The 72089-nt window shown below is 38.1% G+C and overlaps 1 protein-coding gene across 3 annotated transcripts; it reads left to right on the top strand.

The window, feature by feature from the left end:
- The first annotated feature begins 17978 nt into the window (after positions 1-17978).
- LOC149791211 (protein mono-ADP-ribosyltransferase PARP14-like) lies at positions 17979-42695 on the top strand. 3 transcript variants are annotated; one of them, XM_089969680.1, is made up of 8 exons: positions 17979-18042; positions 20864-20951; positions 24186-24230; positions 32965-33390; positions 35128-35555; positions 37846-38044; positions 38369-38733; positions 41990-42124. In XM_089969680.1, the coding sequence occupies exons 2-7, from the start codon at positions 20912-20914 to the stop codon at positions 38380-38382; spliced, it is 1152 nt and encodes a 383-aa protein (XP_089825806.1). In that variant the 5' UTR covers positions 17979-18042; positions 20864-20911; the 3' UTR covers positions 38383-38733; positions 41990-42124. The 3 variants fall into 3 exon arrangements, with proteins under 3 accessions (XP_089825806.1, XP_089825804.1, XP_089825805.1); XM_089969678.1 differs by lacking the exon at positions 38369-38733 and having other exon boundaries at positions 41990-42695; XM_089969679.1 differs by lacking the exon at positions 38369-38733 and having other exon boundaries at positions 18041-18101; positions 41990-42695.
- The last annotated feature ends 29394 nt before the right edge of the window (positions 42696-72089 follow it).

The following is a 72089-nucleotide window of genomic DNA, read 5'->3' as shown; positions in this document are numbered from 1 at the left end:
TCTATAGGGGGTAAGGTCACACAAGTGTCCTCCCGAAAGGTCTTTCAGGCCTGTCCACGACAGTCCTGTCCTGGGTGACGGGTTCTTCTGGCACCGTCACTAACACAAGTTGAAAAGTAACTTTTTTCTTTGGACGTTGAAAGGAAGGATCACAACTCTCGAGCATACTGGGCCACTTCTTGGGTCCAAGCCTCAAAATCCCATTTTTTTTCAGTCACGGACATCTGTCCAATGGGGGTGTAAGTCACAAGCTACACACACATCGTCATACACGTCTTCGGTAGCTAAATGTTGACGAATCTTATTTTCTCGTAGAGGTCGAGAAGTATCCAGATGAAAACGTAAGGCTTTGAGCAAAAGGAGTCTCTCGTGAACATTTAAAGGCACCACTTTCATGTTGAATGGGGTGGTAAGTACTGTTCGTAAAGAGTCCACAAAGAATCGGCTGGTAAACGAAATCCCAGAAAACAAGTCACTAAGACGAACACTATGCGTCGTCCCAAATTGAATGGATACAGTTCATGTAATAATTGATGGTAATGATCCACGGTTTGAATATGGTCATTGAGTTCCTTCCACGGAATCTGTTCAATTACTTGTGACATAAGTCGTGGCATGGCAGCCTGTTTTTATATTCTCTTTTTCTCGGATGCAATACACGTACTTTCTAGCCAGATATCTTCTTTCTCCAGTAGGGAATCTAAATCTTGCATACTGTAACCTAAACGTCAGAGTTTGTTTAGAAGTTTCCTCTTCCGCTAAGTAGATTCCACGTAAAATATGTTGGTAATCTTTTAACTTGTCTTCCTCAATGCGTTGCACTAGGTAAATCTCGAAGTAACCAAAATTATGAACATGTCGATCATTGGCGACCTCAAAATTTTGAACAATGTCTGACCACTGAAACAATTTCTGACGTATCAGTTCTCTTATACCATTCAGGTACCAGTGGTTAAAGATGTGGTGACGTAACGGATGCAATTGTTCTTTACGTTTGACTTGTATTTTGACCAGCTCTCGGTAAATGCGTTCTCTCAACTCCACAGGCAAAGCACAAATTTTCTCTTGTAAAGTATCCATGAATAGGTCAGTCCGTACAATTCACAATCTTCTTCTAGAGCAAAAGTAATCCACATAGTAAGTAATTTCTGACCACTGCCATTCAGGGTAACGTCCAAGAATCTCACTGAACTCTTTTGATGTAAACGGTCTAGAGTGATATAATAGGACGAATGCACACTTGATCCAGAGAAATCTAACACACTGGTTGACTTTTTTCACTTTCCTCTTGTGAATTTCTCGGCACAAAAGTTCTACAGTGACCCATTGAGATTTCACTCTGGCAAACCCCTGCCAAACGTCCTTGTAAATCTTCTCTTGCAGTTCTTTAGGTAATGATTCAATGTCGTTTTTGAAATGAAGTTTAAATACCGGTCTCGGTGATGTCCAACATTTCACTCCTAGCCAATCTGGTTTCTTCTTCGTCAACGACATGGTAAGTTACTTCAATGTCTCGGTCCCACTAAGGGTAAGTAATGACAATTCGGTGACCATCGAGCATGTTCTACGTAGGCCGAATCTTGCGGTTCCCAGTGGTGAAGTGACACACCGCAACTGAAGCACTTGACTTTATCTCCTTCGCCCAAGTAGAACAATCCGGCTCTGGCTAATTTTTCGGGGGTCGGTCCTCCCAGATACTTAGGCCATTTTCCTTTGAACGATTGAAGACGATTTTCAAAGTCGCAGTATTCCGACAAACGCACAGGAAACGAATATTCGTCTTTCACAGGTTCGTTTCGATGAGGGTTGGGTGACATGGACAGGAGTTTGCTCAGGGCTGGATGACATCCGTAGGGAGGTAGACGTGAAGGTGAACATCCACCTTTAAATCGAAACCCAGTAAAATGTCTAAGAGGACGAGCGGCATCGCTTTCGCATCCCTCAGGTTTGACACGCACAGCATCACTTTCCATGATAGGGGTAGTGAGAACAAAGTTCCCATGATGCTTTACGGCATCGCTAAGGTCACAGCGTACAGCATCGTTCCCATCGCAAGGCTCACAATCGCATTCCACTTCAGAAGCCCCACACTTGAAGTGTACCTGTCTGAACCTGTTTTGTGTTTCTCTGAAAGTATTCATCTTGTTCGCTTGGTCTTGGTAGTCACAACGAACTATCGATCTTGACATAGCCCCATTTTATACTAGTCGCAATGCAGTCTTAAGCTTGTACATCGTTCCTTTTTTATGTTATTTATGTCTTGTTTTGGAAGGTACCGTTTCTAAGGTACCGTCATTATTGTACCGTAATGTCATGGGTGGAAAGACTATAGAAAGGTAAGGGCAGTGCGGAGGCCATCGAGTATGTTCCAGAATAGCTGAATCTTTATAGATACCTAGATCCATTCGTAAATTCAGTCCGCAAGCGAAACACTGTGCTTCGTATCCCAATCCTGACTGAGGTCCCAAGTAGACAAATCCTGTTCTAGCTAAAACATGCGAAGAAGGTAATCCTTTCCTATCCGTAGGCCATGCTTGAAACATGTCCAATCGACGGGCACAATCACAATAGTCAGGCAAGAAAACCGGAAAATGGTAGGGTTTGAACTTGGAGTTCTCATCGGATTTCTCTCTCGATTCTTGCTGTGGCGAAGTCATCCTTCTGGTAGGTGGCTATCCGCTTACAACCAATGTTTTATACCAACATGTCCATACGGCAAAGTAAAGTGGTTGGGCAGTCGCACTCGCTTCTGGTACACGATTTGATAGACTTTTTCCAAGGGTCGACTGACGATGTGGTGAGTGGGTAAACGTACAATCTTTTTGGGTTGATAGGTGGTCACTTTAAAGTGTTCATCCTTTCCAGATTGCAAGGCTTCTTTCAATACCCCAAAGTTGACCACACGACTGGTACGATAATTCAGAGTCAATCCTTTCACTTTACACGTCGTGTGCACTTCTCCTTGTGGGTCCCGGTATTCGTAGCCGTAATTTTTTGGACCGCCACTGACGAAACTTAGAATCTTGTCGTCGGGATGCTCGTCTGTCCAGGCTCCTAAACGGTCTCCTTCGATGTCAGGGTGCTGTTGACTCGGGTGATGGATGTAAATGCAACTGTCTGTGTCAAAGTACAGGACGCGTTCCCCTAACAGTTCTAAAGCTTCGTACAATTTTAAGCGAGCATGGGCTGTCACGTAAGCCGCAATGATGACATTTCCAAAAGGGTCGTCTTGTACAAAGTCCAGATCTTCTTCGTAATTGACCAAGATCAAATCCTCACGAACGACGTCCACGTGTTTCATGAATTTGGTTTTGTCGTGAATCATCTGGAAGTAGCAGGAAGGTTCTGTCAAATACTCCGTCTTGGGTAAACACGGACGTTGTGCCATTTTACCCCACAAGCAATTTAACATCACTTTGGCAAACGATCGCCTGCCTTCGTTTTTCTCGATGTGATCTAAAGAGATGCCTTCTTGTTCATAGTATTTCTCTTTGAATGTCTTTTCGTCTTCGGGAGTGTGACACCAGGAAGGATAGCCGCTGGCTTCTTGCTTCAGTTTCAAAAAGGCATCCACGTAGTCGGCGAAAATGCCTTTCTGAGTGGGGTCACCCTTGTGGTATTGTTGTGTCTTGGGAAAGTGACAAATTTCGTACACTTCTAACAGTTGGTATCCCATGTCCAGAGCTTTGAACAATTCCACGCTGACCCACGTCCCCGTCAAGGCCCGTTCTTCCTGGGTGTGCTGACAAGGTTGGTCTTGGTTGCACGTTTCGGCACAAGTACGGCACAAAGGAAACATCAGTTTGCCTTGGCAATGGTGAGGTAAGACGGGATGGTACAAGTCCTTGGGAGGTAAAACTTTGCACTTGATCAAGCCTTCGTATTGTCGAATATTTTTCAGGTCGATGTGTTCCGTGAACAAGTGTGGGTGCCCTGCAGGAAAGCGACAATATTTGCATATGTAGGAATACAACGAACACACGTCCAAGTATTTGATTTCTTCTCCTTTCTCTTCGTCGGCTTGGTACAGCAAACAGGTGGCATTGGTCCTTCCTCCGTACAAACTATCCCTTGGGTTCAGGGGGTCCATGAACTGGTAACTTTCCACGAGGCGTTCAAATTCGGGATCGGTTTTCAAACGGTGATCGTATTCGTGTTCCCACATTTCCACCACTTGGTATCCTTGCTGTTCTAACTTTAGGCGTCGCTGACAAGTGGCCTGGTACAAGTCTTCCATGGTTCGTTGTAAAAATTGATTTTTAGTGCCACGGTCAGGGTAACAGACCGGACATCCGTGAAATAAGCAACCGTTAAACTCGTACACGATCTTGGGGTTTTCTAAGTCCCAGCCATCGACCGAATGCGTTCCGATGGTCTTTTCGCCTCCTCCGTTGCGGGCATGCTGAATCCATTTGTCTACCTTGTCGCACAAGTAATGTAACCAGCGTAGGGCTTTGACCGAGTATTGACGTTTGACATAGTTGGTCGTTTGAGGACTGATGACAGCCACAGTGTTTTCAGGCATGAATCGTTGCCGGTACACTAAGGAACAGCTTTGGCAATGGTGCAAGCTTCTTTCAAAGGATCGACCCCTCCGTGTTCCATGAACAGTTCTGGAAATTTTCCACAGCAACGCCGTAAAATGTCCACGTCGGAACGACAATACTTTAGCATTTCTTCCTGAAAGTCGAAAGGGTCGGAGTCGTGAGCCTGGTACCAAGCGTAGAAAGCTTCTCGTTGTTCCGTACGCATGTTGTCGGGGTCGTAATAGTGAGCCTCAGGTAAATGGGGTAGAACGGCGTGTTGATTGTCTTCCGTATTGAAAAAGTGTGGAAAGTACCCTTTAGCCATTTCTGTCATTCCAAACGTTTTAGGCATTCGACTCAAAGGCATGGCCAAATAGCTCATCGAATCTTTAAACTGCACTTGTCCCACTTGCATGAAAATGATTTTGGCTCCGTTCAAAGTGACTTTATTACGTTCGGTGCCTTGTTCCGTATAGTATCTGAGAAGAAACTGTCCATCGTATCCGGAGAAATTGTGAGCCATCACCGTGGCATGACGATGACAATCTCCGTACGTTCGATGTCCTCTTGGCTCCACGTCTTGTCGATGGGGTCTAAGACCCATTGTGCAAAATCGGCTAGCGTGTTCGGTCCTCGAAAGATTTTTTCACGCCCTCCGGGAATCTTGCTGCAGTGAGGGCAATGACTGAAGATAGGTTCCTGAATGCACTTCTCGCACGCTTGATGAGCCACGCAGAAATTAGGAATGTGAATGCCGGTCTCTTGCATGCATTCGAAATCGAAAAAGATGAAATTGACTTTCTTCTTGTGACCGTCCTCTTTCTCTGGTGGGGGTTGGTATTTTTGCACGTAGCATTGGTGTTCCAAGTCCACGATGTGGTGACAAATGTGACATTTTTTCTTTCCTGAACATACGTGTGTCTTGACATTATTGGTACGTATGCCTTGTCCACACGTAGGGCACAATCTCAGGAGCTGACAAGCACATTTCTGCTGTGAACCTTGCGTCTTCAGATGTTGTTGGTAACAGGCAGGGCTGACAAACGTGCGCAGACAAGCTGGACAATGCACTGGTTTTTGCCCTTCGTTCAGACAGGGTAGAGAGGCCAAACATCCTGAGCATTTCGATCCGCAATGTTTGTGTTGCTCTCGATTGCTATAGCCATAGTCACATTTCTCACAGTAATAACCGTATCCCAGGAATGCAGTGATACTGGTAATGGTATCGAAATGTTCATGGTGATAATAGACATGAATGTAATTTCCGTCCTTAAAGTCTTGGCCTCGAAACAACAGAGGCCCACGCACATCCTGAGGGTGCACTTTCAAGGTGTATCGCGGAGCTAGGGCATCTTGCAATTTTTGCATCTCAGGAATGCCGCAGGGTGTGTCTTTGGATAGGCCAGCTTGTTGTAACAGGAGTTCTGCTTCACTTCGTTGTTTGGCTCGGTCCGATTGTCGAATGTTCTCCCAGGCTCTTTTCCATTCTGTCGTGTCGTTCTTGTTGGCATAGGTTCGTCCCACCACGATGGCTCGAGCTAAACACATCTGGTCTTGAGAATTGTGAATTTGGACGAGACTCTTTTTGGTGCTGCGAAGTTTGTTCACCAGTAACACCTTACTGCGTTGTCCGGTCCCTTGAGGAGGAGAGACGTGGGTCATGTCCAGTGTGGCTTTTCCATCGGTGATGTCAAACTGGTCATTAGATTGTTGCACGTGTTGAATCTTGTCCATGACTTTGGAAGCAGTCAGTTCTGAGGGTCTGCTAAACTCGATCCAAACAGGGGATTTCAAACCGTCGTGTTGTATGGAAAGTCTCAAGCGATCGTCTTCTTTGGGTTGACATTGTCGCTTGAGTGTGGTGAGCAAAGAACCCCACACCCCGGTGATGAACCGTTCTGCTTTCTCTAACGGTACGTCGGACTTGAAATCTTTAAACTTCACCGTGTATTTGTAAGCCGTGGTTCTAAATTTTCTAGAGGTGCGCTTTTCCGTCTCTCGAATGGAATAGTATTTTTCAGGGTTAACTAAGGGTGGTGAACTTTGTTTAGAGGGTTTGAATTCTGGTTCACTCATGTCCTCTTCAAAATCACTGGCATGAATTTGTGCCAAGACTTCAGCAATGGTACGAGGCGATAGATCACGTTTCTGCCTCTTACTTTCTTCTTCTTTCTTCTCAAATGAATTGGATCGTTTCATCTTGAGTGCAAAACGTCAAATGACTCAAGTTTAAACACCAAGGACTAATTTATAGTCATGGCAGACCAGCATATATAAAAGGGTGTGTGTCTTGTCCTTTCACTATTCATTTCACTCTCTAACCGAGCACAACGATGGAAGAGACTAGCCAAATCGAACATTTCATCAGAGCTTTGCGAGGGGTCATTAGAAAATTCTCTTCAGATCAGCCGACGGACAACTCTCCTTCCTTTCGAGATAAAAGTCAAGCTACTTGCTATATCTGTCAAAAGAAAGGGCATTGGTCTTCAGAGTGTCCAGACCGTCAAAAAAGAAAAACAGGGGCTAGAGAAGACAAAAGTCAAGATACCTGTTATTATTGTCAAGAAAAAGGACATTGGTCTCCAGATTGCCCAAAAAAGAAACAAGAGGAGTCAGAAGAAGAGAGGAATTCTTCAGAGGAAGAAGAGGAGGAAGATAGCAGACAGGTGAAGAAAAAGAAACAGGAGAAGAAAAGAAGAAGGGAAGAAAGTGAGGAGGAAGAGGAGGAGGAAAAGACTGACGGTGAAGAAATTCAAAAAACAGAGAGAGTAAACAAAGGAAAAGAAGAAGTGAATGTACTTTTTAAAGTGCTCTGTTGTGAATTGTGAATTGGATTGTAACTATTGATAAAAGAATAAATTAATTATATAAGGTAAGTGTCTTTGAGTTCTGATTTTAAATAAGAAGCTAGACTCACGCACTCATATACACGTACCATAGGGGTAAAATGGTTTTTTTTTTTTTTTTTGAATTATTGGCAATTGAAAGTTTATCTCTTTTCGAGGAATGTGGATGGCCCTGAAAAGGGCCTTTTTTGGTGTAGGGGTGAGTTTAAGTAATCAACTTTAACTGCCTTAAGCCTTTGCCACGGCCAAGGCCTACTTCTGGACTGCGTACTGTTGATGATGATGATTTGGTTGAAATCACTAAGGGTGGTATGGTAGGCTTAGTCACAGGGTTGACGTGTTTAGCTCGGGAAGGTCGTATTCTCTTCGGTCGTAATAAAGAAGTCTGATACATTTGTTTCAGACTTCTTAACTCCGCTAAAATGTCCAACAGTACCGTGACCGTTTGATTTTCACCCTCTTGTTTCTTTGCTGCTACTTCTTGTTGTTGATTTTTTTCTTACCTCTTCTTGCTGTTGCTGTAGGAGAAAAGCTTGTTCCGCTTCCTTTTGTCGTTGTATAAATTTCTCCAATTCTTCTTTCTGTCTCTGTCTAAAATTCTCCACTTGCGGTAATGAAGAAGGAGACGAAGGTTCCGGAACAAATTCTTGCGAGGTAAGAAAATCCACAAAATCCCAATGTACCTCTTCTGAAAGTAAGTCCGGGTTCCCTTGGGCAGTCTCCACTGCTGGTGCACCCCAATGGATCGTTTTCTGACTTTCCGTCATGTTGAATCACTGTCACATAGATTGACTGCACACAGGCGCTAGCGAAACTATATAGACCACGTGACGTCACAGACTGCTCTCTTCGGATTGGATGCGGGCTGACTGAATTTTGTAACGCGTGTTTGGATTGGTCAACAAACTCAATCCGTTTCAATCCTTCCTCTACCTATAAATAAGTGCAGTTCACTGAATTGATTCACCTGTTCTCGGCGCCGCAAGATGTGGACCGATGTGCAATCTTCTACGCTTGTGTCTTCAATGATGTTCCGGACGGACATACCCATGTATGTCCGATCCAAGTGGACAGTTGTCCACAGGACAGACACCAGTCTGTGGATACGTAGGATCTACGTAGAAAGACAAGGATGCCTCAAAAGAGTCCTGATTCACGGTCCTCCAGTGAGATGCAGCCTAAGGACAAGAAGAAGACCAATGCGGTGCCCTTTATGTTAATGGATACATTAACATAAACCCAAAGGCCCTTTTCAGGGCAACTCATAGGTCTCGAAAAGAGATAGACTTTCAATTGCCTACCCTTTTTTAATTTTTTTTATCTTTTCAAAAATAGAGACCCCTCCCTGTTTCAATTTTACATAGACCCTATACAGTCCCAGGGGTTTTTGTCCATGTTAAATTTACATAGACCCTATACAGACCCAGAGGTGTTAATGTTAAATTTACATAGACCCTATACAGTCCCAGGAAAGGTCTGTAATGCTAATTCCCCTAGACCCTATACAGTCCCAGGGGTTTTCTCCATGTTAAATTTACATAGACCCCATATCGTCCGGGGGGGGTGGGGGGTGTCTATAATGCTAATTCACATAGACCCTATATCGTCCCCTTTCACTACTGAGCTATGTGCGCATTAATAATGATGTCATTTTGTAATGTCAAATCTGCGCTTGTGTATTCAGTTTGGAATACGGCATTCATTCATTTACGTTGTTTCTTGTAGTGTATTTTGTTTATATAATTAAACCTTAGGTAGAATTAAAAAAAATGAGCATATAATAAAAAGGTTACTGCATTTGTATTCGAAAATATGAACTCGTTTTGTCGGAAGGATAGACTGCACTCACAAGTTCGTGCAGTATTCCATCCGAAAACTCGTTCGTATTGAATTGACTAGAAAGGCAGTTTCAACGCACTGTAATGGGATTAATGAATAGAAGAGTTAGCACATTGTAATGGGATTCATGAATAGAAGAGTTAGCACATCGTAATGGGATTCATGAATAGAAGATTTAGCACATCGTAATGGGATTCATGAATAGAAGCGTTAACACATTGTAATGGGATTCATGAATAGAAGAGTTAGCGCATCGTAATGGGATTCATGAATAGAAAAGTTAGCACATTGTAATGGGATTCGTGAATATGAATAGAAGCGTTAACACAATGTAATGGGATTCATGACTAGAAGAGTTAACACATCGTAATGGGATTTATTAATAGAAGAGTTAGCACATTGTAATGGGATTCATGAATATGAGTAGAAGCGTTAACACACTGTAATGGGATTCATGAATATGAATAGAAGCGTTAGCACACTGTAATGGCATTCATGAACATGAATGGAAGCACTAACACATTGTAATGGGATTAATGACTAGAAGAGTTAACACATCGTAATGGGATTCATGGATATGAATAGAAGCGTTAACACACTGTAATGGGATTCATGAACATGAATTGAAGCACTAACGCATTTTAATGGGATTCATGAATATAAATAGAAGCGTTAACACATTGCAATAGAATTCATGAATAGAAGCGTGAATTCATTGTAATGGGATTCCTGAATAGAGGCGTTAACATATTGTAATGGGATTCATGAATAGAAGCGTTAACACATTGTAATGGGATTCATGAATATGAACGGAAGCGTTAACACCTTGTAATAGGATTCATGAATATGAACGGAAGCGTTAACACCTTGTAATAAGATTCATGAATATAAATGGATGCATTAACACATTGTAATGGGATTCATGAACATGAATGGCAGCGTTAACATTATTATATAATTACTATCACATAAATAGAAGAATTTGTCTTCAACATTCAAATAAAAGAAAGAAAGCAATTTTATTAACCAAACGATGTTGATTACTTCTTTTTGGTGTTTTCTTCTTATTTTAGACTGGATGATTAAACAATTACATACCTGGACCTGTCATAAATTGTGTCAATCGCCACTAAACAATTACACACCTGGACCTATCGTACGTTGTGTTAATGACCACAAAACAATTACACAACTGGACCTGTCGTAGGTTGCGTCAATAGCCACTTAATAATTAAACACCTGGACCTGTCGCAGGTTGTGTCAATGGCCACTAAACAATTCGGGAATATGTGTCAAAGAGGTATACAAAGGGGCATCATATGTGGTATTACGAAAATGGCATATAAAGGAAAACAATGAAACAGTATATTCATATATACATTTATTTTATCTAAACGATCAGCAGGAAGCAGTAAAATCAGATAGATATTTGTTCACAGAAAGATTGGAAGACCGACAGTTTTATCATCAGAGAACAGTTGGTGAAAAGGTGGTAAGATAGCAATAGTGTTAGTACAGTGACAATATTACGCTGACCAATTACTCTGCTAATCAACTTAACAGTATCTACGAGTTAAACCCGTATAGCTTGCTTGTCCGATTCTTCGAATGCTTAACTGACATCTGAACACTTCTGCAACTGTGACAAGTACACGTTCATCTTGCTATTATTTATATTTTTAATTATTTTTCACCGACCAAAATATTAGAAGTGTCTCAAAGGTAAATATACTATGGAATATGTGGCGTGATGTATAATTCAGGTAATGTGATCAAAAGCATGTTGCCGGAATTAGGTGAGAGGTTATTTTTTATTATCGTTCCTCTGGTACTGAAATTATAGCGTCTTAAAAAGTTTTAATTACTATGCTAGTAAAGGGGAATGATAAATGACCGAATGGGAGTATACACATGGAGTAACTAAAAGAAAACGCAAATAAACAGCAGTAGTTGTAGCATATCTGTTGATCAGTTTGTTGATTTTTGGGAAATTTACCTCAGGCGTTTTCCTTTATACACTAATTATTTTATGTTATCCCGTGTGTGTGTATGTGTGTGTGTGTGTGTGTGTGTGTATATATATATATATATATATATATATATATATATATATATGTGTGTGTGTGTGTGTGTGTGTGTGTGTGTGTGTATCTATATATGCAATACATTGATAACTTACATTGCAAAGCTAGTTTCTAACAAGCCTAAGCGCTCCCGACACTGATTTTGTTTCAAAGGTAAACACAAAACAGAGACAAGGCAAACAATAAACGCAAAAAAGTACAAATTACAAAAATTTACATGAATATTTCTACTAAAGCTTGAAATTGTCAGAAGTTTATACTACAGTGAAAGTCATACAGGTCATGTATGCGCATTTACTTAAATTAAATATGAATTGCTGTTTAAAATATAATGAAATCTTTTTAACGAAAGTATACAATCCTGAATATCGAATACTCTGCGCCTTACATATTATCAAGAAACGTCAGACGAAAATTATCGATCGCTACGGTATTTTTACAATGGTGGTCATGTACTAAATTGGGCTAAGAAAAGAGCAACGTCTTGTTTAATCGTCACAACACACGGTAGTACGAATTTGCTTATCAATATGCGTAACTTTCATTGTAAGATAACAGTGCGCGACATTCAATCGGGATTGTAATGGATCACACCTTAAGGTTGATCTCGCCCAAAAATATCCCCGAACTTTAACGTTGATTTGGCCATATGTGCTTATCGGAATGTGTAAATAATTACCATGCAAAGGAGTATGGTTGTATGAGGATCCACATAAAGTGAATGATTGTTATTTAAAGGTATGAAGAATCTAATTATAAAAAATGACACCCGTTACTGAAATAATTCGTGTTGAACGCAGGCATAACATGTTTGACTTTTACTATAGCTGGTTTAAAATTTTCTGTTAGAGATGTAAACTACTTTTGTATCATAATACATTATATATATATATATATATATATATATATATATATATATATATATATATATATATATATATATATTATATGGCTGAGCCATATCGCCATCTGCTTGTTATGTAAACTGGCGCACCATTGAGTATATCCCGGATATTTCTTTGTTTTTGTAGTAATTATACGTGGTTGAGTGACAAATGACCAACATATAAGAAATATTTGAACGAAAATGTACTAACTATAAATAGATGACGATTTTATTTGCGTTTTTTTATATATATTTTTTTAATTCATTTTTTGTTTTTATTTGTAGTCTGCTACTGGTTTGATTAGGAATATTCACTTAAGCGTCTCAAATGATTCCAGCATGGGCCAGTGTTTAAAATAATGTTACAGATTCCGCAGCTTGTGCTATGTTTCTCAATAATTTGACGGTTGGAAGAAATCTATGTTATCTATTTTGTGCAGAAGAAGAGACAGACGAACAAGTGCTGGAGATATTATCAGGTAGGGTTGCAAAATGACCTGAAGTAACCTTGACGTTTGAGATTGATTCATTAGTAGAAGAAAATAAAACTAATATTCGAATATTCTATTTATGACATACGGGATCTGGCCGTGCTGGAAGTCACCATATGCTATTTACAAACTTATATACCGCTCAGGTGGTCTAGTGGTTAGAGCGTCCGCCTCGGATGCGGGAGGTCGTGGGTTCGATCCCCGGCCGATTCATACAAGCGACTTACAAAACTGGTAGTAACAGCTGCCTCGCTTGGTGCTCAGCATTAAGAGGTTAGTGTTAGGACTGGTTGGCCTGGTGTCAGGATAATGTGACTGGGTGGGACATCATGCTACATGTCTGTGGCATGATGCCCCACTGCTAGACATCACTTTAAACTGGCACATTGCAGACATCGTAGCGATATGACTGAAAAATTGTTAAAGCTACGTTAAAAATCAAAATCACATCACATAACACATCACAAACTTATAACTCCGATTTGGTAATTTTAAAGTTGTTGAAAAAGTCAGTACCGTCAGACATTTTCAGCATAAACTAGTATGAAGAATTGTGGAGATACCAATGCACGTACCCATTTTTAAATTTAATTACATTGCCTTATGCCCGGATTACTTTGATTGGAAGTAAATCACTTTTAATATACATTCTTGACGATCGCCACATTCAGCTGGTAAAGTAATCAAATTTCCGTTCTTTTACCCTCCGTTTTCAGTACTGAAGAATAAGTTTGTTTGTATTGAATTTGAAGATTATCATGAACAATAAGACTTCATTAAATGAACTGTTATTTGGAATTCCGCAAAATTTAATCAAACCCCTACATTTTCATGGAGTTAGATTTCCGGGCGTGCTTGAATGACCAAAGTAGAACAACTGAAAGAGGGTGAATGTTTATACCCTTTGCTAAGATGTTCGGACCTTAAAATACTACCGTATCTACTCGCATATAAGTCTGTCCAACTGCTAACGAAATATACCCTGGTATGCCGTCGTATAATAGATCAAAATCCTTGTCGTTTGTTCTGCTTAAGTTCTAACAAACTGAATAGACACAGACCTGCCGGCGTATTATGCAACGGTATATCTGGACCTAAGCCGTTTGAAGTTGGAAATGATATTTTTTCAATATTGTTTTGATTCTGTCACTTTTTGAATAAAACAAAATCAGTATTAGTAAGTTTATTGTGTACGATTGCATGAACAATAAAAGAGGCAGTGTCCATTGCAGCATCATGATGTTATATTTTAAGTTCGTTTACATTTTGAGATTGCAGCACATCATGGTGTTATATTTTAAGTTCGTTTACAAACTGAGATTGCAGTGTCACAGTCAGATGATGGATTAGGAAATCTCTTTGACAGTAATTTTTCTAGTTTAAAAAGGACACACCTGTTAGAAATGTTTAGATATAATCTAGTTTAAAAAGGACACACCTGTTAGAAAAGTTTAGATATAATCTAGTTTAAAAAGAACACACCTGTTAGAAATGTTAAGATATAATCTAGTTTAAAAAGGACACACCTGTTAGAAATGTTTAGATATAATCTAGTTTAAAAAGGACACACCTGTTAGAAATGTTAAGATATAATCTAGCTTAAAAAGGACGCACCTGTTAGAAATGTTTAGACATAACCAAGTTTACAAAGGACATACCTGTTAGAAATGTTTAGATATCATCTAGTTTAAAAAGGACACACCTGTTAGAAATGTTTAGATATAATGTAGTTTATAAAGGACACACCTGTTAGAAATGTTAAGATATAATCTAGTTTAAAAAGGACACACCTGTTAGAAATGTTAAGATATAATCTTGTTTATAAAAAACACACCTGTTAGAAATGTTAAGATATAATCTAGTTTAAAAAGGACACACCTGTTAGAAATTTTAAGATATAATCTAGTTTACAAAGGATACACCTGTTAGAAATGTTTAGATATAATCTAGTTTACAAAGGACACATCTGTTAGAAATGTTTAACTATAATCTAGTTTAAAAAGGACACACCTGTTAGAAATGTTTAGCTATAATCTAGTTTACAAAGGACACACCTGTTAGAAATGTTAAGATATAATCTAGCTTAAAAAGGACACACCTGTTAGAAATGTTAAGATATAATCTAGTTTAAAAAGGACACACCTGTTAGAAATCTTTAAATATAATCTAGTTTAAAAAGGACACACCTGTTAGAAATGTTTAGATATAATCTAGTCTAAAAAGGACACACCTGTTAGAAATGTTTAGATGTAATCTTGTTTATGAAAAGCACACCTGTTAGAAATGTTAAGATATAATCTAGTTTAAAAAGGACACACCTGTTAGAAATGTTAAGATATAATCTAGTTTAAAAAGGACACACCTGTTAGAAATGTTTAGATATAATCTAGTTTTAAAAGGACACACCTGTTAGAAATGTTTAGCTATAATCTAGTTTACAAAAGACACACCTGTTAGAAATGTTTAGATATAATCTAGTTTAAAAAGGACACACCTATTAGAAATGTTAAGATATAATCTAGTTTACAAAGGACACACCTGTTAGAAATGTTAAGATATAATCTAGTTTAAAAAACACACCTGTTAGAAATGTTTAGATATAATCTAGTTTAAAACGGACACACATGTTAGAAATGTTAAGATATAATCTAGTTTAAAAAGGACACACCTGTTAGAAATGTTTAGATATAATCTAGTTTACAAAGGACACACATGTTAGAAATGTTAATATATAATCTAGTTTATAAAAAACACACCTGTTAGAAATATTAAAATACAATCTAGTTTAAAAAGGACACGCCTGTTAGAAATGTTAAGATATAATCTAGTTTAAAAAGGACACACCTGTTAGAAATGTTTAGATATAATCTAGTTTAAAAAGGACACACCTGTTAGAAATTTTAAGATATAATCTAGTTTAAAAAGGACACACCTGTTAGAAATGTTAAGATATAATCTAGTTTACAAAGGACACACCTGTTAGAAATGTTAAGATATAATCTAGTTTAAAAAGGACACACCTGTTAGAAATGTTTAGATATAATCTAGTTTATAAAGGACTCACCTGTTAGAAATGTTAAGATATAATCTAGTTTAAAAAGGACACACCTGTTAGAAATGTTAAGATATAATCTAGTTTAAAAAGGACACACTTGTTAGAAATGTTTAGATATAATCTAGTTTTAAAAGGACACACCTGTTAGAAATGTTTAGCTATAATCTAGTTTACAAAGGACACACCTGTTAGAAATGTTTAGATATAATCAAGTTTAAAAAGGACACACCTATTAGAAATGTTAAGATATAATCTAGTTTACAAAGGACACACCTGTTAGAAATGTTAAGATATAATCTAGTTTAAAAACACACCTGTTAGAAATGTTAAGATATAATCTAGTTTAAAACGGACACACATGTTAGAAATGTTAAGATATAATCTAGTTTAAAAAGGACAAACCTGTTAGAAATGTTAAGATATAATCTATTTTGAAAAGGACACACCTGTTAGAAATGTTTAGATATAATCTAGTTTAAAAAGGACACACCTGTTAGAAATGTTAATATATAATCTAGTTTATAAAAAACACACCTGTTAGAAATATTAAAATGCAATCTAGTTTAAAAAGGACACGCCTGTTAGAAATGTTAAGATATAATCTAGTTTAAAAAAAACACACCTGTTAGAAATGTTTAGATATAATGTAGTTTATAAAGTACACACCTGTTAGAAATGTTAAGATATAATCTAGTTTAAGAAGGACACACCTGTTAGAAATGTTAAGATATAATCTATTTTAAAAAGGACACACCTGTTAGAAATGTTTAGATATAATCTAGTTTAAAAAGGATACATCTGTTAGAAATGTTTAGATATAATCTAGTTTAAAAAGGACACACCTGTTAGAAATGTTTAGATATAATCTAGTTTAAAAAGGACACACCTGTTAGAAATGTTAAGATATAATCTAGTTTTAAAAGGACACACCTGTTAGAAATATTAAGATATAATCTAGTTTAAAAAGGACACACCTGTTAGAAATGTTTAGACATAATGTAGTTTATAAAGGACTCACCTGTTAGAAATGTTAAGATATAATCTAGTTTAAAAAGGACACACCTGTTAGAAATGTTAAGATATAATCTAGTTTAAAAAGGACACACCTGTTAGAAATGTTTAGATATAATCTATTTTAAAAAGGACACACCTGTTAGAAATGTTAAGATAGAAAGAATCAGGTTCTGCGTGCTGAATATGAACTGGAAATTTGGATTTTATTATGTTCGAGGATTAGAAATAAGTTACGGAATGTTATGGTCATTTTGAATACCATACATGTGTTTAAGACGGTCATACCATTTTGTGCGTACCACATAACTAACATAATTAGTAAATTATCTCATGAACCTTATATAAATTTATTTTTGGAAAGAATAATACATACCAGTTACACACTGATCATTTTTGGATATTTAGACATTTTTTACAAACAGTTCGCTGGTGTCAGCAGTTACCTATCTTGGGCGGTAAATCACCACAGAAGGATTGACATATCAGTGTTGTTTATCTAAGATCCAGAATCATTTGGGGAGGTGTTATAATATTAAATTGTGGTTATAATTATGTCTTTTCAGACATTTGTGAGTAAATAAGATAGATTCATTTGAACGTTTGAAGCTGAGGTTATCCACCTTTTTATTCGACATTTTGTGTATCACTAGTCGTCAGCGATTTGCGTAGAATCCGCTTGTAAGTCTTGCTGGAAATATCACAAACCGAATAATGTATTAAATAAAACGGAGGTTCAAATATCATTCAGGTAAACATTACAGTAATTCTAAGGTGTGTACGGACGTACGGACTTCGGTGCACGCTCACACACATGGACACCAATGTTAACTTCGTCGAGCTTCCGCTATGACGTACGCAATAAATGTCATCTCTTCATTATCTAGGTTAGATTCATAGCCAGAACAACTGGAATAGAACGAGTAATGCTGTCCTCCTGTCACTGCCTAGTTAAATTTAATTTGGGAATTAAGTACACCTCATGGCTGCAACATAGTCTTTATATATACATGGTATTATTTTATGAGATAAGTCAACATGTAGACAAGAAAATCCTTCCTCGGCATTAATTCATCTACATGCTGGTAATATCAAGGGTTCTTGAGTGGATTGGGTGCTTGTTACGTGTGAATTTATGGCCCAATTTTGTCTAGAAGGAATTTTTTTGAAGTGTTGGAGATAAGGTTTGTGAATATGAAAGGTTTGGAGAATTTAATTTCCCAACAAAGACCGCTTGAGACTTGTCTTAACATAGCCAGGCTGCACAGTCTCAGTAAGTTTTGCTGCTATCGACCAGGCAGTTGGTGAGTTGACATCGTCTTCCTTATTCAGACTAATTATTATCTGATAGCGCTGTTTACAGGTAAGGAATTTAACTTTGTACGCACGAAATAGAAGAGCGCATGTCATAAATGGAGATCGATTCTGGTACCTGACTGATGGTAGACAGCAACCACCACCAGCCTGGTACCAGAATCGAGCAGGAATATTCATGATTTCAAGTGATTGTTTGTAACAGCATTGAAAATGTATCTAATTTGGCATGGCTCAAGTCCCAAAGCATAATACACCACCATTTTCCGTTCTTGGATCATTGGCTAAGTGCTTTTTTTAAATTCTTTCTTTCGGTTAATATACAGTATACATTTATTGAGATATTAAATTGTGCATCTTGGAATCATTTAGAGGGCAAAGTTAAGGCTCGAGATGCAACCTAAGAAAACAATTTGAGATTCGGTACTTTTGATTGTGATTAAATTTATAATAGTACAACTTTCACGATCTTTTTTTGATATTGTTAACAGCATTTTATCTCAGTGATGTCGATGGTTTTATAGTATCATATGCAGTTGTTGGGATTCGATCGGGAGATTTTGTTTTGTGTTAATATGGTCCTGAGAAAAAGGGATTGGTTCTGGATTGATTGGCTTAAATTGGAGTTAGTTGATTACCGAAACATTTGACGATATTGGAAGTAAACTTTTGACCTAATTTATGTTTTGTTCACTTGTTCTACCTTTATCTCCTTCTACGATCAGCTCTGAGTTGCAAAAAGACATCGTGTGAAATGTTTTAAACAAAAGTGACAGAAAACGTTATAGAGTCCAACCATAACATTGTATACACAATGTGACGTATTTCAGATCATAGCACAAAGTGGATTCATATTACACAATGTGACGTATCTCAGATCATAGCACCAAGTGGATTCATATGACTATGGCATTTTGTTGTAGTATTATGTCATAATTTTATTCGAACTAAGTACTTACAAGGAAATGGCCATTCAAGTACAAAGTTGCTTTTCAAAGTTCTAGTCAATGTACCTAGTTAGTAAATGTATGTTATATTACCACTGTAACACCGTTGCTAGAGACTGTTTACGTTCAAAATCTGCATAAGGTAGTTGGGTCACAAAATTGCATGCTCATGGAAATTCAGTTGAAGAAATATTTTTTAATGAGGGTTAAGTCAGGCAAAATATATTGTGCAGCTATTTTCTCTCGCCATTTTAGAATCTATTTCGCAACACGTATACAATTGTTATGTATATGTAATTTAATTATTTGTTTGTTAGTTTTAATTTTTTTATTCCATTACATGTTATTATAAAATAATATTGTTTACTGGACTTGATTTCTTTTCAGAATTAAATTCAATCATATTTGACCAGATTCTTTTTTACTTAATTGATAAACAACTAATAATAGAAGCACTGTATCTAGTTTCTTACCTTGATTCAGAACCACTGACCGTTTTGGTTAACAATTTTTTTTTAAATTTTGTTTTTTAGCCTTTCTCAGATTAAGAATTATTAAGTTAAATCAAGACCATACCCGGACGATGTGATAATTATCATGTAACTAACTTCCATTCTTTCTTTTAAAAGGAACCCCTCGCCCACATTCTTTCTTTTAAAAGGAACTCCCCCCCCCCCCCATTCGAGCATTTGTTTGCATTTTATTTAGTCTTATAAATCATATTATGATAAGAATTTAGTGAGTCGTGCCTTAACATTTGAAAAGTCAAGTTGTTTTATGTTGTGATCATTTTGGCTAATTATATATTTTTCTTCAAATAATTTTGAATTCAAGTGATCCTGTTCCTTTGAAACACTTACGCGCTCTTACAAAATTCTTGGACAAAGACATTCACTGAAATTTGTACGGAATTTAAAACTGGAATAATATTTTCTTTGATTTAACAAGAAACTGTTGACATAAGAGCACTTTGTAGGATACAAAAGACGTCATCATTTTCATTTAGGATCTTATCGGGATTCGAACTCAGTTTCATTCATGACTTTTTATTACTAGGACTTATATTATTTTTAATTCTTGGATTTTTGGATTTCATTTTGTAAAACCGTAAGTTCTTTTTGCTCAATTTTCAAATGATATTCTAGGGAAATAAATTATTTGTTACATTTTACAAAGCTTGTTGTCTTTACTCTTTTCTGTTACTTTTTGTAAGAGCCTAGATTCGTAACACAATATATATTGTCTGATTGATTATATGCGATGAGGAACGACACAATTTAGACCAGTGTTGGCGCCTGATAGTGCTGTAATATTGTCTTTAATGATTGATCGGTAGAAGGTTTACATATCGCATTCCTTAATAAGCCATTATATCCAGGTACTACCTTAACATTCATCTCCGATATAGCAAGAATATTCATTTTATTATGTGGGTTGGTCAATGCTCTTATAAACCCTGAGAGGGTTATCGGGTCAAATGGCAAACAAATGTCGACATAAAAGGAACATGATGTAATTATGAATGCAGAGACTGGGACATAAAGATTCAAAACCATAACTGTTAAAATAAAGATGAATTAATAAAGAATAAACCAGATCTTCATATCTTTCCAACACTCATCGTTTACTTAAGGTTGACTCTATATTACAATTTATGTACGCACGAATATACATGGCCAGATTAATAAAATGATTGTTTAAAAAGCTTCGCTAACAATATTAATTTTAGTTAGAAAAGAGATCCCAAATAACAATCATGTATATTCAACGATCTATCATGTTCATTCCAATTTGTAATGTCCATGTTGTTGTTCCTAGGTCCAGTCGTATTCATCGAAACTATTTAACTATGTTGTTTACACAGTCCATGACAGTATCAGTGGGTCCTAGTCTGAAGTGATTGTCATCGTCGATGGCAGAAGCAGAGAGCTATAGTCCAAGCGACGAGGAAGGTATGTATAGGTCTGAAAGTATACACGAGACGGGTTATAAATTATATCAAACTAATCATTATACCTACACAAATTACCTACGTATCTGCATACCTAATTATACTTATATCCAACCACCGCACACACACACACACACACACACACATATACACACACACACACACACACACACACACACACACACACACACACATACATACATACATACAATCTCAACGATACATATATAAAGACTCCATCTTCCCCGAAAACAATGAAGATAAAAGAGCTGGATAGATGTTTGGGAAATATAAACAGATATAACGCATTGAACGGAACACAAAATAGCCACAAAATATACTTTGCACGGTTTTATCGCTGAATACAGAAACATTTTGGAGGGATTTACATTTTCTTAAATGATATAAAGCTACATACAGTAATGTATAATTGTTAGCTTCAAATATTGGGAAGGTTCTATCCTATATATGTAAGGTTTTCTTATATTTTAATCTGCCAGAAAGACTCTGACGTCCAGGATTCCGAATACAGTTCAGGTAGAGTGCGTTCTGCTCTCTTAATATAAAACAGGTTTGAAATTGATTATTATATTATCAAAAGGAAGTAGTTTCAAATGATGAAAATTCAAGCGTGTGAATAATTATTCCGAAATCACTAAAACTGAAACACGCTTATATTCAATAGCAGTGTTAAATCCAGCAAATCTCCAATAACATTTTCTTGATATATAAGGTCAGCGAACCATAATTATCTACTTTTAAAGTAAAGGATCATATACTTTCTGTTAAAGGATTTGTTTGGTAGAGATGGCTCTGTTAATTATTCAATCAATTGGTTGTACTTATACCACTATGTGAGGCTGTAAACGATGGAATAAACTCTAACAGAGTTGACATTGGTTTCACTACTCTTCGGCATTTGGGAATATTAAATAATCTGCACCATGAATTTTCACGTGTTAAACACAAGGAAAGAGTGAACTAAGCAAATATAATGTAAATATGAGTATTTGTTTCCTGATATTCTAACAGGAAGAAATACGATTTATCACGGAAATGAGGTTGTTGATTCTACACCCTTTAAACAGCACCATTGCAGGATGAATCCTCTCAACAAGGAATGTTTATAAAACGAAATTCAATACTTAGCGAATAATAATTCCAGTATCTATGAATTGACCGGGTTTTCTACAATTTGTTTGGGATGCAAATAGTCACGTGGTCTGGATTTTATTACACATAGTTAAATTCTGCGGACTGGTTCCCAGTTTCCAGGTCATTCGATGTGAAGTTTTATATATATTTACGCCTTACACCCTAATAATAACAACAACAGTCCCCCACCCATCCACTCCTGTGATTTCCGATTAAATTTTACAAACTCCAGATTAAAGTCGACCATTAGAAGTTGAAACAATGTAATTGCACAGACCTGTATGCACTCTAACAATGTAATTGCACAGAACTGTATCACTCTAACAATGTAATTGCACAGACCTGTATGCACTCTAACAATGTAATTGCACAGAACTGTATGCACTCTAACAATGTAATTGCACAGACCTGTATGCACTCTAACAATGTAATTGCACAGAACTGTATGCACTCTAACAATGTAATTGCACAGACCTGTATGCACTCTAACAATGTAATTGCATAGAACTGTATGCACTCTAACAATGTAATTGCACAGAACTGTTTGCACTCTGACAATGTAATTGAACAGAACTGTATCACTCTAACAATTGACCTTATCTCGAAGAAGGCATATAGCACGATTTACAACCCAATCTTTGGAAATTATTGCATTTCGCTTCGGCAAACATGTTCCAGCAGCGCTTATTAAAGGGAGGGGTCATATGTCAAACAAGTGATATCACTAAAATGAACACGATTTTGTTTTGGAAAGATCGAAATACACTGAAAGTACCAACGGATGTTTTAACAACACCTGCCATACGCAAGCGTAATTTTAGAAAAAAATAACACCCTGTTTTAAACAGAATCAAACATTTTTTATATTAAAATAATGATTTTAGCAATATATCACTTGCAAGACCCGCTATGACACGCTGCCTTATATTATTGTATAACGAATCGACAGCTCATGTCTAGTGAAGATTGGGGTATGTAGTTTGTCGCATTTAAAAGGCTAATGCAAGAAAGCTTCGATCTACATAAAAGTTAACGCTCTACTAATGAAATCTGCTGATCTGGTGACAGAACGGAAGTAAATTGGATTACAAGTATTACATCATCGCGGCTGGGTATTTATCGATGTGTAATTCGGACTTTATTTACTTTGTGAGTGATTAGGTAAAATGTATACATCGATAAATACCCAACCATGATCATTTAATCCTATAACGATTTTATAGCACCAAGTAAAATTATCTTGAGTTCATCATGCATTCTTGCGTGCCTAGGCCAGACAATTCATTCGGCCATTGTACTGACTATAGAAAAAACATTATTCTCACCCAGATGTATTCATTTCAAATAGAAAAAATAGTTGGCTGCTATGAAACAATTGTGATTGCAAAAATGCTTCAACGTTTAACCTTTTAAATGATTCGGGCAAATTTCATTCACGGAAGATCAAACGAAATTTCTGCATTTGCACCACCAATGGACTTATCAGTAAAAAGTGATGCCAACAATCCAGCGTTTAATGAACATGATATCGTCTAGTCTATATAACGCCATCAGCTACAACAATCCCTGGATAGATCTCTTGGAAACCATTTGGAAATTCCTTGACGGATCCAGTGATGGAAATCTGAAAATGTGACAGTTGATTTAAGTCAAAGTGCGCTATGCCGTGCTTGTGTTTCATTTGTCTGACCTCTTGCGGGATACTGTCAAGTTAAACCCGTAAATGTTATGAACAAGACAATATCTGAATTTCCAGTGCATGCTAGTATAAATAAAATGATGTGAAGTTTTGGTATGGTTTATTATTATCGGTAATGTTTGGTACGGGTTAATATTATCGGTAATGTTTGTTTTGAAAATTATATAGTCATCTGAAGCTAACAATGGTACTAACAGTTACAGAATCTACTCAATACAATATTTTTGTTGAACACAGAAATCATTTTGGGGCGAAAGTTGTAGTATTTAAATGTGTTTTAATCAATATTACGAAGAGTAGCATAATTTTTCCTTAAATTATCTTAATAAAATTACCCTGTCAAAGAAAATATATTTTACAATAATTTCTTTCTTATATTAGATTATCATAAATCCAGTGACTTCGTGGAGACTAAACACAGTTCAGGTAAATACACCTTTCTATCTCAGTATTTACAAGCTGTATATACAAAAGCACGTGTTTCAAAATATCCTGAAAGGGGTAATGATTTAAATGTATTTAAATATTATAATGAGAAGAATAATAGTTGTGTTGTTTGCTTAAAGTGGTAAACAGTAGTTATCCTATTCATAGGAATGATATTTTACAGCAATACATATATGATGTTAGACTACCACTAACTGTATCAAGAAAAGGGACCTTTTTCTGATTGCTAAAGGATGACAAAAAGCAATATAATAAAGACAGCTATTCCAGATGCTCTTAGCTCTAAGAGATCAAGGTGACGGCCATGTAATGAAAGCAATACATTTGCTGGGTCAAACAAACACCAGTCTGAGTTGATTATGGGCAATTATAAACCATTCACGTCGAAAGGTTTCTGTATTGCCTGTTGTTGATTCTGCTAAGCGTATACCTATTGAAATATTAAGGGACACACGAGCTTCTCTGAGTCTTTTTGTTATCAAGTACTTTGCATTTTTCTGGGAATTCTTCTTCTTCTGAAAGTATTCTTGTTCAGGAAGGATTGTGCGCCGTTATTTATGGTATTTTACATTTCATTAATTTATCATCACGCTTAGTCTCACGACCAGTCAATGTCGGGGCAGTGACGTCCTTTGACCATAGCGGGTATTCATTTATTAAATGTGTACGACTCTATGCTCTTGAAATAAGTACCGGAAATGAGTGAAGACAACAAGCTTTGTAAAATTATACAAATAATTTATGTTCCTAAAATACTAAGTGGAAAATACAAAAAAGAACTTACGATATTGCGAATTAAGTCCAAACCCACCAAGAATTGAAAAAACACAAGTCATATCAATGAAAAGTTTTAAGTGAATCAGAATTCAAATCACGATTAAATCCAAGGTGGAGGGCGAATAGCTAACTCGAACCAGACCATAGTAGTTATACTATAGCGTTGTATAACCTAGGTATTGACTCTCCGTAGAATTTAGAATAAATATATGTTTCCTGCTCGTTAGCTACTGTCAAAAGTCTCTTGTTGAATCAGAAAAAATATTATTCCAGTTTTTAATTCTGTCAATTTCCAAGGAATGTCTTTCTCTAACAATTATCAGAGCACTTTTGTATTTCCAGGAAAATTAATCACTTGAATTTAAAAAATTTGAAGAAAATAAAAGCCGAACCAAACTGGACACAACATAAAACAACTTGACATCTCAAGTGTTATGGCACAACTGTTAGAGTTCTTATCATAACCTAAGCTATAAAACTAACTACAACGCATAACAAATACCCGGATGGGGGTCAAGAGTTCAACCTTCTGGAAATAATAGAAGCTTGTTGCATGACAAATATCCCGTCGACCAGCTGTGGCCTTGGTTCAACTTATTGATTCTTACTCTGAGAATAAATTTTAAAAAATGAAAAAGTAGCTTACCAAAACTGTCATTGATTGTGAAACAAGGTCAGCGAAAAGATACAATGCATCATTTATTATTAAATTTAAAAAAATCACTCAGAACTGAATTCTATTTTGGATAATATCAGATCCAGTAGACAAAATTACATTACAGTATCATGTAGTGGGAAAAAATTAAAACAATTTAAATCTAACAGACAAATAATTAAATTAAATATACATAAAACATGGCAATGACCTAGTTGGTAATATGTGATTGATCTGCTTGTAACTGAAAAACCTTGCTTAGAAAACTGATTCCATTGAATTTGAAATCAATGATTCATACCCTGCTGGTTTACTTAATAGAGATATGGCAAATGGCGCTCTTCAGAATATTGATCAGGACGTTATTCAATTTGCTGACTTATTATGCATTTGTCATTCTTTTGATGACGCTCTTTAGCTCCTCTTAGTAAACAATCAATAATAACAAATAATAATAATGAGGACTTCGTATAGCGCCTAATCTTTACAACATTAGATAATACCTATAACATAAAAACATATAATGACATTATAACAAAAATCACCACAAAATTAAATGTAAAAAACATGCTGAAAATATTTAAGGTCGGGAACATTATTAGGTCTTTAAGTTTGTTCTTGCAGTCGAAATAAGTGAGTTTTAAGAACACTCTTGAATGGGAACACTATGTCTTTTTGTCTAAGTTCAGTGGGTAATTCATTCCACGCTGCTGGGCCCTGGTATGCAAAGGAAAGTTGTCCATATGACTTCGTCTTCGTAGTGGGAATAATGAGTATACGATTGTCAGAAGAGGAGCGTAAGTATCTTGCTGGTGTGTACATATGGGTGAGGTCGGAGAGGTATGTTGAACTGGAGTCCGTCAGTGAAACGTAGCACAGAGAACACATTTTGTGTTTGATTCTGGATCAGATGGATAGCCAGTGTAGCAGCGAGGAGGTGTACTCCGATTGTGGTACTCTAAGTATGATCCGAGCAGCTGTGGTTTGAACTTTTTGAAATTTCTGAAGTAGAGATTGAGATGAACGAGACAAAATTGAATTACAATAGTCCAGTCTTGAAAGTACTAATGAAATACAAGTGTTTCAGTGGCATCAACTGAAAGATATTTGCGAGTGGAGCTGATGCGTCTCAGCTCAAGATATGCATCCTTGCATATGTTCATGACATGTTGGTGCAATGTGAGAGTACAGTTCAGAGTGACACCCAGGTTTCGTACTGACTGTGTGAATTTAATGTTGGTGTTACTGATATTTATTGTTTGAGGTAAAGGATGTGAATGAGAAAGTCTTTGTGCTGTGATCAGAATGGCTTCAGTTTTATCATCATTCATCTTCAGCTTGTTACATGTCATCTATGATTTCACATCAGAAATGCACCTCTCTACACCTTGGATGGTAGCATCAACTTCAGTTGGGCGGCTAGATTTGTATATTTGGGTGTAGTCAGCGTACATTTGGTGAGACACTGGATCATGATCTATGACACTTGAGAGCGGCTGAGTGTAAAGAATGAAGATAACAGGTCCAAGAACAGACCCCTGCTGAACACCACAACATAGATTAACTGGGCTGGAGTGTATTCCATTTGCAGATACAATTTGTGTCCTGTTGACCAAGTAGGACTTGAACCACAGTAAGGCTGTGTAACGAATGCCAAATACATGCTGGAGACGGTGAAATAATATATCATGGTCCATTGTGTCAAATGTTACATACAAACCAAGGAGGGTGAGGACTGTAATCTTTCCGCTATCCAAAGCAGAGAGAATGTCATTAACTACTTGTAGAAGAGTAGTTTCAGTAATGTGGCAAGGGCGATATGCAGATTGTACATTACTAAAAAGACTGTTTGAATTTAGATGAGATACAAGCTGGGATAGAACAACCTTTTCTAAGATTTTTTATATGAATGGGAGAATTGAAACTGGGAGGTATTTCTTTAAATCGTTATGGTCGAGTGTTGGTTTCTTCAACAGAGGCTTTACAATGGCAGTTTTGAAAAATGATGGGAATTCCTCGGATGAGAGAGAGGTATTAAACAAATCGGTTAGTGAAGCCCATACTGGATCAAAGCACTTAAGCAGCATTGCTGTTGGAATTGGATCAAGTTCACATGACTTTGGTGCACTCGTCATCACGATTCTACGTCCTATATCCATATTGGCAGGTTCAAATGCCGCAGAAATTCTGTGTCCCAACTGTATAGTGACGACGAATCAATTGAAATTGTGTAGTCAAGCTTATCTCTAATGGTTTGTACTTTGTCACAGAAGAAATTTGCAAACAGGTCCGGAAGGTCGACTAGAGAGAATGTAGTTGGAAGTGGTGTACATTTGTTCCTTGATATTTGCTTGTTAGTAACCTTAAAGAGCTCTTTGCAGCTGGAACATTCCATGACCTTAGTACTGCTGTGGGCTGACTTCGCTGAATGGATTATGTCTGTGACTTTCTTCTTAGCGGCCTCATAGATTTGCTTATGAATAGTAAGTCTCGTGGAAAGTCAAAGCTTTTCAGCTTTACGGCGGTCTCTTGTAACAGTGCGAAGCTGGTTCTTAACACTGCTATACCATGGATAACACTTTTGAATTGATACTCTGCACTTGATGGCTGGGGCATGTTTGTCGACCAATGAACGGAGGCAGTTATCGAGTTGTTCTGCTCTAGGAGGTAGGCAAGTTGTTAGGTTGGCTTGGAAGGCATGCATTAGTTTGGTGCTATTTATCATACGAAGGCTACTCTTTGAAGCAAATAAAGATGGAGGGTTAGGGACTGATACGTCAAGATGGCATATAATGCAGAGGTGATCTGATGCAAGTTCGTGGGATACTCGGGAGGAACGTAGAATATTATCATCAGGTCTATGAAGAATCCAGTCTAAAATGTGACCATGTTTATCGGTGGGTTGGTTATCTGACTTTTTGAGGCTGAAAACATTAATGGAATCTATGAGTTTTTATGTGTTTGGGTTTCCTGGACAGTCAAAATGAAAGTTGAAATCCCCATGAATAATCAGGTTGCCATCTATCGAATTTCCATACTCCAGGAGATTCGGAAAATGCTCCAAAAAGAGAGATTCAGTCAACTTGTTTTTTTTTTTTCTACTAGGAGGAGGGCGGTATAGGCAGAAGAAATGAACTGACCTTTATTCCTGTGTAAGAGTGGTTTGGACTAGTTCAAACGATGTGTGGTAGAAATTGAAAGTTGTGGTGTGGTTAAGACGTTTGATCATGGAATTCTTTGTGATGACATGAATTCTACCTCCGCAAGTGTGGCGGGGGAACGACTTGATGGAGTAATCGGTGGGTGTTAGACTCGCGCATTTGGGCTCATTGCCTGATGTTTTCAGCCATATTTCTGTCAGAAATAAGACGTCGATATTCTGATTGTTGATACAATTAACTATTTCTGTGCGCTTTTGCGTTGGTCCTATTGATTGGGCATTGAATAATGCAATATGCAGAGGTATCTCTTGGATAGTTGACACAAAGATGGACGAGGTTAATCAAGTGGTTAATGATAATATTCATTCCTAGTATTTTAGTCCGGGTGACGAAACAAATACGTCGTCATTGAACAGGAGCAAGATCCAGCGATGTCATTTTTGTTTCAGAGGGGTTTTAGCAAACCAGAAGCTCAAGTGTTATCTTGTGACAAATGGGATCCTTATGATAAAATGGAGACCACATGAGGTACCTGCTGGGGATGATTGATCAGAGAGCTATTAAATTGGTGCACCCAGGTCATAGTGACAATCGACAATCTCAGTCTGGCTCATGAAATTCATTCGGCTAGTCATTTAGGAGTCGGTCAGAAGTATCATAAGATCTTGTATCATTTTTATTGCCCGAAAATTAAAAGTGACCACTGAAGTTATTAATAAAGTAACTTCACCCAACAAAAATTCAAAGATTTATTTTCTTGACTATGTCTGTAGTTTCAAATAAAAGTTGTCAAAGGCATCTAATATAGCAAGAACTAATCTCAGTATAACCAGAAAAAAATAAATTAAGGTACGAGAGAAATACAACATAAAGGAGTTTACAATCTGATGATAAAATTCCGGCTCTCTTGCCCATATCTCAAAATCCTATTCAGTTTAAGTGTCATGGTCCACATACAGTTCAACAGAGAGTGGGTTACATAAATTGTATCGTTAGGTTCTCTGGGAGGACACATAACTAATTTTTCCATGAAACTATGTTAAATGAATCTGTTGATAGAGATAGCCATGTTAATCATTCAATTAATTTGCTTGTACGTGTCCCACACTGTGAGGATTTAACGGATGGCATGCAATCCTATTTAAGTGACGTTCGAGTAACAAATCATTGGAATTCAGAAATAATGAATAATCTGAACCAGACACGTTTGCCTCTGCATCCAGAAGAAAAGAGTGAACAGAAACAGCTATTATGTGAACTTGAACACTTGTTTCTAGATATTCATACAAGAACAAATAAAATTTATCATGACATTGAAATTGTAAATTCCACACCTGTGAAACAACACCCGTACACAATGAACCATCTCAAACAGGAATGTTTGTAAAATGAAATTCACTATTTGTTAGATAACGATTTCATATAATCAAGTAAAAGGAACTGGAGCACTCTTGTGTCGAAATCAGATAATACTTTCCATATGTGTAATGACTATAAACAGATGAACAGTGTCATTACACCATTCATTTAGAACGCTAAGAATCGATGACTGCACTGACAAGATAGGCAGTGCAAAATATACCGCCAAGCTTGACATTTTGAAAGGATTCTGTCAAGTGTCACTTGCAAAAATATCAACGGAAATTTCGGCATTTGTAATTCCAGATGGACTATAGTAATTAAAAAATGTTGCCGTTTGTTTCGAAAGGTTCACCTTCAATTTTCCAGTATTCGCTTACGTCGATGACGTCATCAGCTGCAACGATGACTGGAAAGATAATTAGCAAACCATTGGGAAAATCATTGTTCGACCAAGTGATACAAATCTGACTATTAATTTCGGCAGATTTTTTTCTTTTACCATGCATCGCGGGGTATGGTCAGATTAAACCTATAGAGGTTACGGGGTCATGTCTCTCTCTCTCGCTCTCTCTGAATTTACTGTACCTATCAGTAGAAAGCAACTTATGTGAATTATGCTTATATCTGGATACTATTGGAAAGATTGTTCAAATGTTTCCATAACTGATGAACCTCTGACCAATTCGTTGACTATGAAGACTACGTGCATTAGCCAGAGAAACTTCATGAGGACCATACTCCAGATTTAAGTCACTCATTTAAAATGTCTGTCGATGCAAAGTAACTTATAGGTTGAAGTTTGATGTTGCAGGAGTACATAATTGACATGAAGTACATAAGACGTCTATGAAATTAAAATTAAATTAAATTCGTGTTGAAATCTGACCCAATTAAATTTTGTTTTGCTTCAAAAATATTCCAAAATATTCACATTCTATTTTGCACTTGTCAAATGAGGTTGCTCGTCCGTAACATCAGTGATCATTAGGATTCGAATAGATGACGGTTAAGGTGCAAAGTCACTGATGCATTTGTGTCATGTACATGTACTGGGGTCTGGTCAAAAGAGCTTTAAACGTTTTCGACCAGGTCACTTTCTGCTTAAAGTTTGAGAAAATAAAAGAAATTAAATTACCTTTTTTATTGGTAATTGATTGCATATTTTTCCTAATTGTAATTGCAGCAGTGCAAACAAGGTATTCATACCAGCTAAAAGTTTTCGCTGAAGTTTATGTTTGGACTTTTACCTACAATGTTTAGTAACTGTTGAGGTACAAACCAAACGAAATATCGTCTTCTTTGTTCCCTATTAGCATTATGTGTCATATGTAGCACATATATTCATGACACAGATTTAGCACACCTATATTTGAGTCCACTAATTGTTAGAGTTGAACAATGTCCGATCGCTGAGCGATAGATATTTAAAGGTGTTTCAGGTCATCTATGTAATAGGGTCATTTAAGTTTGAATAACCACCAAGTAAGGTGTATTCTAATGTAAAGATATCCGATCGCCAGTGTGCAAAAATATGCCAGAGTAAAATATGTACTGTATTTGAATCATACGAGCGTAGTCTTACATGAAAAAGTGTGTCAATACAGAAAAAGTGTAATTTATTTCCTGATATTTTGGCAAAATTATCAACTTCCCAACGAATACTTACAAAAAGTCGCTTTCGCAATCGACTCAACAATAAACACGTCAAGCATTACAGTTCAGTCAGGCACACACACACACACACACACACACACACACACACACACATATATATATATATATATATATATATATATATATATATATATATATATATATTTCGCTGCGTTTTATCAAACGCGTAAATCCCTTTTCCAGGTTCTTGTCTTGTTTATTGCATATACTCTCAGCTATGTGTACGTGTTGATCTTTAATTTCTTGCGATAATCTTGTTTTATTAACTTATCTAGCAAAAATAACCCCCAGAAAATGACATAGCGTAGCTTCATTGATTGAACGTATGCAAAACGAACACTTTGTTAGCACATTGCAGAATGTATATAAAACATATTGAAGCACAAATATAGGAATACAGTCACATTATCCTTACACCAGGCCGACCATTCCTAACACTCATCTTGTAATGCTGAGCGTCAAGCGCGGCAGCTGCTGGTGACATTTGTATGGGGTTCGAACCCGCGACTTTCCGCATCCGAGTTGGACGTTCTAACCACTTAGAGAATTAAAAACAATCCAAGAACAGCAAACACATTTATAAGCATTGATAAAATACTGCAAGGAATGCAATTTCTATCATCTGTATAATTATCTACGCAAAAGTAAATAGGTTGTTTTTTTAAAAAATAACAAAGGTGATTGATATTTCTACTTCAAACGTTATGTATGTATATATGCATTTCCAACACGTTTTCATAAAAACAATTGCGTGTTTTGATCTTGTGAATGAAGTCATTTGGAGATAAACACCTGATTTTGGATGTCATTTTTTGCAGTCTTATTGTGTCGGTATAACTGGTGGACGTAGACATACAAGAATGAATTGATCTAGTATGACTCTAGTCTAATGTGCACCTCCTTAATGAGTGCATCTCTTCTCGCACCAATGTGAATGCATACCATACCTCCTCCTATAAGTATGTATATCATTCGATGACAAATTATCACAATTTTTTATGGGTCGAACGGTGAATGAGCCGTGGTTTGGAAAATATTTTAAATCTACTCGTCTTCTATTCTTCTTCTTATTATTATTATCAAGGTACTGAATGGGACCATGGCTATGTACATCTCTGCTCCACTCGGAACATATCCGTCAAATTCCTCCGTAGGCGAATATCTGAATGCAGAGTACAAGCGATTGTAATATCTGAGAATAGAAAATTGGATTTCTCGGGTGGATTGGCCAAGGATGTATTGAACGCTGCTGGCAAGAGTGTAATTTCTGATCTCAAGAGAAAAACAGGAGGACGTGACCAGGAACCAGGAACAGTTTTGTTTACAAATGGCGGTGCCTTGAGAGAAATAAGACATATCATACACATTGTGACACCGGTTTGGAGAAATTACAAGAATCGTACTGGAAAAATGGAGTGCTTGTATAAACTGCAAGCAGCACTCATTAATTGTTTTAAGCGTTGCGTTCGTAAGTCTCTGACATCCGTTGCACTTCCTGCCATTGGGTCTGGTGAGGTTTGTTTTAATAGCTTTGTTTTGTATTACAAAATTCAATATTTTTTTACAGCTAGGAGATGCATGAGTCAGAACAAAATGCGATTACTTTTGATATACACACGTTGTCCAAAAATTAATTTATGATACCATCTGATTTTGATTATATTAATAATAGATGGACTCAGAAAACTATTAATTTTGCTATATATTATAGAGTTTATTTCTCAGTACTGAACTTTACACTGTGTAACAATCAATACAAATCATATTTTAATATAAACTACATTCAAGGATGCTTCAGGATAAAGTTCTTGTCATGGGTTCAAAGGTATTTCTTTGAGAGTCCAGACTGTAAACAAAACAACCTGCAATTGAACACATATTAAACTTCCGGATCATCACTAAGGCCTTAAAACCCACCGTGCACTGTCGCCGAATCACACACAGACTAACCCACCATAAGCTCATATTCTAAAGAAATCTTTAAATCCATACCAAGAATGCTTAAATCTAACCCTTGTATCACCGCAAAAAGTAGACATGAAAAAATACTTTAAAAATAGACGGGTAGGCCTACTACATTCGTGGGTACTAAACCGGAAATAATTATTGCGATCTGATTCCAGTTGACTTCCTAAAACGCTGACGAAATTTGTAAAAAAAACAATACCTGTCACTTATCATGTCCACGATACATTAGTCAGTGTCCACGATACATTAGTCAGCATCCACGATACATTAGTCAGTATCCACGATACATTAGTAAGTATCCACGATACATTAGTCAGTATCTATGCTTAATCGTCAAGGATGTTATGATGGAAATGTAGTTGTATAATCTCTTTCAGGGTTTATTTAAACTATTGATATTCTAAAGATATGTATCTACATATGCATTACGACTTGGCGGTACGTTTAATAAATAACCAGGACTTACACCGAAGATCATAACAAGTCACAATATCCAATTACATATGAAGTAGCTACGAAAAATTATAGGAAATAAAACTGGTGGACACTGAATGTTGGCTACCTTAGCGTGAATACGTTTAACTGGGGTGTAATGTGGTATCCAAGGAAGGGTTACAATACGGTATGTTTTTTTTTATACCGTACGTTGGTAACGACGAATGGATGGCAGTCACGTTCCTGGCAGTGTCTTCGACAGTGTTGTCTCGGTTAGGGTAAAATTTGTAATGGCTCAACATGCAGATCCTAAATTTACTGTTTTACAATATATGGATATAAAGGGCATTTAGTTAATTACTGAGTATCAAACGACAGCTTTGTCTGAAAATAACATATTAGCAATGCATACGAAGCAAACGGTAATTGGTAACTCTTTCTCTCTTCTCTTTGTTTGTCCAACACTTATGATACACGTAGCAATGATTTCTTATCATGCAAGAGGAAAGTTGCAGAGTTGTGTCCCTTACAAGTTATTTGTATTTAATGTTGATCTATCTATTAGAGCTGTATATAGATTCAACCAGTTTTGATTCCGCATTCAATTCACGTGACATAATTTTGCACGTGATATACTTTAATTGATTGGTTTGAAACATAATTGGATATGCTATAAAATACTCATCTCCCCAGACAATTGGTATGAATATGTATATCCAGATTAGCGATTCCTTATTCTTAAATCTTAAAATCCACCCAACAATGCTGCGCTTGCAACTAACAAAGAGAAATGAGTACCCTGTGGTACATTCTGTAAACTAAAACTTTCAAAATGATATTTCAGGAAGCTGCGGTATTCCGGCAAGACTCTGCTGTCTTGTTTATGCATGTGCTTTGATAAAAATAGACGAGTACTGCCGGTTAAAGAAGGTAACAAATCTTCAGATATACTTCGTCGATATTTCTGCAACCATCCTCACTTCCGTTTCCAAAGATTTCAAACCCGCGTTTAGCAATGGGTACAGAAGTGCAGCAGATCAAATCAGCAATGAATTAGAAAAGGATTTGGGAATAAAATCTCACAATATTCGAGAAGGATTCCAGGTGAAGGCATACAAAGGAGATATTAGCATATTCAGAGAAGGCAGTATAATATGCGCTGTAAATAAAGATCTTACTCCAAGCGGAAGTGACGCAGAAAAAATTGCACATCAAGCAGGGTTTGCCTACAGACAGAAGCTGCAAGTTCTTTGTCGGACAGGAAGATACAAGGTGTGTTTTTATTCACTTTTTATAAACGAAATTTACATTGCTGAAGTCAAGTTGTTGTCCGATTCTTTAGTTATTTGTTGTAACTTTTACAATGGTTTGCATTAACTGTGTCTTAGCACAGTTATCAAGCCGATATTTTCACAAATATTTTGTGTTTGTTGATCTACGTACTTTATACATTCTAGAAAATATTAGCTAACAAAGGCCTACCTGGATGTCTATAAAGATCAGTGCATAGTATAACGACCTATGAATGTCAGGGAGCACTTTGCTACGTTTTCCACAGGTACCTACTGCATATATTTATCAGTTCCATCCAAGCAGACTACAATCTATGGCATGTAGTGAGGTCTCATGGGTCAAGTGATATTCAGATAAAAACTGGATTCATAAAATACCTCTACGTTTATCTCAATAGCAATTATTTACTTTTATATTTATTGTATGCTGGTACTGTATGAATACATATTGCCTCACTAGAGTCCCTTATCCCTTCACTAGAACCCCTTATTGCCTCACTATCTCCCCTATCGTCTCACCATAATCCCCTATTGTCTCACTAGGATCCCATATTGCATCACTAGAACCCCTTATTGCCTCAATATAATCCCCAGTTGCTTCACTAAAATTCTCTATCGCCTCACTATAATCCCCTATTGTCTCACTAGGATCCCCATCTGCCTCACTAGAAACCCATAATAGCACACTAGGATCCCCTATTACATGACTAGAATGCAAATATTGTACAAGATTAGAGGAGTCTATAGCACCATCAACTTTTCATACTACTTCTTGAAAAAGTATCCAAAGATTCCGCATATTCAGGCCTAAAAAGCGAAATTCATGATTGTGTAAAATATCAACGTAACTAAACGTCTAAAGCATATCATTTGAATCTATGTCTGCTTAACACGTTTTTCTTTCTGCTAAAAACACTGGAGAATTAACTATAATCATTGTTACAACCAATCCTCTCCCAGTCTATGTTCACAGATATTGATATAGCGTTGAATTTTTTTGATTTATATATGACTTATTATTCACGTAGAACCAATGATGTTTCTGCAACTTTAGGAATATATCTTGCAATTGTTTTCTATTTCATTTCATACTTTGACAAAATAAATCGACGACTTAAATGCATATTTAATATCTGCAAGACGACTGTTATTTTCCTTGATATTGCATACTTTTGATGTATATGGGATTTATGTTGTAGTGTTATTTTCCTTGATATTGCATACTTTTGATGTATATGGGATTTATGTTGTAGTGTTATTTTCCTTGATATTGCATACTTTTGATGTATACAGGATTTATGTTGTAGTGTTATTTTCCTTGATATTACATACTTTTGATGTATGTAAGGATTTATGTTGTAGTGTTATTTTCCTTGATATTAGATACTTTTGATGTATACGGGATTTATGTTGTAGTGTTATTTTCCTTGATATTGCATACTTTTGATGTATACGGGATTTGTTGTAATGTTATTTTCCTTGATATTGCATACTTTTGATGCATACGGGATTTATGTTGTAGTGTTATTTTCCTTGATATTGTATACTTTTGATGCATACGGGATTTATGTTGTAGTGTTATTTTCCTTGATATTGCATACTTTTGATGCATACGGGATTTATGTTGTAGTGTTATTTTCCTTGATATTACATACTTTTGATGTATACAGGATTTATGTTGTAGTGTTATTTTCCTTGATATTGCATACTTTTGATGCATACGGGATTTATGTTGTAGTGTTATTTTCCTTGATATTGTATACTTTTGATGCATACGGAATTTGTTGTAGTGTTATTTTCCTTGATATTGCATACTTTTGATGCATACGGGATTTATGTTGTAGTGTTATTTTCCTTGATACTGTATACTTTTGATGCATACGGGATTTATGTTGTAGTGTTATTTTCCTTGATATTACATACTTTTGATGTATACGGGATTTATGTTGTAGTGTTATTTTCCTTGATATTGCATACTTTTGATGCATACGGGATTTATGTTGTAGTGTTATTTTCCTTGATATTATGTACTTTTGATGCATAGGTAAAATGTATTGTACATATATTCTCGCTAACATTAGATACTTTTGTATACGGTATTTATATTACAGCTGTAAAAGTGACAGTTACAATTTATTCGTTGTAACGGATCTTAAAAGACAACACCTGAAACAAGAGTAGCAACATTAACACCATTATCAAACAAAGAAATTAAAACAGAAAACGGCTTCGACTTAAATAATTCGCTTTTGCAATATTTTACTACACAGGGAGGACACGTTGCAGAAACAGTTGCTGGCGACTTATCCACTCATCTTGTTCTTCATTGTATTATTCCAAGCAAGAAAAAATTGCCTTTCGGGAGAGAGGATCGTTACAGAGAAAAGCTTATTGCCTGTTACACAAACGCTTTTCAAACGGCATTAGAACAAGGGAAGACTGTAGTAGCATTAAGTGTTCTTGGACTTGGTAAGCTATATGCGTATAGATCAGCAAGTTTACTATGATGCCATATTTGTACGACGTACATATTAAAGTCACCATATACATAACTAATAGGCCAAACTGAATTTGTAATCAGAAAGAAGACAAATGATGAATGTACATGATGTGTCAAAGTAGATTATCGATGCAGGATGATATCACCGTGTAACATTTTTTATTTGTTCCTTGGCAGTAAGTGCCATTTCCTAATTGATTATGCCTCAAAAGTATAGAAAATGGCTAGTATTCCCAACAAACTATGCTTTTGTGACTAAAATAGTGATATTTTGAAATTTACTTATTTTCCAGAACATTCCAGATAGCTTCAGTGCTGAGTAAACTTGGAGTAACTTCTTGGACTTTCAAGAACATTCCAGTAATGTAAATAGTATAAATACAGTGGCCTTAAGCCCACCAGTGTAGTTTAGTTCCAGCTGCCTAAGTGAATACATATCTGCATTTTTCTGCGATGGTATCAAGAGGATGCAAGCATCGGGCAGACACATTTTTGCTATATCTGCGGCCAGTTTATCAAGAGCGAAACACGGTCCTCCGTGGAAGCATCTGTTAAGATGTGGAGGCCTACAAGGCATATGTCAGCATGCCATTTGAAGATAAAGACAAACCCTGGGTAATTCATTTCGCCTGCGAGCACGGCAAAAATACTCAGGAAGGTAAGATCGACAATTGTTGCTCGGAGTTTTAGGTCATAAAATTCGTTAAAACCTTTAAAATTGTAACAAAAATAATTTCAAATGTTATAGAACAAATATATCATATATGTAAAATGTTGCGAGAATCTATTACACATTAGTCACGGGTGAAATAAAGATATTTTCGAAGGATGGTACAGAGGGGGAAAGAAAGTCATGAAGTTCGCTATCCCAAGAATTTGGGAAGAAACCAGTGACCACTCAAGCACCTGCTATTTCTGCATGGTGGACCCTTCCAAACGTTGGACAGGCAAATATTCACCTGCTTTCACGTATCCGGACCTTCCTTCATCCATTGCCCCGGTGCCACACTGCCATGAGCTCCCCATACCCACTCCTCTGGAGAGAGAGCAGTATTCTTTAGAAAAGGGCAGGAAGTCAGAGAGCGAGAAAGATGACACTTTCAGAGGTGGAGCTGAGGACAGAAACCCATACTACCCCAACCAAAAAGACCTCAACGACTTGACCTGAGATCTTGGTCTCACCAAGTCCAATGCTTAGCTTTTCACGTCTAGGCTAAAGAAGAGGAACTCGTTGGATGAAAGTGTGCAAGTCGCAGATCAGAGGATGTGTCACCAAGATTTTTCCAGCTTCTTCACCCGTCAAGATGGGATCTGCTTCTGGCACAATGTGACCAGTTCTATTCGAGGCAATCGGATTCGCATTTAACTAGAAAGAGTGGTGCATCTTCATTGACAGCTCATCCAGGAGCTTCAAAGCCGTGTTGCTCCATAATGAGAAAAGCTACCCGTCTCTTGCCCTGGCTCACTCGATGCACCTCAAAGAGGATTACAACAACATCAAGACCCTGCTGGATGCCTTGTAGTATGATGAGTACGGCTGGGAGGTCATCGGAGACCTCATAATTTTAGCATTCCTGGTGGGTCTCCAAGGCGGTTTTACCATGTTTCCCTGTTAGATTTGCCTTCGGGACAGCAGGGACACCAAGGCGTACTACCACAGGCAGGACTGGCAACAGCGGACCGAGTTCTCTGTGGATAAGAACAACGTCAAGTGAGAGGCACTGGTGGACACCCAAAAGGTGCTGATTCCACCACTGCACGTCCAATAGGGCCTTATGAAACAATCAGTCAGAGCTCTAGATAAGGAGTCGGCAGTCTTCAAGTACCTTCAGGACGTCTTCACTAAGACATATGAGGCAAAGGTGAAAGCCGATGTCTTTGTCGGACTACAGATAATGAAGATCCTTGAGTGCAATGAATTCCCCACGAAGCTCAATAGTAAGGAGAAAGCGGCCTTGGACAGCTTTGTCGCAGTGGTTCTGGGCTTCCTGGGCAAAAACAAGGCAGAACAATATGTGGAGCTGGTTGAGACTCTGGTGAAGAACTATGGTACAATGGGCTGCATGATTTCCCTCAAAGTCCATATCCTTGATGCTCATCTTGATAAATTCAAGGAAAACATGGAAGCGTATTCGGAGGAGTAAGGCGAACTCTTCCACCAGGATATACTGGACTTTGAACGCTGCTACCAAGGATAGAATAACGAGGACATGATGGGATACTACATTTGGGGCTGATCCGTGAAAGTGATTTACAGTATAATCGTACATCTCGAAAAACTACTCACTTGCAAATATTTTGAGGTCACTTTTGTATTACTTTAGTATAAATACATATTAATTTTGTATTCATATGTGATTTTCTGACTTTATCTGAACGAAAAGACGCAAATTAGCCCCTTTTATTTCGCATTGAAAATAGGCACTTTTCAAAATATCACTGTCCTGGTCACAAAAGGAAAGTTTGTGGGGAATAATAGCCGTTTTCTATACTTTTCAAACATAAGCAATTATGAAATAACACTTACTACCCATGAACAAAAAATGTGTTACAAAGTGTATTCCACATGTAAGTGAATCAAACGTCGTACTAAAATAGGCCACACACACGAAACAATGTTTCGTAATTAATATAGCGATTTTAATAATTGATTAATGCATGGCTTCTCACACAAACGTAGAACAGGAGACAAAGGTTTTAACTGGAGAAGTTGCAGTTTTACATAGCAGCGTCGCCTGCGTAATGATAGTCGCTTCTTCATTTGGTGATTTCTAGTCATTTATGTAATTTGAATATAAATAAGAGTTTATTGTGATCGACTCACCACACAACTCCATGTGTTAGACCATTAAAACTTTAAGAGTAAAAATTTGAGAATCGTGCGAATTGTTCTTAGGTCGGATAGAATTGCGGTTGATCTGGATAACGTATATTTTTTAGATTTCTGATTTCCAAGGCAGAAATTGTAAGCATCTCAGTCGATTCTCGTCAGTTTCCATCGATGGACTTAGATTTCATTTACTTATAAAGCATGCAACGTTGAGACAATATCCAATTGACGAAAATGTAGATTGAGTTATGACGTCAGGAAATCAACAGTATTCCAATTGGTAAGAAATCTCCGAGTAGCTTTCTATAAATAGAGTTGGACTATATGGATCACCACGAGGTTTACGCTTAGATTGGAATCTGCAGACACGCTTGAAGTTCTTCATTCGGATGAAATTTAGCGACACTATTGTGTCGAAATAAAATGCTGTATTCACAGAAAAAATAATTATATGCTCTTGTTCTCAACGTCATGCAATTCAAACAAATGCATATGTGTGGTTTCTCGTTGAAACAAAAGTTTATTCCCATTGAAATGATGCATAACATCACTGAAAATACAGTAGTATCTAATGAACTGCTGACGTGAAATTGCAGTTTATCGAGTTATGAACTTTGTTTCATATGATACATTTTACCGACCCTTCATATAATAAAAATGTTTACAGCCGTTGTATTCCTTCTGAGCATGCTACATTTCAGACTTTGGCCCATTTTAGTATTAAGCGTGCCGTCTTTTTTAATTTTATATCCATTTAACCTTCATTTCAATGGAGAAATACAGTACAACGTAATGTAATAACAAAGACAAACATATTTTGAATTAAATATAGCAATGTCGTATAATTCCATTAGAAAATTATAGTATGCATTCGAACCGATACCATATCGTTTCCTAAGTCTACCCAACATGCCGCATGTATGCATTAATGGATGTATCAATGGTGGTAGGTAGGTATGCATATATTTATGATCTAAGTATGTCTGTATGTATGTAGATTCACAGAAAGGTTGGAAGTTAGGCAGTTATTTTCTATATTTACTGTATTATTACTTTCATGACGAAAGATAAATATATATTGCAGATTCCGTCTATCTGAACATGGACTTGTGTTGCTCTGCATTAATGGACGCCCTGGACATACTTTTGAAATCATCAGATGAAATGACGTCCCTTGAAGAGTTACACATCATTTGCAGAGATGATAACGTACTTTATCGTACTGAAGCTCTTTTATATAGACTTGCGAAATAAATGTAATGTGTAAATTTATGCCCTTAGATAATAACATCCCGTCAATAGTGACTGCTCGTCAAGACATTTTCAATAGCATTAAAAGAAGATAGGAACATTTATTTGGTAAATATATGTGTTTATTTCAGAACAGTATTGTGTGCGTACAAAAAATATTGGATATGGGAAACAACGAATTTAAAACAACAAGCAATTTCATTTTATTCTAGCTGTGAATTACTTGATTTTCCACGATAAATAATTGTGATACTTAGTTGGAGTGGAATGCGTGGAAGAGCATTTCACACTCCCGTCAAGAGACATCGATAAAAGGATGACCAATCAAAATTTAAAATTAATTCTCAATAACTTATGATTAATTATTTATAAAATTATTGATAGTAAGCATTATGTACACCATAATATTTTATTATATAAATCGAATTCTGATAAACTATTTAACATTTGTTAAGAATATATCAAGATATATTTTTAAAATTTATTTATTTATTTATTTATTTTCTATATATTTAATAAGTGTGCATTATACATGATGCAAATAGTGATAAAACTGTTTATCTCTATTTAGTCATAAATTTTAGATATAGTCATCATTATATATATATATATATATATATATATATATATATATATATATATATATATATATATATATGAGTCTTTAAAATCCAGTTTCATGTATTTTTATGTATTAAAATATAATTAATATGTGCTGTATATGCATATATCCATGTAAATTATTCGTTACAGTGAAAGACAATTAGGTTAAAAATGTAACCTACTTATTTAATTTATGATTATAAGTGTTATGCATAACATATTTTGTATTAAATAATTCAAGTTCTGATGAAATATTGATCATTCGTTAATAATATATCAAGGTTTAATATATTATTTTGAGAAAAATGTGAATTATACAAAATAAATTAAAAATATTAATAAAATTAAAAATATTAATAAAACTGTTATATCTGTTTATTCATAAATTATATGTATATTATTTCGAAGATAAAACTCGCTCTTCATCATACCGCTTCCACTTCTTTTTCTGGATCTTCTTTTCACATCCAGCCGTGCCTCTACAGCTGGCAATAACATAGCAATTTATGAGAGCAATGTGGTTGGGATAACCTATTATATTGCAATAAATTGCATTTTGGGCACTGCAATATCTTTTACTAAATTGGACCACACAGAATGGCTGATTCAGCAGATTCATCTCACTGGGTCTTTAAACATTTTGTCAAGTTCGTACATTGGAAATAACTTCGGAAAGACACGAACAGCCTAAGGTTGAATATAATACCCATGTCTCGAAGGGAATTGAATTACTATTTTTTGTTCTTAATCACATGGTGATCGTAAGTATAATTAGGTAGGAGCCACAGTCCCGACAAGTACTGCATTTGCAACATTTAAGCAGCGGGCCTTGGAAAAAATGCTGAGATCTTAATTGCCAAAATCCGATCCGAACCTTGTATGTACGCCTGGTTGGCAAGATATTGGTGCTGTTTTTAAATCCACCGGTGGAGGGGGCAACCTATTTTCAAAACTGAAGAACCACAACGATGTGGTCTCGGTTGGGTCCAAAAAAGATAAGGGCCGCGCACGACACTATGTTTACTAATATCTGACTCTTTGATGTTCGTTTTAGAATATCCGCTGACAGGTAAAGGTAATTGATTCCTTGTTCTAATAATAATAATAATAATAATAATAATAATAATGAGTGATTCTGTGCTAACTAAGGAATCTCGTACAGCTAAACTACTTCTTCAACGACTAGAGACAATTAATAACAAATATCTCCCAGTCCGTGATTCTGTCAAACAAAAACTACAACAACGTATGGAAGCTCAAGTGGAATTTACAGAAGGAATAGAACAGTTATTTAAACCAATCGTCCAATCACCATCACCACCAGCACCCAAAAATATTACAGAAACTGAGGCAACACAAAAGCTCTTAAGAAGATATTGCTGGTCATCTTCAGTCTGCTCTACCGCCCCATCAACCACAACCCGACGTTCAACGACCGCCACCACAAAAACTAACATAATAGATAAATATACTGAGAAAGGTATTGTACCTATCAGAGATCCAACCAAAATGATTTATATTGACGCGATTGGATAGGATAGTAGAGATCAATATCTAAAACGAGAACATTTTGACAGTCTAAAATTTGCCGATTGAAAAGGATCAAGGAATGGAAGAAATGAAGAGTCAGCTTGAAAATCAGCAGAAGAAAGAAGAAAATCAGGCGTAAAAACTAGACCAGAATCAAGGAAGGAAAGAGAAAAATTCGGATTATGAATCACCACTTAAAGAAAAACCAAGAGAGGTAATAAATCGTAATGTGCAAACACATCCTTGTCGTAAGAAACAAAATATGATCCCTGACATGTAGGCAATTTACGATAAACCTTGTCACAAAAACAACGTCCTCGCTAATGTTGATCGACTAGAAATTTTCATGATGGAAAAAGAGTAGGCAATAATTCCCCTAAAATCATCAATGACGCAGCTGCTATCTGTCAGCGTTTATTTACCGGTAGCGCCATGGACATTAACGTGTACCGGAAACTTATCGATGAAATTACCGACGATTACTACAGCGATTGATCAATTAGATTGGTGTTAACAAAATAACGTGATCATAGACAATGCCCAGCGTGAACCTGAAATCTTCATTTTGGTAAATGGATTAGTTATATATTAAGTTATCTACGGCGATTGGATTGGTGATGGTGTGAATTTTTTTTCTCCAAACGAAAACTAAAAGGCTATTCCAAATGCAAAACAATTGGGCATGAAAGCCATCAAAGTTTGTGATTAATCTACTGGCACTCTTAATGATGCCGCTTATAAAGCATTTGCAGCGGTCAAGGAGAGACTTGAGCGATTAATACGACGAAAAACAGCACTGCCAGCCAGTAAAACTGCCCAGCACAGAATTAATTTCAGCAGGGGTTAGTAAAAGTAATGCAGGCTGCAAATGAACGATTAAAAATATAGGCGGCGTACCGTTGCTGGCCAAATGAACAAATATAACCGCAACGTAAAACTGGGTAGTGGATTGGTACGTTGCCGTCGCTGATCCACTATTTATTGTTCGGTGTTAGCAGATCGTTTTATACAGCAAGGAATAAAATAAAAATGTTCAAGCGTCTTATCTGATCCCACATTTGGCATGGGCGCACGGGTACTCAAAGTTGAGTCTGTAAGTGATTATAGATATTATTTTTATCAAGCACGAAAACCAGCTCAACGCAGATGAATCCCACTAGCAGTTCAAGATACATCCAGGTATTTCCTGACCGCCGAAGCATTCAAGTTCAGGGTACACTTTTAAAAATCACCGGTAATCCATTCGGCAATCAACTAGGTGGGTTCATTAACAATTATGTTATGGCGTTATTCAAAAGCGCACCATATATTATCGACGGCCGACCGATTGCAATATATCATGACAATTTTGTCGTTGCCACGGCGATATTAGGTCTCGAAGATATTCCGATGATTGTTCACAGTCCGCTGGTCCGTCAGTGATGTTTGCAAAGTGCACTGTGGATAAAGCAGATAACCGACGTTGTCTTTGTCGAAGGCCAAAAATGAAGGTAGAGTATATGACACAGAAGTTAAGAATGTGCTCCGAACGCCAACGCGGATTTCAACTTGGCATTCGTAGCACGTAAAAATCAAATTGATGATCAAGGGAAATTTAGCTGTGCGATAACTTGATCACATATTTTTGGTTTCTGCAGAAATGATAGAAAGGTTATCATCGGGGCGAACCATACAGTTGTACACTGATGACGAAGCTATCTGACATGCTGACGGCGTTGATCCAGCTGATATTTTGGTGCTGCACGGAAATGTAAAGCGGACAAAACTGGCATTGTGGATGCCAACGATGATATCGTCGTTTGCTGAGGAACAACGGTTGCTTTCGTTTATAGAGCGCGGTGGTAAATCTGTGTTGTCATGGTTAAATATGACCACGGACTCTATTACAAGCACAGCTGTTGGAACAGTTGCATGGCATATCACATTACAACAGAGTGTTTAAGCAGCACGACATTTATTTATTTGTTGATTTCAGTATGTTTGCCGGCAACATCCTCAGATAAGAACCACAATGGTGTTTGACCCACTCGGGGTTATTGAAGTTTTTCTGAGGATCAACGGAGATCAAGACCCATCCGACGAAGTATTGCTTATTTTGAGAACAATAAAGTTGCAGGTGCGTCTCACCGTTGGATGACATTTATGGAGTGTTATCAAAATGTTGATTCTGGTTAGCAGATATTTCACAAGGATTTTATAAAGCTGTATCCGGTCCATTAATTCTTGATGGTACATTTGGATCTGTTTAGACAATCTGTCGTTTGCATACATATTTTAGCTCGCACAGGTGCATGGTCAGCAGGTGTTACGGATTACAGAGTAATTGTTGTAATATTATGAGATGTTGGTGGACTACTGAGGGTAGTTGATGCACCTGTGGAAGACATGCAACTGAACCATTCGTGGTGTTGTATAAAATGTCTTATTCACACATCAATGTCACCCTGACACCTGGTCAGATTAAAAAGCTGCAGCCTGCATCAAAGAAGAATTGTCGACAACGATATCGCTGAAATCAATCGCGTTGCAAGGCTCAAATAAACTCAAACATTTTAATGACGCCAAGAAATAAATACTGGCGTGTGACTTGATAAATCAGACGATGATGCCGCAATGAAGAAGTACGTAACAAACAGCAACTCCACAAGAAGTACCTCGTTAACGTCAACGAGTGATAAATTAACCACGTTGGGATCTGAGTATGATGTTCAAGAAGGCGCTTTCACGCTTTTGCGCAGAAGCGTTCAGAACCTTCATAGATTCGCCAGTGATTTCTTTGGAAATCCAAGAGCCGTCCCCGATAAGTTCGCTGAAATGCACACACAACTCCTCGAACGTGCTGCTAAACTCTATTTGAACAGATTATTATTTTTCTGAAGAACCAATACCAGATGATGAAGTTGTAACGAAAACAAAACATGGACGACTGATAAGTACCTCGTTTAAGATAACGGGTGATAAATTAATTACGTTGGGAACTGAGTTGACGTACACATGTTTTCACGTTTCCGCATGAACTTTCATATGCTTGATAGAATCGCTAATGATTTGTTAGAAGATTTTCGACGTTAAGCTCGCAGAAATCGCCGAAAGAATCAAAATATTGTCGCTGGTGTAATTTATGCGACTTCGTTCATCAACGCGGTATACACGGTGGGGTATGAAGTAGCAACATGGTGGCAACAAAATAACACCATCAAACGTTCCACTGAGGTTAACGGAGTCTACAGCCTGTCCGTGTTTAGTGCTGCAAAATGTAGAATATTTACTATAATATCATGGCGTCATTCAACCGATAGATTTTCTGGAACGGTGTTAATCGTGCTGAGTAAAAATAACGAGGAAATATTCATACTGGATCCGGAAGAAAACGAACTACAGTAACGAATTGGTGGTGTCTGGAATTCGTCCGCAAAACACCTTAGTTGATTACTGAGTACCGGATATAGCGATAATGAATCTCATACAATTTTAGATATATAAGGCAACATGTACCTGGAAGTTATCGCTGAAAAAAGTTCATGTTTTACCGCAGACGTTATCATCGTCATCGACAATGTTGCATATACGGTGTCCTCACTGGTCGCTTGAACAGCAACGTCAATCGGCACATTTCAGCAAGTTACGTGATATCGCCAGTGATATGAATCGGTGTCTCTGTTATTGTCTGTTCTACTGGTATCCTTAATATTATCATAAACAGACTATCAACGTATGCGTTTAAGAAAAATTAACTTGAACACACAGAAATAGTGAGGGCGGCGACAAAAGAATGTATAAACATATCGTCGATAGGGTCGACTGGGTTAAATGACGGTGTAATATCAGATAGTGAAGTTGCTGAAATTAGTGATATTTACATCAGCACCACAAGAACTCAAGCATCCTCAACGATAGCGTCAGCAGGGTTGCCACTTGAACTACAGATGGACTGCAAGCTGTCTAACCGTGGCGTTGGAACGCCCCATTTCGAATCCGTATAAATATAAGAATGACCGCAGAAATAACTACACTACTGGCACATATTATCGCTAACACAACGCCGCCGACGACCACAATGATATCAGCGACGTGAACGTAGCCGAAAATCGATAGTAATTTTCCAACTCCGATATCAAACACCTAATGGTCAGTCACTTGAGATCGAGATGGCACCCATGCGACAGAGAAATCTAGCTGTTTTGCTAACTTTACTTTTCTTATATCAGTCTAGTCATCTCAGACCAGTCATCTCGGTCAAGGTGTCCACGCGCTCAGAACTACTTTTATAAAAAGAAACCCTTGTTGTATTTTGCTGTGCCTGACGTAGTTGTTTTAAAAACAACAACAACAACAAATATATAATAAAAACGTAGTAACTTAAGGTCAACCCATCTTTGAGAAAACACCATGCAAAAACATTTCGAGAGAGAAAAAGACACACACGCATACGACGTCAAGCTCTTTGGTATTATGCTAATTTGTTTCACACAGAATGGCCAATTTTATCCTATATGCAGGCCTAGCTCAGTACATTTTCAGGTTAGCGTCATTAAACGTAGCTAATGCTACCTAACTAGTTTTTTATACTTCGTGTGAAACAAATTATATAATGTTTGCTGCCTTTATTGACCCTGACCTGAAAAGTGACTGTGCTACAGATAGGATAAAATTCTCAATGCTGTGTGAAATGAACTATGACAGAAAATACTGATCCATGCACATAGACTATAGACCTATACACTTCATAGCCTCCCAACTCTCTAACAACTACGGAAAACTTAGTAACAGTCAGAAAAGTGTTATATAAAACAGAAATGTGTTATGTCAAACATGCTTTATACTAATTTTGTTAAGCATCTCCACTGTGCCCCACTTGAATCAAAATATACCTAAAATATTTAATGACAAATACTGCACTTACCAGCCAGAAGGAATCATTTATCCGTCAACACATTAATCCATTAGCAAATTTCACTGTAGCAGATGCCATATTTCCAAGACAGAAAAATCAGTTTTCAAAGAATCAGTGAGCTTAAAAGCATAGCACATGGCTATCCGCTAGGGTCCGTATTTCGAGGGTCTTTTATAAACGTGGATAATTTTACAATCAATATTAAGGACAACACAAGCATGTCACAAACAGTTTCACCTCCTACAAAGAAAAGGAGAACTATATACGATAGTGACACAGATCACTAATTACCCATGAATAGTCTAATGCAACATATTACTCTTCATTACAGCCTGTACTAAGCATAACTACAGTAGAGCTGAGTACCCAGTTTTGTTTAGCCAGTATCATTTCATTATTTACAATGTAACTTTTCAAAATTGAAACTGATGAAATGAAAGAGTTTCTTGTAATAAATAATAATTATTTATTGTCAATTTCATATAATATCCATATATTAAATATGATAATACCTCATTAATATGCGACGTTTAATGTTGTTATTTTTCTTTGCTCACGCGTATAAACTGTGTACTTCGGATGTAACGGTCACAACACAGCCCTCATTAATATATTTGTATTAATGAGCCAAATGTAAACATTTTCACGTGAACTATATTACACTAGTGAAGAGTTCTTTTTTACTTTAAAGGAAAATATTGGGTGAGAAAAATAATCTATGTTGGGGTTTGGGTTCGGCAAGCCTCGTAGAGAGACAAATAATGTAACCCCTTGACTGGGATTTCCTTGTCTCGGTCCAAACCCCAACATAGATTATATATATGGTCAGTCACTTGAGAACTGCGACTTTATTAAAGCTTCACAAATATCAGATCAAAATCATTTGGTGAATAAGCGCTGATGGGAAGTCTTTGGCATTCCAACATGATCATATCAATTTAAAAATCAATATTGAATTTAGATGCAGAATTAAATCATTACTAGAAAAGAATCAAAGATCGCTACCAAAATACGTGAGCCAAAGCTGAACTGGTAAATCATCGAACTGTTTTGGGATTGCCGTTAGTAGCACTAGCTAATGCTGGACCCACACAATTACAACCATAATGACCTGATTGTTTTGTTGTATGAGTGTTCCAGAATACTGGAGACTCCTCTCTGGATGGTTCTTTCTGGATAGGCCTAGATCATACGGGTAGGGGGAACGGTTGAAGGTAGAAGCAGAGCATGTGCTGGAAATTCTTCAAGCAGGAGAAATCGCCACGTGAGATAGTGCAGGAACATGAGAATAAACAGCGCAATCTGAGAGAACTAATTGAGCGATACGTGTTTGAATATCCGAAAGAAGATCTTAGGCAAAAAAAGTTATGAATACAATAAAACATCTGATGATGGTAAATTACAGTAATGTATATTCAACAAGAAAGGTTGTCGAAAAAGCCTGCAGTGATTCCTACATCGCTGTTACATCATCAAAGCCAAATTGCCTACCTTCAAACTAGGGCTAGATATCATTAAAATGAAGAAGGACCCCAATATCATTATTGACGAATATTTTCTGAAGATCAGTGCAGCATGGGAGAAATAAAAACCCTTAAATTATACTCAGACATAATAAGGATCCAGATGGTGATATTCGTTATATATCGTCTGGCATTGTCAATATTATATCGACGACTTCTATAAATCTTGTTTGTAACACACTGGATGGTAATTATACCTCATCTCGAGCACCGGTAAGGGTATGCTTGCATTGGGATTGCAAGCGATTGCTGGGCAAGCCCATGCGAGGCAAGCATCCCAGGGATATGTTCTTTCTAGATTTTCTCCACAGGTCCCCGGGGTCATTTGATTGTTTCAGTGCCCCGAAGGTGATCTGAGATAACTGTAATTTCTTGGTTATCTTTAACGGAGTTGATACACATATGCTGACAAATATTTATCAGACTTGGTGCCTCAGCAACATGGGCATAACATATGTCAAACACTTTTTTCACATGCTCGGTGAACTTTACATGGATTATTTGCAATCAATTTACCCGATCCAACATCAAGGTAAAGCATTGGTCTCAACATAATCATTGCTGAGCAACCCGTCAGGGAATATGCTATACCAAACTGCACATCAAACAGTCCAATATCAGTTAACTCAGCGGCATGCGCGGCCCATACCTTGCTTCTTTTTTTCTTCTCACCTGGCGGTGACCGCATTGCTGCGGCTTTAACTCTTGTCGCGCATCATTGTGGCTCTTCAGTTTTAAAGAGCAGATTTCTGCAGATTTCAAAACACCACCAAGATCTTGCCAACCAGGCTTTCATACAAGGCTCGGATTGGCTTTTGGAAATTAAAATCTCAACATTTTTCCAAGAAAGTAGAATCGGATCGGGGTGTGGTAGGGTTAGCACCCCTTCCCAAAGGTTGGTTTCCTTCCCCCTGCTATTTACCCCTCCAAGTAGTAATTACTCTTTTAATTTATTATAACTGCTTGCCTGCCTGTCTACGTACATAGTTCCGCAGTTTACTTGCTGATTAGATAACACTGTTTACCTTGTTGTCCTGTCTATTCACAAAATCTTCGTACTATCTAGGCTAAAACCAGAAAGCATTTGATATGTCTTTGTGCGATAGTTCACCATAAGTACTGTCAATACCATATTTTATCATAGAGTATAAACAACAATAAAACCTTAAAACCTTATATGTGTGTGTGTATATATATATATATATATATATATATATATATATATATATATATATATATATATATATATATATATATATATATATATATATATATATATTTATTTATTTATTTATTTATTTATTTATTTATTTGTGTGTGTGTGTTTTGTGTGTATTCCCCCGTACATTTAAATATACCGTACAAATCTTGGCAGCCTATTGCAGCATTGTATCATTGGTAATGTGAACACGGTATCAAATTCTCATGGAAGGTTTACACTTATACGTTGCGAAGTCCCTCGTATTATCTTCTTTATCCATGAGAGAGAGAGAGAGACAGAGAGAGAGAGAGAGAATTCTGCACCATGTTTAATTCATTTTTATCGTTACAACGCTAATGATTAATCAGTGGAAATTCATTACAGAATCAGAGAATGTAGAAGCTATAGCCTACTGATGAACAATAACCTAATGTTGAAACAATATTTATATATGTGTATTCATGTGCCATGGGCGGATCACAATGTTATATATATATATATATATATATATATATATATATATATATATATATATATATATATATATATATATATATATATATATATATATATATATATATATATATATATATATATATATATATATATATATATATATATATAATGTAGTAAATTTAGAGTATGTGCACTCGGTTATAGTGCCCTGTTTTAAGCAATTCTTAGATTTGTGTGATTACTTGTTTGATTATTGGAATTCGACGCCATCGAAATATTCCTGGCCCGAACTAATGAGCTAATTAATAGGAGCAAACCTCACGGAGTGAAGTGTTAGTGTGTTTCCATGATGTCCTGGTTCACTAGTAGTAAATTCCGACCAAAACCGAATGAATGTCCCGGTCGTAAAATAGTTCATATTAAAATCTAGTGATATACATTGGCAGCGTGACTGCAAGGACAGTACTTAAGGCATTAAACCGGTAAATTACACAAGGGAATAAATAAAAAGGGACTTGGTATACACCGTTTATGTCGCCATGTGGGCGAAAATGGTGCAGTGATATCGGCGAAATGTGTCTGGAAAGCATACATTGACTGGCCTAAGGCGGCGGAGTTAAAATAGTTCCCATTGTTAGGGAGTACTCATATATGTTCTAAGGCGTGAACGGTTGCTGGTACGGAAACATAATGAAGCCAAATCACGCAGATGTACGGTTGACAGACAGTTGGCAGTTTGATTTACCTGAGCAGCAGAGGGGGCGAATCCGACATTTTGTCCAAACGTCATTTGGCTTAATTAGTACTTTCTGCACTCAACGATCTAGTGTCGTCAGCGCATGGTAAAAAAAAAACGACGTCGTCGTCGAGGGGATCGTCCGGACGTCATTTGGTTTAATTAATACCTTCTGCGCGCCGATCCCAGCGTCGTCAGCGTCCGGTAAGCACATCGACGACCGCGTCGATGTCATCGCCCCCTCTGCTGCTATGATCTTACAAACAGAGTGATCACTAACTCCTCCTCTTGCAGATCAATTAGGTTATTTGACTGATCGGTAATTCTAAAATTAATTCTCGTTAAAAACCGATCATGGCATCGCATATAGACCGGATTAATCGGACTCTCAACGATTAAAAATCCCGGAGGGGCTGTTGGTGAAAATGAATAAAGGATATATCCCTGTTGAGCCTGATTTGATTGCTTGGTATCCACCTGGTAACTCCCTTCGATAACATCACATACTAGATTGATTGCTATCACCGATGCAATATTTACGTTGTATGGAGCAATATGCCTACCACCATCTCCGTTATCGTATCTGAGGATAGTTGATGGGGGGGCGTCCGCGGGTGGATTCTTAGGCCATCCTAGTATGGTTCTTATTGAACTGTTATAAATATCAACCATATACCCCGGTGTGCTTATTTCAATCGTCGACGATAACGTCGGTTCATGAACCGTAATAGCGATTTTTGATTCTTTTCCTGTGATCGATTTTATCCTGCGTTGAAATTCTTTATTGATTTGCTCTATTTGGTATGACCCAGTTGGTATTGTAACCTCCTCCCAGTTTGGGGTCCCATCGGGTTTATTTGTCCGTGCAAAAACCAGCGAGTTATTAGGTTGTTGTCCGTTAAATGCGTTCGCTCGAATATTAGGCCAACTGTGGTATATTCGCAATTTTGCCAGCGCTATTTCCTTCACTGGAACCGGCGACGGGAAGTTCACACTGAATTCGGGTTTCGTTGACGTTATCGATATCATATTTGTTTGTACCGGAGTGGTGTTCTCCGCGATCCGCTGAAGTAATTGAAACCCTTCGGGGTTCAGCGACATTATTATTATTCGTTGTCTTTAGTGTCTAATTTCAGCAACCAGGTGGTTCCGGCTTCCAGTTAAAAATCCTCGATTTTTGACATCGCGGAGCTATACAACTGGACCATCGTGGAGAATTCAACATCGGATACGAACAAATTATCAATCGATAATGAGATCAACCCGGATAATTTCGAGTATGCGTCGGATACTATTTGATGTTTTACTGTATACTCGTTGAGTTTTTTCTGAAAACACGATGATATCTTTTTAGTGATTGCGTTGGCGACTCCAGCAATTGTTGTCATCGCGGAGATAGCGATTGGAACAGCGATCGGGGCTATCGTGGTCACCGTGGATAAAATAACACCGGTGCCAGCTACTATACCCGACACCGAGTACACGACCGCGTCGATGGCGGTTATTTTACGACGGTATTTTTTTATTTTTGCACGGTATTGTTCGGAAAGCGTTTTTAAGTTCGCGGAGAATTCTTTTGCGGTATCGAATCGATATTGATGTGACGTCGGTGATACCTCTGATTCAATTACCTTGGTGGTCATTTTTATTTTAAAAGAGCTAGTGTTTTTAATTACTTAGATTCGCTACAAATTCCACATACCATGTGATGTTTGCCCGGGCTAAATTTCCATCAACGGCATAAATTGTAAACTGTTCAGTTGCGTTCTTGTCTATAATTGTTGATATTGTATTGTTAAACCCGGATGAACTCGACGATAATATATTAAACTGCATCATTGAAACCAGTGTCAATCGATAAATGCCCTTAACAGTTGCGGTAGTATTTACTGTATTCTGTGTAGGAGTCCAATCGAATGATCCATGCCGAATTGTGTATACTGTGTTGATGATGTTCTCATGAGGGATTTTTATTTTTTCGAATTGCTCTGCTACTCTCGGTAGTCCGTCTTTAATCGCTTCAACATCAGTTCCGATTATTTCTATTCTCCGCAAATTCGCGTCTATATTATTCTTGTTCGCTGCAACCCTAGTAATGAGTATATCTATTTCCTGTATATGCGCGTCCACATTTTTTTTGTTCGCTGCAACCTTAGTAATGAGTGTATCTATTTCCCGTGTATGCGCGTCCACATCTTTTTTGTTCGCTGCAACCTTAGTAATGAGTGTATTTATTTCCCGTGTATGCGCGTCCACATCTTTTTTGTTCGCTGCAACCTTAGTAATGAGTGTATCTATTTCCCGTGTATGCACGTCCACATCTTTTTTGTTCGCTGCAACATCAGTTTTGACTGTTTCTATTCTCCATTCATGCGCGTCTATATTATTCTTGTTCGCCACAATATCAGTTTTGATCGTTCCTATTCTCTGTTCATGCACGTCTATACTTTTTTTATTCGCTACAATATCAGTTTTGATCGTTTCTATTTCCCCTGTATGCGCGTCTATATTTCTTTTGTTCGCTGCAACATCAAGTTCGATTGTTTCTATTTCCCCTGTATGCGCGTCTATATTCCTTTTGTTCGATGCAACATCAGTTTTGATTGTTTTTATTTCCTGTCCATACACGTCTATATTTCTTTTGCTCGTTGCAACATCAGTTTTGATCGTTCCTATTTCCCCTCTATACACGTCTACACCCTTTTTGTTCGCTTCAATATCAGTTTTGATTGTTCCTATTTCCTGTGTATGCGCGCTCATATTATTTATGATCATTGTAACATCAGTTTTGATTGTTTCTATTTTCCGTCCATGCGAGTCTACATTATTTATGATCGTTGCAACATTAGCGCCGATTATTTCTATTTCCCGTTCATGCGCGTCTACACTCCTTTTGTTTGTTGCAACATCAGTTTTGATTGTTTTTATTTCCTGTCCATACGCAGTGATATCATTTATAGTTGTTGTAATCTCATCCAGCTTGGTATTTTTTTTACCAAAGAATTTATCAAAGTTGTCATCGATCCTGTTAACATTTTTTCGCAACGTGTAAAATTGGCCCGACAGCGTTGCAAAATCCAAAATAGTATTCCTTATTGTTGTAATATTCCGTTCGGTTACCGTCGGGGTCCCGAAAAAACTAGCGGTAGTGAGCTGTATATCGGTGATAGATTTTTTCACCTCGGTGGCAGATTTTTTCACCTGCGCGTCGAGTTCGGTCACCGATCTATCCAACCTTATAAAACCGTCTTTGACTAATGTTACCGCCGATATATGTTCACCCGGTTTGAGTCGTCCGTCGCCGGTATACAACGCGATAGTGTCCTCGGCGGCGTCACGCTGTCGTGTTAAAACGTCATTCAGCGACACATTACCGGATTTCAATTTACCCTGGCGGTCTTGAAATACAACTATTTCGCCTGGGTCAACACTGGTTAAATTCAACGTATCAGCGATTTCATCCTCGATTAGTTTTTTTATGTCATCGGTGGCGGGCGTTTCCGTGGATCCTTTCAGCGCCGAAACCGGTCGCCCCCAGATATCAATCATTATTATTGTAAAAAAAAACAGCGTTTCTAATTAACCCGCCGGGCCTCTACGACCCCACTAGTGTATTCGTTTACAACCACATGAGGTGGTTTCCGCGATGATGAAATCGCCGCGAGTACGTTCAATACCTCACGGCCGCATATCGGTGGGTCACTTAACTGCTGTGTTGGCAGCGTGGAATAAAAAACCCGGGCTGAACACGCCCGGATATACCGCATAAACTCGTTCGGCGGGGCTAACCCGTATGAATCAAAATAGACGATCGCGCGCGGATCAATCGCGTACGCAACCCAATGAGTTCCCGCTCCGGAGGACCCATCGAGGTTAATTATGCCGGTTTCAATATTTCTTGGTGCCGCCGGTAATTGATCCCTCATAAAAACACCTCTGAAGTTTTTTATCGCTAGCGCGTTTGCGGCGTCTATTAAATCAAAATTAGACATGGGAGTCATAGACTCCCGAGTCAATAAACGGTTCCCGGTAGTCTTAGACCCTTTCCCGAGTACCATGAATACGGGGTTCCCGGTAGTCTTAGACCCTTTCCGGCCACGGGTCGTTTTTTTTTGTAGCCTTTCCCGGTTGCCTTCTTCAATGCCATTCCCGCCGCGGTACCGACGGCTCCTAACGCCGCCGCCTTAGCAACTGCTGGTGCGGCCGCGGCAATCAACGCTGGAATCGCGGCTAACAGCGGAAATATCCCACCGGTCTTTTCCATGTTTTTAATTGCTGCGGCTGAAAAATCTATTTGAACACCCTTTTTATTCTTCATCGCATCATTGAAATGTTTTATTTGACGCGCCGTCAACGATATCTTATGATTACCACCTGCCATCTGTGACGGCTTCAGCGTTATTGTGGTTCCGCATTGTTTAGCCGACTTTGATCGTAATTTCTTGACTTGACCATCAGTCAACTCTACACTGACGACACTATACGACATTTATTGTAAACGCGTTTGTGCTTTCAATTACATGTTTTCCACTGGCGCATCAACGATTCTCATTCGTCCACCAACACCTTCCAACAGCATTGATTTATCGCTGAGAATGACAGCAATAGCTCTATAATCAGCAATAACGCCGCGAGTTACATTAGCTCGGAAGTGTATATCAACGACGGATTGTCTCGTTAAATCAAGATGTTCCAGCGAAAAGTAATAGATCGGATATAGTTCTCTGAAATCATATTGTGATATTTGCAAACCAGTGTCGACGTTTTGATCACGACTCATATACGACAGCAACCGATGGTACACGCGTGCAATATGGTTTTGACCGTAATTAAGCTGTATATCCTCGGATGGTTCCTGCTGACCGTTTATTCTCAGCGAGACGTCAGTAACGCCTAATCGATCAAATATCATATGGCTGGATAATTGATTATCAACTCTCGTCATATCCTGCAACGCGACAAATATATGACGTGGAGCCGAAATGCCTTGTTGTGATGCCAGGTTCCATGTGAATATACCATTGATATTTGATTGCTTAGTATCTGTTGTTGTTGTTAGCCAACTTAGTAATGATTTTCCTCCCTGCTCCATAAAGGATAGCAATCGTGCCTCTGTGGTAATGGATGGAGTTATTACTGGCATCCACAATAATATTTTAGTTAAAACGACTTTACCAGGGTCATTATTTGGATTTGCAAGATCCGCTGGAATTCTCCAAATTGCATTTCTATCATCACCTTTTCGCACAAGCACCACGGTATGCTTTGCTCCGTAGATAACTTTTCGCACGTTCCTACAAAATCCAAATATATGATGCAGTGGAATCGCGCATGAGAAAGATCTACGCGGTCCTGTTAACATTGATATGCGTGTTGCAGCTCCGAGGTTGAAATTAGGATCGCTGTTTATAATCATATTCTCAACATCAGCGTCATTGTTATTAGCATTATTTCTTGGTCGTCTTACCACAAATTGCGAGTTTCCAGCAGTGTTTTTATTATCCTTTGCAAACATCATAGATGGACCCGCTGATCTTGTATAATCGTCGGAATATCTTGCTAGCCCGATTATTGTTGTAGCAACATCAACATCGCGTTCTATAGACTCGATCTCTCGCCCGTCAATGAGATATTTTGCGCTCTCAAATAGCGCCATTACGCCGTTATTGACTAAGCCAACTTTGGTACCATCTGGATACGGTGCTGGTACAGCAGGAGTATCGGCCTCTGTTACAAGTTCTCCTTCGATTTCAATAAACGCTTCACACGGTAAAAAATATTTACTGGTATCATGGACTTGAAGTTCAATTCGCGATCGTATGTTGGGTTGTACTGCATGATAGGAATAAAATTGATAATTACGGACAGAATCATCCTTGTGCACTGGTGCGTCCATATCAAACGCCGGGTCAGCTGTTCGTTTAAACATTTTATTTAATAATACGCTGCTGCATCTAAATCATCGTCGTGGTTTTAAACCACTTCCCGCTATTATGTTTGCGATGTCATCTTGATTATTGTTTACCAACGACGCTAGTTTTTCTTCCACGGCGTTATTTATTACTTTACTGACATTTGCAGGCATCACTGTCGTTGATGGCATCACCGGTGGTTTTTGTTTTTTTCTTGAAAATCCCCTAGATTTCACCAACGACATTAGTTTGTCCCGTGCGGCTGAAAGCGCCTTTCCGGCGACATCTCCAATGGCACTAATACCCTTATCACGAATAACATCAATAGCCTTCATTCCTAATTGTTTGGCTAACGGCGCTACTTTTGGAGCCATTCTTGTAAATAACCCCGCAATGGTGCTACCGAGACCGTCTCCGTACCACGCGCGGTAAATAGGCAATCGCGAGTTTACCACGTAGACGAGTACTGGTTTATCGTGGTTGTAGTGTATGATCATCCTTATTAAAAACACCAGTTTTCCAATTAGTGATTGTAATCACCAGTGATTGTGATCACCAGTGATTGATTACCCCCCCACCGCCGTGTGGAAAACCGGAATAAATTTTATCAAAATTTCCTTGGGTTTTTACCCTCGATAAAAATCCGGTTTTTTTCTGGTTTTTTCTTGATTTTTAGTCATTTTTGGTCGTTTTTTGTTGCCTATAGTCGTTTTTTTCTCGATTTTTCAGAAAAACATCGATTTTCTCTAAATGATTTCCTTGGGTTTTTGCCCTCAAAAAATGGCCAAAAACAGTCAAAAATTAACAAAAACGATAATTTTTTTAATCATCCACGAGTTCGTCTATGAGCGTTCGATATGAATTAATGTCTATGATACCACCTGCAAATAACCGCTTGCAAATATCAGCGGCCTCATTGATTATTTCCGTAGAGTTATTTCCGGCTCGTTTTCCTCCGATTAGTACCTCTAGCCGTGATATATCACTGAGAACACTACCAGGACAGGTAACACTAGCGTTTTCAACTAGACCACTACCACTTGGATACCCCTCTCCGCTTGTTTTTTTAGAACCAGCTTTTTTTTGACGTTTTTCTCGGACTTCTTCTTTTTTCTGTTGTAGTATTTCTTGTTGTTGTTGTATATCATAATCATCAATCCCCCTTCTAAATTCTTTATATCCCAATTCTTTTGTATGCAAGCGATCAACCCCTTTATTCGTTTTATACAACCAATTAACCCAGTCATCTCGTTTTATATTACTGTTTTTATACTCGTCTTTTAAAAAGTCATTTCTTGAATAATAGCTTTGAGCGGCAAAATTACCAAAAACCCTATACTCGTCGGATTTCAGTAATTGATATCGTTTTATTTGTGCTATAGCCCCTTCAGTGAGTTTATCTATAAAGGAGACCCCTTTTTGAGTGGAAATTTTTTGAAGTTCACCAACATCACCCTGTTCAGAATCATCAATATCAGCTAATCGTTCATACTCTCGTTGGGTTTTTATATCACTGGAAAGTTGTTTTATCCGTTGCTGTGTTTGTTCTGTCTCTGCTGCTATCTTTTCAAGTACAGGAAGAAGAGGCACCTCTTTCCGTTCGCCTCCCTTAGGAATATCCCCATATATTGCTCGTTCTGTTGCCGCTGTAACATCCTTAGTCGCTTTAGTTACCGGGGCAAAGAGTTGTTCGCTTCCAACAGTAAAATCGGTTTGTAGTTGCTGCCGCGTTTGAAGTTGTTCTCGGACCCTGTCTCGTAACGGTATGAACTTTTTAAGCGCTGCTAGCCGCTCTCTGGCTAGCCGAGTAGTAAGTGATTCGCCTACCATTATTGTAAATTGATCCGCAATTTTCTAATTTTCCGCCGAGTGTATCATCGGGAGCTCCACGGAGTTTTCGTCTATAATCCTTCTAATGTTTTTGATCTTACTAGAAATCTCCCGGCGTCGTTCATAAACACGTCCGAGTTTTTTTCGTATTATTTCAACGGCAGTGAATAGTCCAATGAATGCATTTGCGTCATTGTGGTACAAGTTTTCATTGATCGTATGTTGTAATCGTTTTATAAAAAAATACTCGCGGGCCAGGGTAAAACGCCCCCGTTTCGACTGCTCGTTAATAATCTCATAATCGGATAATATTTTTTCACTGTCGAGACCATCAGATAATTCAATTCCTTGATTTTTTAATTTTGAAATCTCAGTTAATATATTATTGATGTCTTGGGAATCCATATTCTTATAAACATCTTGTTTTTAAATAAAAAAAAAATGAAACCCCGTGTATCAATTCCGAAGGTGTGTTAAGTATTAAACAGACAATTCGTCACGGTGACCTTGTCACGGTGACTTCGTCACTCGCTGATTTCTGTTATATATGAAAATCGAATTCTGTGATCCGTCTTTTTTGAAATCGCTGAATTCTGTATTCCTTCTGCAACAAATCGTATCGAGGCTCCACAAATGTCAAAATATTTTCCTGCCGCATGCATGGAGTGAAATGTTTTTTCCTCGTGAGTTGTTGTATCAAATGACTTTACGGGTTTTGCTTTCTTTGGGTATTTACCGGTTTGGCCTTTTTTGGTATTCTGACTTTGCGAGATAGCTTGCAAGTTTATAAGAGAATTATCAGTCTTATTATTATTAATATGATCAATCACAAGTCCATTCTCGATTAATCCGTTGAATACCTCAAATACCGCCCTATGAACATAGTATTTTTTCTTTCCGGCACCAAACATCAGATACCCCTGATTATTTACGGTACCAATCGGCTTCTTCAGTCTACAATTTCTAACAACGCCGTTGCGGGATACCTCGTAATTGACGAGCACAGGATGCGGCTGAAATTCTTGGTCCATTTGTATAATAATACTACTTGTCTAATTTATTATTTGGTTTAATTATAAATCTTTCAACGTAGTCTTGGGGGGTCTTGATGACGAAGTCTGCGGTGGGGTCAATGACGGCGTTTTTAATTCGCTTGTCATAATAGCGTTTTAGTTCCCTGTATCGCTTTCCGCCACAATTAATGCACAACTGCGATTTTCCTCTTACACCGACGTGACAAACCAAGCACGGTAGGGGGCCAAGAGAACCATTACGAACGCTTTGTAAATGATACCCGCAGAATTCACCTCTACATGATTTATTGCACGGGGTTGTCGACCCAATCATCAACCATTTGCATTTATTCATTATACTATATTCTTTTATTTAAATACTTGTTTTAATTATATGGATGAGTTTGAGAGATTAGCAGTAATTAAGCCCTGGAAAAATATTAAGTTCAATCTCGATAGAGTCCTCAAGGACACACCAAAAGCGTTAATAAACGATAAAACCCTGTTGAGTAAAATACGCGATTGTATCAATGAATTCAAGCGTGATGGTGCATCTCATAGTTGGTCAACATTTCGAATTGATGGTGTTGTTGATGCTACCATGAACGACAACCGCGCAGCAACGATAATATCACAACTTGACGGTAAAAGGTATTTCTTCAGAGTAAAATTCATTGTCCGGGTGGAATCAGGCGATTGGATCATGCGTGATAAATTTGAACCAGTTCTCAGCGACAAGAAAACAGTCACTGTCAGCCGCGACTCCAAGCCGGGGTTGTTAACCGGAATTGACAGACCATACTATGAACGAGCGTATCCTGAAACAGCAGTTGTTTATGGAATATACCCGTTAAATAAGAAACCTGATATCGGAAAACTGAAACCGATGAAACAGTCAACTGGGATAAATTGTGTAGCAGAACGAATAATAGAGCATTTTACAAATGCATGTCGAGGAAACAAATTGACTGATTTACGACGTAGCAAAATCAACCAGTGGGAACTAACCGTAAAAGAGCGTGGAGCAACCATCAGCGACATAGCGAGATTAGAAACGTCGTTGAGATTTCCAATAACCGTTACAACAATAACCGGTGAAGTATTATACGAATCAAAGTACAAATCAAATGGGGCCCCAATCAAAATTATTGATCATAACGAACACGCATGGACGCCCGCGATCACAGTGTTTCCACGGGATAGAACAGTAAGGTATATACCCGAAGAATTCCTGGGAGAACAATTCTCCAAGGACGGTTTTCTCGCGGAGAGGAAACTATTTGATGCTATTGCCTACTTGTGTAAAAACGACCCTGTATCAGTGTGGTTACTTCGCAGCGCTGAAAACGATGCGGATACCTTTGATCAGTTTGTAAGACCAAACGGCGAATTATATCGCACTGAAGCATTTCACAACAGGATGAAAAAAACCGCCATGGAATTTGAAGAGCATGATGAACAACTGCTAACAAATTGTTTTACAATTCCATCGGTTGTAGCTCGTGTTGCAGCAAGGAAAAATGCGTGGAGACCAACGCGCAGGGAATTTCTACCGGATGTACAATCCAGTTGTTTGGAATACTATCACGGTGGACTATGGAACACTGAATACAACCGCGACGCTATGGTTTCCGTTGATATGGTTGCCTGTTATCCAGCGAGTTTTCTCGGGTATGGATCCGCCGCTGAGTACTTTAGACGATTTGGACACCCCAGTCATGAAATGACTCGTGTTGCTATTAATGGACCACTGCCTGATTTTGATTTAACCGGATTCGCTCGCATAGTATCATTTGAATTCGCGGCAGGACTCCATCGCTGTTGCTATATTTGGATCGGTAGACACATGGCTGAAAAGAAGTGGCTGCCAATAGCGCTGCTACGGTATATGATTGATTGTAGCATGCTAGTTTCGTTGATTGTCAGTGACGCGATTATATCATACCGGGCACAGACTGAAGTCTGGTTACCAGAACCGGAGCGTCTAGATAGCATAATTGACGAGTCCAGAAAAAACATTGATGCCGACGAGGAATATATCATCGAATGGTCCAGGAGGATATTTAACCAACGAAACCGCGAGGCAAAAGATCTCGGTAGAAGAATAATTGGTAAGTTCACACAAGGTGGAAAAAACCACGACTACAAACGATATTGCTCACGGCTGATTATAGATGACGCAGAATATGATTTCGTAATCAAGGACGCAGTGGCAAAAAATAGATACGTGAACTGCAAAACAGCTCTGCTGTCCAATGGAACAAAGTTGGGTACAGTTGTTACCTACAGCGATGGAGACAGCCCGGCATATCCACATTTGAGGGCGTCTATGCTGGGTTATGCCGCTATCAATTTATTCTCGATGATAAATAGATTTCCCGACACCGCGGTTAGAGTAGCCGTTGATTCGTTTTATATAGACGTAAAGTACAAGGAAAACGTAGCCGAGTTTACTAGTCCGGACGAGAGTTGGGGTACATGGAGAATTAAAGAAGAAATACGACGCGATTATTCCCCGTCAGCAGATGTCACCGTTGAAAACAATTACTTACGCGGTGATAAATTATCAGAATGGTCTAATGCACCACCGTGTTCTGATCCAATTTGTAGGCATAAAACAGTTTATTTAAGCGGCTGTGGCGGGTCAGGAAAGACGACTCGGGCAATTGAATTATTTCGAACGCGGGCAAGTATAATCGTGCTTACACCGACCCATAGACTAGCGCGAGAAATAAAACAACGAAATGTTGACGCCGTTACTTATCACAGCTTTTTTCGATACAGCGGCGGTGAGTGGACTCCTGATCGAATGGGTGAAAAATTTATTCCTGGGGTTATCATTTGGGATGAGATATGTACTGTTTCGTTAGATGTTTTACAAATGTTTCTTGATTGGTTGCTGCGCGCGAATACAGCGGTAATCATGTGTGGAGATCATGGCCAACCACCACCATTTGTCGGCGAGGGTCCACATGATTGGTTAAGGGGTTTTGTGGACTATTATGAAGAAACCGATACTGATTACCGGGCACTTGATGAACAACTGCGCGGGGTTAAAAAACTAATCAGATTACAGCCGGATAGAGTTCAGTGTGAAATAATCCGCGAGGTGATTCCGGAAACGCCGTTGAATGAATTCTGGGAAACATGGAGACCAAACGATTTGATTGTAGCGAGTAGAAAGATAGTCAGGGACACACTTCAGCGGAAGCTGTTTACGTTGCATAAGGAAAAGTTTCCAACGCGTCCAGTGCCGTTATGTTATAGACCCGCGGACACACGGCGGCAGAACATTGAAGTTGAAATTCCAGCCCCGACAGCGTCGGGGACAAAAAAACAAATTCTCGTGCTGAATGATATCGTGCTCGTTGATATCGGTGTCGTCGAGGACGCGCTACGTGCTGATAAATCCCCGTGGACGCTAGGATACGCAACAACAATACATTCCTCGCAGGGACTAACCATCACGGACACAATTGTTTGGATGGTTGATAATCGCATCGAATGGTCGAATCTAGTCTATCTTGCAGTGTCCAGAGTACGAAGGATAAATCAGCTTCGAAGAATTGTTATTGACGGAGTCACTGACGAAGCCGGTGACAAAGTCACCATCGATGCAAGCGTCATTGATAGAAAACTCTCGGGTTACCGCCAACAGGATAAAAAAAAACAGCGGCGTTTTGATATTGATGCCGAATTAATAATCTCGCTACGACAACAACAGAATAATCACTGCGCGAGTTGCAATTGTATAATGAGTTGGCGTTATTCGGATAAAGACACTCGCCAATTTACCGTGGATAGGATCGATAACAGTCTCGGTCATGTCAAAAACAATGTGAGGTTGACCTGTCTTGAGTGCAATAGACGCAACGGCGCTAGTTAAGACCACGCGGGGGTAATTGAGTATCGTCAGGTATCACTTGTAGTTGCTCGCGTGTAAATCCACGCTGAGGAGCAGTTGAATCCAGTCTATAGATCGGTGGTCTACCAGTTGATCGTGTTATCGTTGATATGTTATGTGTGGTAACACTCCAGATAGGATCAGTAGCTCTTTTTTTACCGCCTTCAAGCTCTCCTGGTTCATACAGATATCTAACAGTGACATCGCCGAGAATCGGCTTGGAAACACTATCTATTTTTGATCTTCCGGGTATATACTTTTCTTTAATCGCGTCGCTGGGCTTCATGTTGATTGCTCGGGTAATCTCATTATTTAACGCGGCAATTACACCTGGCAACCTTTTAACCCATTCACGAGATCGTTTTTCTTGGATGAATTCCTTCGCGTATTGATATCCAAATAACCGTTCAGCAAGAGTCCGATTGAATCGTTCAACAATTGCCTGATCACGATGTAGCGCAGTATGACCTCGTCGTATCGCGACGCTATGATGTTTCAGCGTTGATAAAACAGCGCCGCGAAATTCACTACCGGGATCAACTTGTAATAGATTTGGGCAGCGCAGAGGGCCTCTTCGATAAATTCTTTCAAACGCAGCGGCTACTTCAGTTGCTGACTTTGTTTTTAACGGCTCCGCTTGTTTGTATCGACTCGCAACATCAACTACGGTTAGCGCGTATTTGTAACCGTTGTCATGCGGCAGAAATAGTATATCAGCCTGATGAACTTCATTAGGTACGCTGACATCAAAGCGCGAGAAGTTGATTTGTTTAGGCGGTGGTAGATAGATTTGCCATATAGCCTGTTTGGATAACCAATTAACCGCAGTGGTCTTTGTTACCTTTGCAGCGCTTGCAAGCTTACCAATTGCGGCCTTCCCCTTCCAGTATCCTCTCGGAGAATAATAGATGGATTCCATGTTGTTATTATAAATGCTAGCGTTTTCAATTACCAGCGCGAGAAGCTCCGCTTCCAATCATTAATTTACCTTTCATAGCCGATTTTACCAACCATGAGGCCAATTTTTCTTTGAAGGATTTATCAGGAATAGCATTTAGCGCGTGAATTAATTTTACATCCGCGATATGACGCTGTTGCAGATCGCTACTTTTGTAGTAAGCAACATCATGAGCATGACACGCCTTATCGATAGCGTTTATTGGATACTCACCGGGTCGCGGCTGATTTTGATCATCGAGTCTAATATCTAATCGTGTTCCGGGGCCACAGTAGTTATATCCTGGGAGGTGCTTTTCTCCTGGATACTTTGCCCACGGTGTTCCGGGGAGTTTTGCCAATTTGGCTGCGATGTCACCTCCTCGCTTTTTTTTAAAACATCTCCGGGTCTAATAGAAATAAATCTAAATTTCTTTGTACCGCATTGTACACACTTACCAGTAAGCGCCGATCTGTTATTTCTTGTTGTAGCGGTTGTCATATCATTTGTGCCAGTACGCACTCTACACTTCACACAATATAGATCCATAATTTATGTATAGAGATATGAATATAATTGATTTTTCGGCGACTAAAACAAGAGAACCAGTTAAGCATGTTGCAGCGTTACCAAACTCGATCCGGATGATTATCATCGGACCATCTGGATCCGGCAAGACGCAATTGTTACTCAATTTAATAATGAGATGGATGAAGTGGGATAAGTTGTATTTAATCGCCCCTAGCGTAGATGATCAACGATGCTACGAGGTGTTGAAAGATTTCAACGAGAATGCATCAGCGATCGCTAAAAAAAATGTTATTGAGTTTATTACGGATATCAATGATGCACCGGGTATTGATGATATTGATGGCGACGTTAACAATCTAGTCGTGTACGATGATGTTATGTTAGACAATCAAAAAAACCCAGCTAGGATATTTTCCAGAGGCAGGCATAAAAACACTGACGTGATATATGTCACTCAACGATACACTCAGATTCCAAAAGTAATTAGAGACAACTGTAATATTCTTGCTGCGTTCAACGGCGTTGATACACACACGCTACGAAATATTTGGCAGACATGGTGCGGCGGTGACATGGACTTTAATGTTTTTCGAAACTTTTTTAGTCATGCTCAGTCGACCCCACATGGATTCGTAACGATAAATTTACATGATCCTCGGACACGATATCGTATCGGACTTGACCAAATATTCGGTTAGTTGTAAATAATTTTCATTGTAAATAACCACTTAGCAGCAGAGGGGGCGATGACATCGACGCGGTCGTCGATGTGCTTACCGGACGCTGACAACGCTGGGATCGGCGCGCAGAAGGTATTAATTAAACCAAATGACGTCCGGACGATCCCCTCGACGACGACGTCGTTTTTTTTTTACCAGGCGCTGACGACACTAGATCGTTGAGTGCAGAAAGTACTAATTAAGCCAAATGACGTTTGGACAAAATGTCGGATTCGCCCCCTCTGCTGCTTACCTGTGGTCTTGCATTAATTAGAGGAAAATTTAGGTATAGAATGGACATGTCGGGCTTTCTAATTTACAACTGAGGATGTATGGAAGTCTTTGGAAAGTCGGGGTAAACTTATGACTTCAGGGTTTGACAGTAGTAAGGTGGGCCACCCTAGCCTCAATGGGAATTATCATTACAGAGACCCCTGGGCCACTCTAGCCTCAATGGAAAATTAACATGGAGAAAAATCGTGGGCCACTCTAGCCTCAAGGGGAATTTAACATGGGAAATAGTCTTGGGCTACTCTAGCCTCAAGGGGAATTGAACATGGAGAAAAAACCCTGGGCCACTCTAGCCTCAAGGGGAATTGAACATGGGATTTTTTTTTAAATTTTTTTTAAATTTAAATTTAAAAAAGGGGTAGGCAATTGAATAAAGTCATTCTCTTTTCGAGAAATATGGCTGGCCCTGAAAAGGGCCTTTGGTTTTTCTTCTTTTTCTGCTTCTAATTTCTTCTTTTTCTCACCAACTTCTTATTTTCTCTCCTACACTCTTTCTCTTCTTTTCTTTCTTTTTTTTCTCCTCCTCTTCTTTCTTCTTCTCTTCCTCCTCTTCTTTCTTCCTCTTCTCATTTTCTTCTTCTTTTTCAATTTTTTCATTCCATTTTCTTATTTTTATCCTTTCCTCTTCATCCTCCTTCTCCTCCTTTATCTCTTTCATGACACCACTTATTATGTCCTTTACTTTTCTTACGTTATTAATTTCCATCTTTACACGATGGGGACTATAGGAATAGTGGTCTTCATTCAGTCTTACTAACACCTGCTCCATCATTCCTAAATTGTCTAAAACCTCTTGTAATTTTTCCATTTTGTCCAGTTGGTTCGAAGCCATCTTCTTTGTAGAATGGTTTGAACGACGAATAGTGTGGGTTCTTATACGAAAAGCGCGGACGTGAAGGAAAACATCCCCCTAAAAACATAAAATTGATCTTACCTAGATCATGACCAAACAACGCGCGGACGTGAAGGAAAACATCCCCTACTTTCTCATTTCATATAATAAAACCCAAACTATACTCTTCACATACGCTAAGAAACAATAAACAAACCCATAATCTACTATTCACACAAACTTACGTGAACAGTTACAAACACAAACACAAACACACATACACTCACACTAAGAAAAAAGAGTTAGTGTTTATATTCACACTACTCTACCTACACACATTGGCAAATTGATGGTTATTTCTTTTCTTGAGTATTGGGTAGCCCTTAAAAGGGCTGGTTTTTTTTGAACTCCAGATGCACCTATCTAATGATGGCACCTTCCTGGCCTGGCGCCACACACGCATCTTCTTCCCCAGTCTCCTTTCACCTTTCTTCTGGGGAGCGCAGAGGGAGGATGATTCGCTTCAGCACCCCAATCCTCTGTCTCGGGAATATTGTACGACATCCTCTCTCCTATTTTCTTTTCCTCCTCTTCCCTCTGTCTTCTCTCCTCCTCTTCCTTCTTTATTCTTTCCTCTTCTACTATAGCCTCCGCGGCCAGTTCATTTAACAGGCGCCTGACATATTCCAGACGTATCTGGAGTTCAAGAAGTTTGCTTATTCTGCTATTCATTCTTGTGTTGATCAATCAACAAGGGTAGCTAGACTGCCCAGCGAGTTTCAATTGATAGTGAAAGCGCGGACGTGAAGGAAAACATCCCCTAAAAACAAAAAATTGATCTTACCTAGATCATGACCAAAGAAACAACGCGCGGACCTAAAAGAAACACTCACTCACTTTTTTTATGCTACCCATTCCTATTCTAAAATTTTTTTCATTAATCACTTCAATAGACTATCCACATACGTAAAGCAATCCAATCCAACCCCCAAATCTACTCTCCCCACACCTCAAACACCAAAAAAAAAAAGACATCATTTTAATCTACTATCCACACCTACGTACGTGAGCACTTACAAACACACAATCTTATACACCAATACATACCTTCACATTTTTTTAAAAAAAGAGTTAGTGTTTATTTTCACACTACTCTACCTACCCACATTGGCAAATTGATGGTTATTTCTTTTCTAGAGTATTGGGGTAGCCCTGAAAAGGGCTGGTTTTTTTTGTTTGCTATGGCAATCTTTTTTAGTTTCTAAGAATGCGATGTCCTCTGAGGATAGACTTTCTGGCGATAGGTCTGCTTCTTCGGAAAGAGAAGAAGAACTCTTTGGTGTCGATACGACAATCGACAAAGCCTCTGTCAGGTTCAGGTTGCTGTTGCTGCTGTTGTTGTTGTTGCTGCTGTTGCTGCTGTTGTTGCTGCTGTCTCTGAAGTCTGTACTTCTCTGTCCATTCTTCTTTTTCCCTGTTCACTTCTTCTCTGAAGAGCTCTTCTATCAGGTCTTCAGTGATTTTTAGCATTCTCACATCCTCTATTTCTTCTGGCTTCGGTATCAGACTGTGTCTGACCCTATGCAAATTCATGTAGGCTTCGTTGAGCTTAGCTAGTTTGGAGCACATCTTCGTAGGAGGATGAGTCGACAATGGATGGTTAGACTGGAAACAACCCCGGTTCTTAAAGTCAAAGCGCGGACGTGAAGGAAAACATCCCCCACGGTTTTCGAGTCGCAACGTTCAGTGAGTGTCATGAGAGGGAAAGTAAGAAATGAAAGAGCATCAATCCAACATTCTTATAGCTAAACAAACCACAAAGGCATTTTTTTCAAAACACAACATTTTTTATTCAAAAATCACTTAACACTAAACAACAACTCTAACATTTTTTAACAATAATCCAACAATATAACATCAAACAATTGTTTCAAATCACAAACATTTTTTTCTCAATTGACAATCTACTTTAAACAGGGCTGACAACGTTGTGAATGAAATTGTGATTTCCACTGTTGGAAATCATTAGGCCATTGATGGACACTACGTTTCCTAGCTTGAGACAAAAGATAAGCATAATGGTCACAAAACCATCGATCTACTTTCACATCGTTTCTAGAAGAAGAACGAGGATCAAAATGAGTCACTAAATGTTCTAAGGAATAGCCCAGGCTGCGATGATGCAGAAAATACACACAATATTGTTCACACACCAAGGAATCTGTGCCTTGTAATTTCACGTTATTGAATCGGGTGGTCTGAGCATTTCTTCTCATAAAGTCGATGATATCGTCTTCCAAAGGAGGCAATCCGTACGAATCGAAATATTCCACACATCCTTCTTGAGGAAAGTAAACGACTACCCAGTGGGTTCCTGGGAGATGACTGTCGTCCGTGTTGATCACGTATGCTTGATGGTCTTTAGGTTTGCGATGAGGGAGTTCATCTTTAGCACAGACGACAGGATTCCAAGAAGCCGTATACGAACTGTCGTTCAAAAGGTAATAAAGTTCCCAGGTATCCATTTGTGTGTTTGTTTTCTTCTTCACAGGTAATAATAAGTCGTCAATTCGATCCTGACTTTTTGCTTGAAAATGTCTGACAAGTAACCGTTTCTTCGTTTCGACTCCTCACTCTGATTCAGGAGAGCTTCGATACGATGGATCTCTTGAGTGGTTAATGGTGGACAAGAATGTTCACGCAAGTCTTTATACCACTGGTGCAACACGTCTTTGTCCGAGATGAGACTCCAAGCTTCGTCCAGATACTCGTCCAATTTTTCTTCTTGACTCAACATCAGGCATTTATCGTGTTGAATTTGACTGGGATGATCGTTTTGACATCCATAGCAATTTTTCTTGATCAATTCCGTCATTTTTTCGACCAAGTGTTTGGCAAAACAGGAGACTAAATGGGCTTCTTGTTCTGGCCATCTTGACTTCATCATGATCACTTCTTCTTCCACAGTCTCCTCACATTTCATGTCCAAAGTTTCTCCACTAGGTAAAGAGGGACAACAGT

The sequence above is a fragment of the Sinohyriopsis cumingii genome, chromosome 9, assembly GCF_028554795.1.
Source record: "Sinohyriopsis cumingii isolate HCF-2022 chromosome 9, ASM2855479v2, whole genome shotgun sequence".
NCBI classification, from domain to species: Eukaryota; Metazoa; Mollusca; class Bivalvia; order Unionida; family Unionidae; genus Sinohyriopsis; species Sinohyriopsis cumingii.
Note: the sequence above shows the minus strand (reverse complement) of the source record. Positions and strands in the feature narration are given on the sequence as shown.

What these genes read in the sequence shown, in the direction of transcription:
- LOC149791211 (XM_089969678.1), top strand. Translation starts at nt 20,912, where the DNA reads ATGGCAGAAGCAGAGAGCTATAGTCCAAGCGACGAGGAAG. An exon ending in TAGTCCAAGCGACGAGGAAG is followed by an intron (nt 20,952 to 24,185) that starts GTATGTATAGGT and finishes TTCTTATATTAG; the next exon opens with ATTATCATAAATCCAGTGAC. An exon ending in ACTTCCTGCCATTGGGTCTG is followed by an intron (nt 33,391 to 35,127) that starts GTGAGGTTTGTT and finishes ATGATATTTCAG; the next exon opens with GAAGCTGCGGTATTCCGGCA.